General features: G+C 38.2%; 3 protein-coding genes and 2 non-coding genes across 7 annotated transcripts; 1 reads left to right on the forward strand and 4 right to left on the reverse strand.

Annotated features, from left to right (window-relative positions):
* Nucleotides 1-1,483: 1,483 nt before the first annotated feature.
* Nucleotides 1,484-1,565, reverse strand: TRNAS-AGA (transfer RNA serine (anticodon AGA)). Its single transcript has one exon. It is a non-coding gene; the product is annotated as a tRNA-Ser (tRNA).
* Nucleotides 1,566-2,546: 981 nt separating this feature from the next.
* TRNAR-CCU (transfer RNA arginine (anticodon CCU)) lies at nt 2,547-2,619 on the reverse strand. Its single transcript has one exon. It is a non-coding gene; the product is annotated as a tRNA-Arg (tRNA).
* Nucleotides 2,620-14,342: 11,723 nt separating this feature from the next.
* LOC107793857 (ubiquitin-activating enzyme E1 1) lies at nt 14,343-23,494 on the forward strand. 3 transcript variants are annotated; one of them, XM_016616302.2, is made up of 7 exons: nt 14,343-14,680; nt 15,838-16,217; nt 16,943-17,160; nt 20,240-21,034; nt 21,162-22,030; nt 22,128-22,560; nt 22,699-23,494. In XM_016616302.2, exons 2-7 carry the CDS (start codon nt 15,851-15,853, stop codon nt 23,293-23,295), a joined length of 3,279 nt encoding a protein of 1,092 aa, XP_016471788.2. In that variant the 5' UTR covers nt 14,343-14,680; nt 15,838-15,850; the 3' UTR covers nt 23,296-23,494. The 3 variants fall into 3 exon arrangements, with proteins under 3 accessions (XP_016471788.2, XP_016471789.2, XP_075090126.1); XM_016616303.2 differs by having other exon boundaries at nt 14,360-14,680; nt 15,835-16,217; XM_075234025.1 differs by lacking the exon at nt 14,343-14,680 and having other exon boundaries at nt 15,596-16,217.
* Nucleotides 23,495-24,309: 815 nt separating this feature from the next.
* Nucleotides 24,310-31,603, reverse strand: LOC107793856 (LRR repeats and ubiquitin-like domain-containing protein At2g30105). Its single transcript, XM_016616301.2, has 10 exons — nt 31,302-31,603; nt 30,968-31,062; nt 29,699-29,857; nt 28,488-28,598; nt 28,292-28,392; nt 25,947-26,084; nt 25,702-25,750; nt 25,478-25,543; nt 24,797-24,916; nt 24,310-24,725 (listed from the first exon to the last, which is right to left on the reverse strand). The coding sequence occupies exons 1-10, from the start codon at nt 31,498-31,500 to the stop codon at nt 24,615-24,617; spliced, it is 1,149 nt and encodes a 382-aa protein (XP_016471787.2). The 5' UTR covers nt 31,501-31,603; the 3' UTR covers nt 24,310-24,614.
* Nucleotides 31,604-33,605: 2,002 nt separating this feature from the next.
* On the reverse strand, nt 33,606-36,049 carry LOC107793855 (chaperone protein dnaJ 49). The gene is made up of 2 exons (XM_016616300.2): nt 34,787-36,049; nt 33,606-33,959 (listed from the first exon to the last, which is right to left on the reverse strand). The coding sequence occupies exon 1, from the start codon at nt 35,854-35,856 to the stop codon at nt 34,801-34,803; it is 1,056 nt and encodes a 351-aa protein (XP_016471786.2). The 5' UTR covers nt 35,857-36,049; the 3' UTR covers nt 33,606-33,959; nt 34,787-34,800.
* Between the last annotated feature and the right edge of the window lie 36,040 nt (nt 36,050-72,089).

Consider the following 72,089-nt stretch of genomic DNA (forward strand, 5'->3'; position numbering starts at 1 on the left):
TCACCTAGCACAATATCCATGTCCCATTCTTCATTCAAAATTTTATGAAAGTACGCCTGCCATCTCCGCTTAATCTGAGTCTCACCCATCAATACTCTACCGTCTTCGTCTCTGATGCACCTCACTTAGTCCAAATCTCGAGCCTTCCTCTCTCTCGCCTTGGCCAGCCGGAATAACTTTTTATCCTCGTCTTTGTCCCCCAATTCCTCGTACAGACGGCTAAACGCTGCAGTCTTAGCCTCTGTGACTACCAACTTTGCCTCCTTCCTAGCTACCTTATTCCTCTCTTTGTTCGCTCTCCTCTCCTCCTCGTGTGTGCTCCCTACTAACTTCAGGTACGCAGCCTTCTTTGCTTCCACTTTACCTATGACCACTTCATTCCACCACTAGTCATCTTTGTGCCCGCTAGAGTAACTCCTCGAGACCCCTAATACCTCTCTCGTCGTGTCCCTTATACAGTTCGCCGTCGTCATCCACATGGCACTCGCGTTCGCACTACTCATCCAGGCTCTCATAGCCGATAACCTCCTCTCCAACTCCTGAGCTTTATCCTTAGTCAAGGCTCCCCACCTGATTCTCGGTCGTCCTCGAACAAACATCTTCTTCCTCTTTATCATGATACCAACATCCATCACCAAGAGCCTATACTGCGTCGCAAGGATCTCCCCCGAAATAACCTTGAAATCCTTACACAACCCTCTATCACACTTCCTGAGGAGGAAGTAGTCAATCTGAGTCTTCATCACCGTACTCTAGAACGTAACCAAATGCTCCTCCTTCCTCGTACAGACGGCTAAACGCTGCAGTCTTAGCCTCTGTGACTGCCAACTTTGCCTCCTTCCTAGCTACCTTATTCCTCTCTTTGTTCGCTCTCCTCTCCTCCTCGTGTGTGCTCCCTACTAACTTCAGGTACGCAGCCTTCTTTGCTTCCACTTTACCTATGACCACTTCATTCCACCACTAGTCATCTTTGTGCCCGCTAGAGTAACTCCTCGAGACCCCTAATACTTCTCTCATCGTGTCCCTTATACAGTTCGTCGTCGTCATCCACATGGCGCTCGCATTCGCACTATTCATCCAGGCTCCCATAGCCGATAACCTCCTCTCCAACTCCTGAGTTTTATCCTTAGTCAAGGCTCCCCACATGATTCTCGTTTGTCCTCGTACAAACATATTCTTCCTCTTTATCATTATACCAACATCCATCACCAAGAGTCGCGAGGATCTACCCTGAAATAACCTTGAAATCCTTACACAACCCTTTATCACATTTCCTGGGGAGGAAGTAGTCAATCTGAGTCTTCACCATCGTATTCTAGAACATAACCAAATGCTCCTCCAAAGATCGCCTGGATGTACGACAAACCAAAGATCGCTGACTTATTATGTTTCAAGTTAGCAATCTTTCTCCTTGACAACCTGTCCAAAAATGGTAACTTCGAAAAGATGAAATAGAAAAGAAAATATGAAAAATTGAAAAGTACGTGATCGGCAGGATTCGAACCTGCGCGGGCAGAGCCCACATGATTTCTAGTCATGCCCGATAACCACTCCGGCACGACCACTTGATGAATGAAAGAAGACTTATCATACTATAAGAATATGTCAGTTCTTAATAGTTTATTAGCTGATTAATGTTTAAAACAAAAGTTAGAAAAGCATGCAAAGAAATTACACTTACCTACTTAAATTCTTAGACTGTTATGAAGATCTGACCCAACTATAAAGCCCATATACCAAATACATGATTATATCTTAGTATTGGAGGTTGAAATCATCACTTTGGATAGAGCTGTTGCAAGGAGAAGGGAGATTCCTAAAAAGGGCTAATTGCAGGAAAAAGAAATACTACGTAGCAAGATGGACTGAATTCAACAAATGACGGGTCATTGACCCGTCCAACCTTAGGCGGGTTGGGTGGATCATGTATTTTCTGTGCCAATTTTGATACCTCTACCTAGAATAGAAGGTAAGTGATAGTGTGGGTAAGTTTTACCGACTACAATTGAGGCAAATCAAATGTGAAAAACCAAGTCGAATCATAAGCTACAAATTAGATACAAACAATAAAAGATTAAGTTCTATCGAATAATCACAATATCAAAAGGAAAACTTTGACAGAGATGGCTGCCAGGCTGCAGCTTGAATTAGACTACTAATTAATCATCTTATATTTTTTTCATATATATATATATATATGTGTATATATTAGTTCGGTCTTAAATGATTCATTTGGTCTAGTCTTCCACTAATCTGTTATATTAGTTATCAATATGCTCCAACATTGTATAAATAAAAAAAATTACTGATTACATATATATAGTTCAAGTCGAAGACAGTGAGTACACTCACGCATTCTAACTTCAATGTATATGTGAATGGCCACAACTTAAGAACTTTTTGTAAACTATAATCAACAACAAAAATGAAATTTCTTTTTTGACAATAAAACCACTTGGAATTAATACGTGTAGCCAAGAGAATTGATAGGTAATTAAAACTATAGAAGTCAGCATAAGACTTACACCAAATACAAAAACACTAAACGCGTCAGGTAGGGGTCGAACCTACGACTTTCTGCTTAGGAAACAGACGCTCTATCCACTGAGCTACAGACGCTACATATCACTTCAGCTCCATTTCTCTTATCATGTTCGCTCATTAAGTTTTTACATGATCACGTAACCTCCTTGGGGCTAAATTTTTTATATTAGAATATTGTATTTCAACGTTTAGATCCATTTTGATCAGAAGATAAGTAAATTGGTATCGTACATAGTTGCGGCGAATAATAGCGGAAGTTAGAAATTTCACTAATATACGGTGTATACTGTTTTGGCGAAGGGTGTTCAATCAATCATTCTTGTACGGTGTAGCTCCGGCCATGCATACTTTGAGTGTGGCATCCATTGCTTTCAACTTGTTGTAGTTGTATTTTTGTCACGATCCAAAATCTCACATGTCGTGATGGCGCCTATCTCATTATTAGGCAAGCCAACAATCTCAATAAACCACCATATCTTTTAGGTTTGAAAACAATATAATTAAATTCAGCGGAAGAAATCTCACAAATACAAATATAACACTCACAAAATCCGGTGTCACTGAGTACATGAGCATCTAATATGAGTACAATGTATGACTGATAAAAATCACTGTCTGAAAGTATAGAACAATACAATAACTGAAAGAAAGAGAGACAAGGTTAGTGGACGTCAGGCAGCTACCCTGATAGTCTCCAAATGGTAACACACTTAACAGTCGGAGTGTCCGGAAGCACCTGGATCTGCATATAAGGTGCAGAGTGTAGCATGAGTACAACCAACTCAATAAGTAACAAGACTAACCTCGGGGCTGAAAGTAGTGACGAGCTTCGCAGGTACAGTCCAGTATAAATAATGGTATAAAAATGTAGGCATGCTTTCAAGTTCAACAGTTAAACTCAGTACAAGTGAAATAGATCAATACTGCATGATATGAGGAATATGACATTCCAGTAGCAAGACCTCATGTAATAACTGGTCACAAATTATTTGGTCACTCGATACAGTTTATGGAAAATCCAGCCCAGGGGTGTTCCAACCCGTATATATATATATATATATACACATCGAGTGACAATAAGTCACTTAGTACCGTATAAGACCAATCCAGCCTTGGGGTAATTTATCCCCAAATATAAATGATACGGACAAGATTCATGTCCAGGTAAATTCATTACAATATAAATAAGTAAGGCAAGTCCATGCCTGGGAAAATCCATCGCAAACATATATAAAAATTCATCCCAAATATATATATAAGCAGTAAGTAAAGCAAGTCCATGCCCTAGGAAGTCCATCCCGAATATATATAATCATCTACGCTCACTGGGGGTATGTACAGACTCCGGAGGGGCTCCTTCAGCCCAAGCGTGATATAAAACTGACATGGCCTGCTATAGACGTGCAGCCACGATCCATATAATAATAAAGCCTATGAGGCCTACTATAGGCGGGCAACCCCGATCCAGAACGATAGTAAAGCCTATAAGGCCTACTGCAGGCGGGGTAGCTCTGATCCATATAATAATAATGTATAAAGCCATTATGGCCTGCTGCAGGTGGGCAGACCCGATCCAGAACAATAATAATATATATAAAGTCAATATGGCCTGCTGTGGCGCGCAACTCGATCCCATAAATATCCTCACAATGGATGAATATGACTGAGTGTGAAATGTACATTTTTTAAAAAAATAATTATTTCAACAGCAACACGACCCCATGGGTCCAAGAATATCGGCACATAGCCTAAACATGATATTTAATAAGAGTCTCAGCTCAATTTCCTAACACGAGGAGGATATCCGGATAATAACATGATTCTTTATATTTTACAACTCCACAAAATTTATTAAGTCACAATTTCTATGGTGCACGCCCACACGCTCGTCACCTAGCATGTGTGTCACCTTCAACAATTGATATAACACCAAATTCGGGGATTCATACCCTCATAACCAAGTTTAGAAATATTACTTACCTCAAGTCGTGAAATTCTTTACTCCGCTAGGCCCTTGCCTTGTGAATTGGTCTCCAAACGCCTCGAATCTAGCCACAAATAATCTGAATCAGTCAATAATTAAAACATTTTGTCATATCGTTATTATGATATATTTGAAACAAGGTGAGAGTGGAAAAATTAAAACATTCGTGAGTAAAACAATGCACATTTTGATGAAATATATATTAGAGATTACAAATCAATAAATTAATGAAATAATTTGTATTCGAAGACAATCAAATAATGAAAATTTTCCTTTCAGTTTGGAGCACATCAACGATTTTGGCATTTCAGGAGTTCATTCTAGCCATTTTTTCTGGAATTTTTTTTAATTATAAACATCAGTCATTTAACTTCTTTCTTGGAGATAATTAGAAAGGAAATATTTTTATAATAATTAGTGGAAAACAATTGAAAAGGTGAACTCTACTGTAGGTGAACTTATACATGGCTTACCAAAAAAAAAAAAAAAACTAATACATGAAACGCATTATAATGCGTATATTCAAAGTAGGAATTGGGGAAAAAGAACAAAAATAAGTTGACCTACTTATTAACTTGGAATTTGCCTTGCCCCGCCCTATTAAGAATTTTTTAAAATAAAATTTTGCCCTGCCCTGCCTGTCCCGCCCATTTAGATTTTGCCCTGCCTTGTCCCATTATGAGTTTTTCCTGCCCTGCCCCGCCCTGCCCTACCCGACCCAATTATCATCCCTAGTTTGGATAGACTATGAGCCTCTTTGGATAAATCAACTTTTAAGCATTTTTTAATTTATGGTACTGTTTGACAACCAAAAAAAATGTATAAATAAGTTAAAATTTGCTTTAAAAAAGCCAAAATCAATAAGTTGGGTAAGTTTAATTTTTTCGAAATTGGCTTAAAAGTATTGTTTTGATCAAGACTATTACATTCTTATCCCTTATAATTTTTCTTAATTCCAAAATTACCCCTCATTAGAAAACCCTAAAATATATTATCTTTTTCTTTTCTCCATTCTTGTTGGAGCCTCTGCTTTCTTCTTCCTCTTCTTCCATAACTTTCCTCTCTTTTCCTTTCATTTCTTTCTTTACTCTTTCGTTCATTATTTTCTCCTCTTTTTCTTTTCCTTTCTTTCTTCCCAGTGCTGCTCCCTTCCCCGTCACACTCCTTTTAATGTCATATGTTCATTGGCCATAGTGGTAAACTAGTTAAATTATTATTATATGCCATTGACCAAGTGGTTATTTTAGTCAAATTATTATTATATGTTATTTAAATAAATAATTTATATATATTAAAAATAATTTTATCTAATCATTGAGAACTTAACGAGAACTAGACATAAATCAATTTGTATAGGAATCAATTTAGCATTAAAAACTTGTAAGAATTAGCTTCTTTTTAGTGTTACCGGCTTTAAGGATATTTCAGTCATTTTGACAGAAAAAAATGTTTACTATCACTTGTTTATCAAACACTTTAACAATTTTTTTTCAGTTTCAACACTTTTATCTAAATACGTAATTGCTTATTTATAAAAACAAGCTCCAACACTTAAAAAGTGCTTTTAAGCACTACTTTTTAAAGCAAATCCAAACGTGCTCTATAAAAGTATTTTTAAGCCAAATATTTTTAAGTTAAAATACCCAAAACAAGCCAAAAGCAATAATTTGGGGTTGGGTTTTGGCTTATAAGCTCCTTATATTTGACCAAGTGATTTACCTTACTCCCCCTTTCACTTTTTCTAAACCCCAAAACTACCCTTCCCTTACTAATTAAAGTGTCAATTCTCATCACCATTTTCCATTTTATCGCTGCTTCTATGTTCACCAAAATTAGTTAACTTTTTTGAAGTGCTAAAAGGGAAGCCAACGGTAGCTGTTTAAATAAATATTTGATATATTCTAATATTTTATAAATATTATTCTTTAGCTTCTTTTTATGGTTCCATAACAATTGATTTGTTTTTTCGTTGAATCCGTCCTTTGTTTAATTGCTAAAACTATATTCTAAATCAAATATTTCAATGAGTTTACGTGTTACCCCATAATTTGAAGTTATGAACGAAAAAATCACTTTTTGGGTCAAATAATTAATTATTGGATATTATTTTTAAAAATAATTTATATTTAGACAATTAATTAAAATTGAAAGTGATTTAATTATAAATTATTTGTATATGCGTTAATTTAGAATAAAATATTATAGTAACATCTTCTTTATAGTGTTAACAACTTTAAGGATATTTCAATCATTTTAACAGAAAAAAGTGCTTACTAGTATTTGTTTACCAAACATTCCAACAACCTTTTTTCAGCTTCAGCACTTTTATCCAAACACGTAACTGCTTATTTATAAAACAAGCTCCAATACTTAAAAAATGCTTTTAAACACTTGTGCTTAAAAGTCATATTTTTTAAGTCAATCCAAACGGGCTCTTAGTATACGCGTGTTGCGTGTGTTCCCCTACTCATTGAGTAATTGTTTTGAAAAAATATTACATATAATTTTTTTAAAAATTATGTTTGGGTTATAAAATAAAATGTAAGCTTATAAAATTGATGAATACTGATCAAATATAACTAATTGAATAAAGAAAAAAAACTTTGTTCATAAAAGTCCTCTGTTATTCACCTTAAATTATGTCCCACTTTTATAATTTATCAGTTCAGTTTTAAAAGTTATTGTGCTTCCTTTTTAGTTTCATTAACAATACATAGGCCTTAAAGATTTAAGATATTTTCTGAAATTTTCTTCAAAAGCTATTCTCAAGTTCATTCGAAAGAGATAAACAAGGTATAGACTTTTATATTGTTTAAAGACTCATCAAATAACATAAATTAAAAAATTGAGAATTTTCTCAATTTATCTCCCTTTAAAGGTTTCAATGTTATCCATTTAGTGAGGTTTTAGTAGTTGATATAATTAAAAAAAAATTATAATTTACATAACTTTGTCAAAACGTGCATGGGCGAAGAAATCATTACTAAAACATGAAAATTCAATAGGACGAACAAATTACTATGAAAAGTTATTGAATTCACTGAGTGTGTGCTTCTATATTAAGTTAGATAGTTTTTATATATTATTCACTTTAAAGTCCTAAATATTTTGACTTTTGATATAGTTCAAATAAGAAATAATTTAATAAATAAAATTTTAATTTAATTTAAAGTCTCAAAAATCAGTAAAATATTTATCTTATATTTTTATTCAATGTGAAATTTACTTTTATAATGTTAAAAAGCCAATCAATATTTTGTATAGAGATTTCGTGCTTTTATAATATAGATTCAGGCTCGTATGATTTAGTATAATTATATATGGTATCAAACAATTATTTTGGATTCTTAATTAAACTGGATTAATTATTTTGTATGATTAAAATGAGAATTTTGAGCTGGAGGTCTATCTGGAAAAAACCTCTTTACTTCACCAGATATGGGTAAGGTCTGCATACACTTTATCCTCCCTAAACCTCATTTGTGGTATTCCAAATTATTTGTTGTTGTTGATTAAAATGAGAATTTTAAAAATACATATTGGAATAATTTTAATTTAGATGATATTGTATTAAATGATTTTAATATTATATGCAATTTTATATCCCCGTATTATAATTTAATTAGAAATCATTGAAGTGAACGTATAAGTTCTTATCTTGATTCTACAAGATTGCACAAAGGAGTTATTTTCAATTAGAACAATTTATAAAAGGTAAAAGATTTATTGATTTTAAATTGCTAAATATTAGGACTTCTTACCTAGTTTAATAAGGAAAGATTTAATATGTAAAATTTTAATTAATTTTAAAGTCCTAAATATTAGAAAAGTAACTTAAATTACAAATTTGTCCGTTGTAAAAGCTGTTATTAAAGGATAAAAAAGAAAAATAATATTTCGCTTAGAGTTTTCATGATTTTAATATAGTATCTATGAACGTGCGTTGTACGTTAATAATGTCGCGTGATATTTTAAACATTTATTTATATGAAGGAACAATAAAATTTAATTAATGAGAGAAATTTTATATATAATAATACAACAATCATCTAAATGTAGAAAAATATTATTACATTAGCATAATACATGAATTTGAAATAAGGACATCATCAAAGCTTACACAAATGATCAATTTTGTCATGTTAGTTAGATAATTATGTATTATAGTTTAAAATTATTTAATGTGATGGTATCTTAACGAACACTTTTTTGTGGACAATATTTTTGTGTGTGTATGTTTCTTTCTAATGCTTTGATTGCTCTCTCTTAACTAGAACTTTTGTTGTCGATCTTGATATCTCTCTTGAAAGTGCAACATACTATAACGACCCGACCGGTTATTTTGCTTTCTAGATCCACGTTCCCCTAAATAAGACTCCCCGTATGTACTTTTACTATTTTATGACTTGCGAAAATGGTTAGTTCGGAATTTAGAAGGGTTCGGGTTGAAATCAGAATACTTAGTTCCTTATTATTGGCTTAAAATGGTTAAGTTTGACTTGGGTCAACATTTATAGTAAACGAACTCAGAACCGAGATTTGACGGTCCCAATAGGTTCGTATGATGATTTTGAACTTGGGCGTATGTTCGGATCAGTTTTTGGATGACCCGAGAACGTTTCGATGCTTAATATTGAAAGTTGGCACATTGATGGTTTTTCAAGTTCTTTAAATTTGGTTTGAAGTTAGTTTTGGTGTTATCGGGGTCCATTTGGGATTCTGAGCCCGAGAATAGTTTCGTATGGTAATTTAAGACTTGCACACAAAATTTGGTGTCATTCTGAGTAGTTTAAGTATGATTCGGTGCGTTCAGAGCAAGTTGTAAGAACTTGAAGTTCATAAGTTGATTCGATGCGCGGACCAAGTTTGGACTCAATAGAACTGTTGGTGCACCAGTTATAGTGTGTCCACACCTACGAAATTTTGGCCGCAGGTACGAGCTTTTGACCGCAAAAGCGGTCTGGCGTAGACTGCCCAGTGATCGCAGAAGCGAGGTAGGGACCACACCTACGAAGGTACAGGTGCGAGGTAGGAGACCGCAGAAGCGGAGAAGGTTGCAGGTGCGACACATACACCGCAAAAGCGAAGGAGGCAGACCTGGGTTTAGTCCGCACCTGCGAGGTTTTGTCTGCAGATGCGAAAATCGATGGGCAGTGAGGTTTATTTAAGTCGGGACTTAAAGCCATTTTTGACTCATTTCTTTCCTCTCTTGGGCGATTTTGGAGCTTCTTGGATAGGGGTTTTCACCTAACTATTGAAGGTAAGTAATCTCTATCCAATGTAAGTTAAATATATAGATTATGGGTAGATTTTAACATGTAAAATTATAAAAATTATGAGTTTGGTAAAAAACATAGGTTTTGATAAAAATGAGATTTAACCACGAAAATGATTATGGAATTGGGTGAAAAAGATATATTTGAGTCCGTGAGGTTATGGGTAATAATTATCTTTGAATATTTTCGAAATTCGGGTATATGGGTCCGGGGTTAATTTTAAGAATCTTCCAATTAGGGGTGGGTAATTAGTTAAATTATGAATTTTTGAGTATATATATTGATTTATTATATAATATTTGGCTAGTTTCAGGTTATTTGGCACCAAGTTGAGGATTTAGAGCGTATTTGTGGGCCAGAAGTGAGATTGAGAAAGAGGTAAGTCTCTTGCCTAACCTTGTAAGAGGAACTCATCCCCTTAGGTGTATTTTTTGTTGTGAAATACTTGTGTGGGGATCTACGTACGCACTAGGTGACGAGAGTCCATGCGTAGCTATATTCCATGAGATGGGTAGTCTTAGATTTACATCATGCTTTAATTGTACTGTCATACTTGTTATGCATATTAATTATCTTAAATATAACTGAGACTAGAGATTTTAAAGTTGAAAACTTCCAAGTTAGATTTCTTATTTGGGGAAAGAATCGAGGAATACTTAATAACTCTAAGAAATCCATGTCCTCTCGTGTCACAAGCACTTCCGCAAGCGAGCTAAACTTCTTTATTCTCATGGGAGCGGGCCGTTCGCCTCGGCAGTATAATAGATGCATCTATGGTTCGTGTCGTTTGACCCTCGGCAGTGCACACATTATTTTTGGATCGGACCGTACGACCTCGACATAAATCGTGCGTGACAATTCTCGAAATCCGATTACACTTGATATTATGTTATGGCTTGAAAAGTATAATTTATTTAATAACCGGAAGTGATTTGGAACTAGTATGTGTTAGATGAAGATTTTGAAATTTATTATCAGTTAAAAAATTATTTATTCACTGCTTGTTATTGTGTTATTATTATTATTATTATTATTATTATTATTATTATTATTATTATTATTTCCATATTCCATAATTGTTTAGAGTTTCTGCATTTTATTATTGGCCCATAGTAAGTGTCAATGTCGACCCCTCGTTAGTACTTATTCGAGGTTAGACTGGATACTTACTGGGTACATGTTGTTTATGTACTCATGCTACACTTCTGCACTAATTGTGCAGGATCTGGGCGGGTGCATATGGCAGTCATTCCGGCGCGCACCCCCGATACCCTGAGGCTTAGTGGTGAGTTGCTTTCGAGTCCGTTCTGCAGCACCCGGAGTCTCTCTTTTGCATTTACTTTCTGTCTACTCTATTACAGACAATAGTTTAGTGTTTTGTATATACTACTAGTAACTCATACACTTGTGACACCAGGTCTTGAAAATATGCTAGTAGGTATTTGATGATTTTTGAGTATTTATTACACCACACTTGCTCTCATATTCATTTACGCTTTATTTTATTAAATTTTTTATCTCTTACTTACTTAATAAATAAAAATTAACTATTTCAAAATTGTTAAAAAAAATAAATACATGGCTAGTTCACCGTTGGCTTGCCTAGCGGCGATGTTGGGCGTCATCACAGCCTATATGGGAAGTTGGGCCGTGACACATACAGTTGTTCGTGCAAGAAAATATATTGCGGTAAATATAGTCCAATATTTAGGATGTTTGTCCTTATGCTTTATTTACTATATTTGCAAAACATAAACATTCTACAAATTATTTTCACACAAATTTAAAAGGATATTCCTTAGTTTCGGAAGACGAAAGTTGAATTCAGGGATAAGAATATATTTAGAAGCACATTGACCAATATCATAATTTTTGCATGTATAACGTTATTGTCAAAATTTCTATATATCATCAGTGTGCTATTACATAAGCTATTCGGCGTATCTAAATTTTTCAGTAGCATGACGGGCATATTGTTCTTCAAAATCAACAAATATACAATGGAAGATCAATTTTAACTTATTCTATTATATATACGATGACTCTAACATACGTAAGAAATAATAAACTTGACAACAAACATGTATGGTAGAATGCCATTAGGTATTAAAGTATTTAAGTATTCTTCTTTGTAGTAATTATTGGCATCATTTTCTGTTGAGTTAAAAACTGAAAAATATTTTATTTTTACTATAAAATTGTTCAATCCACATTTTATTTAGCTGATCAAGATATTCATTTCTGCTAGCTAAGATATCTTTTTAATTTTAATATGGGACTTGTACAAATTACGTTTTAATCTAATGATAGAAATATTTTTCTTATTAAATGCACTACTATTACCATTGGGGTTGATAACCAAGTGTTCAGGGAAGAACCAAATCATCTTTTATTGGATGCTCTTATTCGTTTCCGATACGAAGCAAGAAGACACTAAATAATGGATCTGTTCTTACTTTATATTTCTTGTCAGTTGAATCTTTTTTATTTGAGGCCAAAAGTATAATTTTGGCAAGCTAGCTTTTACAGTCTATGCTTTTGTCGATTTTGAAACTACTGGTAGTACTTGACAGAAATCACCTCCCAAACCATTAATTTTCCACCAAACGGTTCATTAATATCTAATATATCTGTAGAACTCCGAACAATTATTTTAATCTGTTGACACTTAGCCATAAGTGCTTCATCCCATATTATTAATTTTGCGTTCCTTGTAAATTTAGCATCATTGCTCTGCTTTGATATATTTGTGATGGTTAATTAAGTTGTTTGATGAGGTTATCAAATCTAAAGTGGGTGGCCTCACAATAAAATCGTTGTTGGTATACTACTTGCTATTATTGCTAATAATGTCATGCCTCTTGATATGATATTTGCAAGTAATGCATGACATAGAAAAATTATTTTGATTCCGCCGGAGGCATCTACAAAGAATAATCTCGTTATACTATCGTCGACTCTTTATAATATAGTCTTGAAAACTTGTTCTTGTTTAGGATTTAGCTTTGATTATGCTTTCTCATATACTTGTATAATATTTCGATTCTTAATAATATACTAACCTTTTTACTTTGTATTCTAACGCTCTTAGGTATACATTTATATACCCTAAGATTTTTTTTAACTTGAATAAGAATTTTACTCATATGATGGATTTTAAAAATAATTGAATTGGATTTTCTTGCTAAATAATCATTTAAAAGATTTAATTATTTAATTTTAACATAAAAATAATTTATTCTATGTTGATTCAGATCTTAATATTAGTTCATCTCTTATTTTGAATATTTAATTTTAACTATAATTTTATCCATCATAAATTTTATTTTCAAAGAGTAAAAGATTGATATGAGATTTCACTTTTAGATTTTTATGTTCGTAGAATCATTAGTGGTATTGACTCTTACCGACCATTTTTTTTCTCTTTCTTACATATTTATATTCTTAAATATTTTCTTAGTTGTTGTTTAATAATTGAGTATTTTTTAATATTACACGAAAAATTGATAAAAAATATTACTTGAGTTAAAAAATAGTTCACATATAATATAAAAATATATTATAGTGGAGGTGTTTTTTTCCCCTCAATTTCAACTCTTTATGCAATTCATTTAATATTACTTTTATTTTTCTTGGTATTGAACATTATGGAGTGGTAATGAATTGCCAATACGAAGGATTCTTATGAAATTGATTTCATCAAACCTTCCTACATATTTTTAATAAGAATTTAATAGACAAAAATTTATTAATTTTAAAATTTTAAATATTAAAAATTAGCATAGAAGGTATTGTAGTCAAAAAAATAGGTTATTGCAGTCATGTCCTTTCACGACTTTTATTTTTTATTTTTATATTTCTTTTGGGCACATGCTTTTCAGTACTGATTCGTATGGAATTGGCATGACCCGTCGATCAAATTCTTGTAACGAGAGGCTGAATTCAAACACACCCAAAATCTACGAGTTCTTTCGTTTAATATTTTAGGGCTATTTTGGTCTATTAATATTGTATTTGTGCTTTTATAATAATATATGCTCTCCTTTTTCTAATGAATTTGGACAATATAATGCATTCTCAAATTAAATTAGTAATAAGAATTTTTAAGAAATATATCCTAAAAGTAATAGGATTACATGACTAAAAATATGTCTCTACCCCGAAAATAAATATATTAAAAGGAAACATAATGTGTTCCTAAATGTATTAGGTATACATGCTAACATGTAGTATTATATGTCTATGCCCAAAAGTGATTATACTATTAGAATTCCTAAAGGTAATCATGTAAGATTTCTAACGTGTAGTATTATGTCCTAAAACTAATAGAATTATAAGGCTAATATCTAAAATTTCGATTATGTCCTTTTATTATAAGCTATTATACTTAATATTATAAGATTATTTTTATAAACCGATATTGTATTCGTACTTTTATAATAATATAGATAGATAGATACAAATATACACATTAAAGTAAAAAAATTAAGTAATAAAGTTTTTTCAAATTAAATAGTGCCATATAAAATGATACTAGTACATGCTCTTGACATTTGTTCATTCTTATTCTGAAAATAAAATAAATTTGGATTTGATAAACTTGTGAATGCGTGGTGCTTCGGATTGTCACCATTTTCTCCAAATTGGTACTTTCTAGAACGAAAACAGCAGTCAACCTTTTCGCTTTCCTTTCTCGATGCACGTAATGGAAACGCTACCCATTTCGCCATAGTTAGCCGCTTAGGCACCTGTAAATCTATAAATACCTCTCAACCCCTTCCTTTCGAAGCTTCTTTTTTCTCCACACGAATGAAAATTCTTCTCCACACTGATCTCCGCACATATTCCATTCATTTCTTCTCAACCGCTGCGATCGGTAATTTCTCTATCTAATCATATTTTTTTATTAAATTTGCTTTCACGATCCGAGACTGTTTGCTGTTCGTAGTTAAAATAAAAAAAATAAAAAAAATAGAAAACGGATCGAGCTTTTGTGTTTGCGGTGGAAGCTTCTTTGCTTTATATACTGTATTTTTGGAATCAATTGCAAATTATACTATATTATGTCAGCTATTTGTTATTTGTGTTAGTAGTATAAACAAAGAAAAATAGAAAACAAATAATGCTTCCGTCCTTGCGGTGGAAGCTTCTTTATACTGTGTTTGGAATCAATTGCAAATGACACTATCTATCTTTGTTGCTGTGAAGATCTACTGAGATTAAGCTCTTCATTTGTGTTAAAAGTGAGAATAGGAAACAAATTATGCCTTTGTCTTTGCAGTGCAAGTTTATTTGCTTGATATATTGTGTTTTCAATCAATTGCAAATGACCTTTTAAAAAAAATATACTATATATTTTTGACGCTCTGTTAGGATCCACTGAGATTTAGCTAAAAAATACAAATCATGCTTGTACTCTGTGGTGCGAGCTTATTTGCTTGACATACTGTGTTTGGAATCAATTGCAAATGACACTATTTTATCTTTCTTGCTGTCACAATCTACTGAGGTTCAGTCCATTGTTATTCAGGTAAAAAAAAAGATAGAAAACAAATTATGCTGATAGAAAAAAAAATGATGCTTTTGTCTTTGCGATGCAAGCTTATTTGCTTAATATATTGTGTTTGGATCAATTGCAAGTGACATTATTTTATACACTATTTTATCTTTGTGATTGAGAGAACAAATACAAATTATGCTTTTGCTCTGTGGTGCAAGCTTCTTTGCTTCATATACTGTATTTGGAATCAATTGCAGATGACACTGTTTCCCTTTATTGCTGTTAGGATATAAAAGATGAAAAGATATGGTATGCCTTTTCTTGTTGGGATATAAGCTTCTTTGCTTGATATACTATGTTTGGAATAAATTGCAAATGAAACTATTTACTGCGTTAGGGTTAGGTATCTTTGTTGATCTGATAATTCCTATCATCGTCGTTGAGTTTTTGCACGTTACGTCTCCTGATCTTGATTTATTGAATTGTTTTCTGATTTTGGTTGTCTTTATGGGTTTTCGCCGAGTTTTTAGCAGTTTATTGCACTATATGCTTCCTAGAAAGAGATCTGCAGAAGGCGTGGTAGTTGACGGTGACGGTAACAGTAGCAGCTGTGATCCAGAGAGAGTTCTCAAAAAGCATAGAATTAGTTGCGTGATCTCTTCCGGTGCCAAAGAGAATACCAGCGGTTGCAGTACTAACAAGATTGTAGGCAATAATTTTAAGGGTAACGCTAGCAGCAGTAGTGCCGGTGAACAGTCGGTAACAGAAATGGCATTTGATGATGGAAATCCGCATGATATTGATGAGGATCTCCACAGCCGACAGCTTGCTGTGTATGGTCGTGAAACTATGCGGCGGCTTTTTGCTTCTAATGTTCTTGTCTCCGGGATCCAAGGGCTTGGTGCTGAAACAGGTATGGACTATTGTTCCTTAATGATTTTTGTCGATTTTTTAAGGTTTCCGAATTTATCCTGTGTTCTATAGGTTGTTGATTCCATAATTATGTTACCTTTTTTTTTTTTTTTTTTAAAATCCCGTGTTCGAAAGGGAGTCTTGGAGCAACAGTAAAGTTGTTCCCGTGTGATCTATAGGTCACAGGTTCGAGCCGTGGGATCAGCCATTAATGCTTGCATCGGGGTAGACTGTCTACATCACACTCATTAGGGTGCGACCCTTTGCATGAACGCTTGATGCTTTGTGCAGCGGGCTGCCCCTTTTCTTAATCCTGTGTTCATTTGTGTTTTTTTAACATCTTGTAATGTAGACTTAGATTTTGAGTTCTGAATCAGGAAGTTCTGTTTTGTTGACTTTTCTACTAACATGGAGCTTAGTCTTGGATGTGTTTATCAGGTGTTTCATAAGTTATGAGCTGTAAGCATAAAGCCCAATTAAAGAACACGTTTTAGTGATGATAAGCACAAATGAAGAAGAAGCATTAAAAAGTACATGTAATGCAAAAAAAGGATGTTGCATAAGTTGGATATACCTGTAATTATTAACATCGCAATAGCAATAAGTGTAGGTTATATATGATCGAATTCTGAACTTTTTTTTGGTGGAGTCATGTCAATATAGGTATATTTGGTATTTTAGTGTCTCTTTGCCTTTGTGTGATTCTGTATTTCCACATGATTGCAGCAAAGAATCTTATACTTGCTGGTGTAAAGTCTGTGACTCTGCATGATGAAGGAGAAGTGCAGTTGTGGGATCTGTCGAGCAATTTTATTTTCTCGGAGAGTGATGTTGGTAAGAACAGAGCACTTGCTTCTGTTCAAAAGCTACAGGAGCTCAACAATGCTGTAGCTGTCTCAACTTTGACTACAAAATTGAACAAGGAAAAGCTTTCTGATTTCCAGGTGAGGTGCCTGCTTTGGTTTTTAGCTTTTTTCACGAGAAGTTTGGTTGTTCATGGAAAACTATTTGTTATTACTGATGCACTAGCTTGTTATGTAGATTTTTATCTAAAATATGTGATATAGACTTTTTGGAAGCTCATGGTTCAAATTAAAAGTAGGCCAAATACACAGACGGACGCTTAAACTTGTCAAGATATTCCATTTAGACATCTTATGTCAGTGTGTGACCTATTGAACACTTGATGTCACTTAAAACTGTGTCTATTAAACCCTTTCATAGCAGCTGGCCAAAAAAAATTAGATGCGTGCAATTTACACGGGGAGCCCTGGCAGAGTAACCAATAAAACAAAAACACGTGGCTTAAAATTACACTTTTTGCATTTTGTTACCTTTTTCAAAAAAGAAAATTACACTTTTTGCATGCCAATGTTTCTCCCTCCTCCCTTCCTTCGTCTGCTGGCTCTTTTCTCCAGTTTTGGTTCTTTTACTCCATGGCAGTGGCACCACCGCATATGTGTTTTAAAAATATTCAGCACCTTCTTCCCATTTCAAGCAGCTCAAAGCTGAAAATTGAAACAAAACGAATTGGTCCACTACAGATTATATCAACAAAGATTCGAGGCTCAAATCTGCAAGCGATCTTAGGTGTTAGGGGTGGTTGAAGAAAAATGGATATGTCCAGTTGAAGGTAATCAGTATTGGAAATTCTTTTTTTTTTTTTAAGAAGGCGGGGCTTGTATTGACCGGTGGAGAGTGGTGTAGTCGTGTTTGCATTTTGTTGGCGGTCAGCGGAATTTGACTGGGTCGACATGGATTCTGATTTAGAAGTGATAGTTTTGGCTAGAGATTCTGGAAAATCACTGTAAGAGGATGAGTGAGCAGGGGATGCCTGGTAGTACCATGAAATTTTAGGCGATGTTGTTCTGCAGCTTCTTGTTTTAGTGAAGAAGGTGAGCTTTGCCTTTGAGGATTTTCCAGTAAGAGAGAAGAAGATGGAGAAGAAAGTAATTAAAAGGAAAATAGCTATATATTTTTTCTTGTGCTGACACGTTTCATTGGGCCCATTTTAACACAATTTGAAGTCATTTCACGCTTCTTAAGAGCGGTGTAGATCACCCACACTACCATGTCAGCAGTGTATGTTTAATAGACACAGTTTGAAGTAACATTAGGTGTTCAGTTTGGTCACATCCTGAGATAAGGTGCTTAAATGGGATATCTTGATAAGTTTAAGGGGTTGTGTAAATATGTATTTATCTTCGTGCAAAAGGTGGCTGTCACTTATGACTTAACAACCCCCCCCCCCCCCAAAAAAAAAAAAAAAAAACACCCATGCACACACACAAACAAAGGTTGATGCTATTGCATTTCTGAGATGCTAGAAGATAAAAAGGTAGACCGTAGACCTATGTGTTGAAATTTACAATCACCTTTATCAACTAATACTCCACCTGATTCTCATTGACCTACTTTCTGCTTACGTCCATCCGCGAAGAATGGCCTCTGTGAATTCTACCATCTTCATACAGTCTAATTAACCACTAATGCTACTAGTGCATATGGTTTGTTTTATTTGACATGCATTACGCATCTTGCAACAACTATTTTAGCATATAGTTACCAGATTAGAATGAATGACATTCAACCTTTCATCTTGGTCTCCTCGTGAAAGTCATCCAAGTGATGCAATTTGGGATCGGAGGAATGTTTATCTTATGACAAGAGGGGTTGCTCTAGTGGTGAGCACCCTCCACTTCCAACCAAGAGGTTGTGAGTTCGAGTCACCCCAAGAGCAAGGTGGGTAGTTCTTGGAGGGAGGGAGCCGAGGGTCTATCGGAAACATCCTCTCTACCTCAGGGTAGGGGTAAGGTCTACGTACACATTACCCTCCCCAGACCCCACTAGTGGGATTATACTGGGTTGTTGTTGTTGTAGGAATGTTTATCTTGTGAGGTAATACAGTCAAATTGTCCAACTAGACTATTATTCACCTCTTGACATAGTATTATTGTGGATCCTTCTTTGAATTAATAATAGTTGTTATCTGAATCATGCTCACACATTTTTCTTGGTAGAGATCCCTCGGTTTTATGGATTTTGGTTACTGATCAAACTCAGGTTGATTCTTCGAACTTTTCTGAAAGGTGGAAATTGTACATGATTGATGTCTGTAGACTGATACCACAAATTAGCAGAACATAACAAATATGCCACTAAGAAAGAATAAAGGAATTTTATAGATTAGAATAATTAAAAACGCAAGTATTTAACATAACTTGAATTGTTGTTATCACCAACGATCATTCAAACCCCAGGACAATATCGATAGAATTAAAGAATGAATGAGATAACAAATATAATTAGTCAAATTCCAAACAAATATGCAAGAACCTACTAATTAATAGTCCCAACAAGATTTGATTCAAAGGAAGACAGATATAATCAATCCAAAGAAAGAATGAAACAGGAGGAAGAAGGGATGAACTCGTACAAGAAATCTTACCCTAAAGATTCAAGTTGAAGTTAGGATACAATATGGCACAATTTTAGAAGCATGTTTGTATCCTTATGCTGGCTTGAAATGAATTTAAAATGGAGAAACATGGTCAGTGAGGATTTGTATAGCGACCGTAACTTGCTCGGGACTGAGGCATAGTTTATAATTGTAATTGTAAAAGTGGATTCGCTCACATCTTGTGATGCTGCATTCATTTGCATATTTTCATGTCGATGTGTACTACAACTGCTACTATGACTTTTGGCTGGTGCTGCCTGAGTATCCAAATTGACTTGTGCGTTTTGTGGTAGTATTTTTGTATAAGGAGACATGACTTAGCCCATTGAAACAAATTTGTTCAACCAGAGAATTTTTATAAGCTTTGGGACTTTTGGGAATGTAGTGTGCACTTGCTGCCTTAAATCATGCCAGATTCTTGCAGTTTGTTCCTGTTGAGGAATATCAATTTGCTAAATCTTTCATCTCCTTTTGCTTTTCATTTGGATGTAGGGCTGGTAAAAGTTCTACTATGACTGACATCATAATTTCCTGCCGACACTCCCTATATTATTTCAATGCAGGCTGTGGTATTTACTAACACCAGCTTAGAGGATGCACTGGAGTTCAGCGGTTACTGCCACAATCATCAACCCCCTATAGCATTTATCAGAACTGAAGTGAGAGGTCTATTTGGTTATGTCTTCTGTGATTTTGGCCCTGAATTCACAGTTTTTGATGTAGATGGTGAAGAACCTCATACGGGCATCATTGCATCAATTAGTAATGATAACCCTGCCCTTGTTTCGTGTGTGGATGATGAAAGGCTTGAGTTTCAGGATGGGGACCTAGTTGTGTTCTCAGAAGTTCGGGGCATGACAGAACTTAATGATGGGAAGCCAAGAAAAATTAGAAGTGCAAGACCTTATTCCTTTACCCTCGACGAGGACACAACAAACTTCGGTCCCTATGAGAGAGGTGGTATTGTCACTCAGGTGAAGCAGCCCAAACTTTTGAAGTTTAAGACATTGAGAGAGGCTATCAGGGATCCTGGCGATTTTCTTCTTAGTGATTTCTCGAAGTTTGACCGGCCGCCTCTGCTGCATTTGGCATTCCAAGCATTAGACAAGTTCAGATCTGAATTGGCACGGTTTCCTCTTGCTGGTTCAGAAGATGATGCTCAGAGGCTGATAACTATTGCGACTGATTTAAATGAAAGCAGGGGAGAGGGGAAATTGGAAGATATAAACCCTAAACTTTTACAGCAATTTTCTTCTGGTGCAGGTGCTGAACTTAATCCCATGGCTGCAATGTTTGGGGGTATTGTTGGGCAGGAGGTTGTTAAGGCTTGCTCTGGGAAGTTTCATCCACTTTTTCAGGTGACAATTGCTGTTATTCTGTCCATTGCATTGTTATCATAGTTCCTGGATTTTTTGGAGATTCTTTTTTAATCCTTCCCTTCTCCCCCTGCACCATTTTCACCAATTCTCTTTAATTTGTTAACAGTTCTTCTACTTTGACTCCGTGGAATCACTTCCAACTGAGCCACTGGATCCTAGTGATCTCAAGCCATTAAATACACGTTATGATGCCCAAATCTCAGTGTTTGGGCATAAATTCCAGAAGAAACTAGAAGATGCGAAGGTGTTCTTGGTGGGATCAGGTGCCCTGGGCTGTGAGTTCCTGAAGAACTTGGCTTTAATGGGAGTTTCATGCAACAAACAAGGGAAACTGACAGTCACTGATGATGATGTGATTGAGAAGAGTAACCTTAGTAGACAATTTCTCTTCCGTGATTGGAACATTGGCCAGGCAAAATCCACTGTTGCTGCTACAGCTGCAGCATCGATAAATTCCCAGCTTCAAGTTGAAGCTTTGCAGAACCGTGTGGGTCCTGAAACTGAAAATGTGTTTGATGACACTTTCTGGGAGAATCTTAGTGTGGTTATAAATGCACTTGACAATATCAATGCAAGACTTTATGTCGATCAGAGATGCTTGTACTTTCAGAAGCCACTGCTTGAATCAGGAACCCTTGGTGCCAAATGTAACACTCAGATGGTGATTCCCCATCTGACTGAGAATTATGGTGCATCAAGAGATCCTCCAGAGAAACAAGCACCAATGTGCACTTTGCACTCCTTCCCACATAATATTGATCATTGTTTGACATGGGCACGGTCCGAATTTGAGGGTCTGCTCGAGAAAATACCAGCCGAAGTTAATGCTTATCTTTCTAATCCAAGTGAATATACATCTGCACAAACAAATGCTGGTGATGCTCAAGCCAGAGACAATTTGGAGCGTGTTCTGGAGTGCCTTGATCTAGAAAGCTGTGAAACCTTTGAAGATTGCATTGCATGGGCACGCCTCAAGTAATTCGTGATACCATTTTGCTTTCGTCCTTTTTGTGTTTAACTATCATAGTGGTGCCTTTATCTCTGCAGTTTCTGACCTTTGTTCTTTTTCCAGGTTTGAAGATTATTTTGCAAACAGAGTAAAACAACTGATTTTCACTTTCCCTGAGGATGCTATGACCAGTTCTGGAGCCCCCTTTTGGTCTGCTCCTAAGCGCTTCCCTCATCCCTTGCAGTTCTCTTCTACCGACCCTAGTCATCTCCATTTTATCATGGCTGCATCCATTTTACGTGCTGAGACATTTGGTATACCTATTCCCGATTGGGCTAAGCACCCAAAGAAACTGAGTGAAGCAGTGGACAAGGTTATGGTCCCAGATTTTCAACCGAAAAAAGATGCGAAAATTGTGACTGATGAGAAGGCGACTAGTCTCTCTACAGCTTCTATAGATGATGCTGCTGTCATCGATGAACTTATATCAAAGTTGGAGCACTATAGGAAGAATCTAACACCAGGCTTCAGGATGAAACCTATTCAATTTGAGAAGGTCTCAATTTCGATATATTCCAACTTGAATATTGTGTATTCTTTTTGCATGAAATTCCTCCTAATAGTGTAGCGTATAAATTGCATGAGTTTCAGCTAGATTACTTCGGCTACTGATGTTTTTGTTGATGTTGAGCAGGACGATGACACTAATTATCACATGGATCTTATAGCTGCACTTGCTAACATGAGGGCGAGAAACTACAGTATCCCTGAAGTTGACAAGCTGAAAGCTAAGTTTATCGCGGGGAGGATCATTCCTGCAATCGCGACTACTACTGCGATGGCAACGGGTTTGGTTTGCCTTGAGCTGTATAAGGTTCTAGATGGGGGCCACAAACTGGAGGACTACCGGAACACGTTTGCCAACCTTGCTCTACCTCTTTTTTCAATGGCTGAGCCGGTACCGCCCAAGGTTGTCAAACATCAAGATATGAGCTGGACTGTTTGGGATAGGTGGGTCATCAAGGACAATCCTACATTGAGAGAACTAATCCAATGGCTTGCAGACAAGGGACTGAATGCTTACAGCATTTCATGTGGAAGCTGCCTGCTCTTTAACAGCATGTTCCCCCGGCACAAGGAACGAATGGACAAGAAGGTAGTAGATTTGGCGAGGGACGTGGCCAAGGTGGAGCTACCACCATATCGCCGTCACTTGGATGTTGTTGTTGCCTGTGAAGATGATGAAGATAACGACGTTGATATTCCTCTGGTGTCCGTATATTTCCGTTAAATTTTCTTGGTTATCGATTCCCCTATTTGTTCAAAGTTTAGGTTCATACAACTTGTATGCACTATACTCCTGTCCCGATGTTCTAATAATGTAAGATACACGGAGATATTTCTTTTCATAGCAACTCTGATCCTCATATATTACTTGATGGTGCCCAATATTTTGAACCTACTTTCCTGTTGCATATAGTATGCGTTATGTTCAGTTATTGTTCTGCCGTGTCTATAACTTACATGATATTTTATACATGTGGCAGCTAGGATTAAGCATTTTTCGGTGTTTTTTGATTTTATATAATATATAAGCATAGTTTGACTTATTTTCGGTTAGAGAAATTAGTTCTCTGACTTATGTGCTATAAATTAAAAGTTGGTTTTTTGTTACCAGTGGTATTCCAGCTAGTTTGTGCACATTTGACTTTTTCACAAGGTAGCTGCTATATCTCATTAGAACAAGTGTTGGGTATATCTGCCCGTTGAAGTTTGCGATTCCCTCTTTCGCAATTTATATGGCACAATGTGGTTAGGCATGGAGTTTAAAAAAAGAAAATCTTTAGAACTAGTGGTCTAAAATAATCATTTGAAATTTGTGTAAACCATCTCATTAAGGATAAAAGAGAAATTTAAACGTTTGATTTTTTCTTCTAAATATGAAAAGGTGACATTCCTCTTTGAACAAACTAAAAAGGAAAACTACATAAATTTGGACAGAGCGAATGATATTTTTGTTTCTACATTGGAATTGGTACCTTTATCTCCAACGTTTGCGTCCACTTCATTTATCACTAAATCGCACCCTTAGATTGATGAACTTGGCATGGTTTACTTTTGGAGATTTGACAATAAACTCTTGCATTTAAATTTAAGATCTCTTGTGTTTAATTTATTTTACGTGTAAAAATGAAAATCTCTTCAGAAATTTAACATAAAACTAAAAGGCTACAATTTCATCATCGTTTTCTTGGAACTGCGCCAAACATTTTCACTGTATCACGATAGAATTGCAAACTTTTGGTATATTGAACTGGAATTCATCTCATTCACTATGCAGAGACTCAAGGTGTACTTTAGGCACTCCAGTCTAGTCTCTTCTTTTCTACTATTAGACAAACTTTACTCCCGAAGCTTTCGCTCTTTCTCAAGAATCTAAAACATAAAGCATCGAAATCATTACATTTTCTTGATCTACTTTGGTTTTTAGCTTCAAAATTCCTTTTAGTATCTCAATAGATGCTAAATGATTCTATTGTATGGTTTGCCAGGATTAACTATGCAAATGCATGTCAGGGTCTATATAAACCGAGCAATTTGTCTGGCCTATCAGCTTTTATCAGCTCCTTCATCAAATTTGGCTGAGCTGATCACTCTGAACTCCAATTGCTTCTGATGCTTCGAGCGTCTTCTCTCATCAAAATTCTCCCATCCTTCAAGCTGTGAGGTTTGGAAATTGTGAGAAGCAAACCGATATAGGTCACAACATGATGTAGTAAAAAATTGAATACCTGGCGAAGAACATCCATGGTTATTTCAGTGCCATGGAGATCCAGTATTGAGAGTTCTGTGCACAGTTTGAATATGCTGCTCGGGAGCGATTTGAGCCCGTTGTTTTTAAGATAAAGTGCCTGCACAGTAATCAGAACATGAACCACGCAAATAATTCGGCAGGAGCACACTGTGCAGGTAAAAGAGGCCATCTTGCCAAAAAGACACGGTTTGAAACTCGGTGGATAATGAGTGTCTCTCCCTTCTCCACTTAAATAGACTTTTGTATGTGGAAGGGTTCAAACTTGTGACTTGCGCCTAACCCACACATCACGTGTTGTGCTCTTAGTGCAGAAAACAGTGTATTACTAATAAAAACAGCAGATTATGGCAGTAGATCACTCAGTTTGGTTTAAAATGTCATAGTTGAATCTTCTAGTATATACATGTCAATGCATGTCATGATCTATTTTAGATAGCTCCTCGTATGTTACATTATTCTCCGATACTTTGTGGTTACTCTATCAACCAGTACTTGAGCATATCTAGCTAGTAGCTAATTTGTCAGCCGTTAGCAAGTTATTTTCTAAACTGCACCAAAGTAACTATAAACTGAAGTGCTATCTTCAAAACACACTTCAAAAGAAAATATTGCATAACAAGACAAAGAAAAATGCAAAAACAAATAGATGCAGACAGACCTTTAAGTCCTTTAGTTTGTCAATTGTTTCTGGCAACTCCACCAAAAGATTAGATGAAAAATCAACCTACACCATGATGAATCAGGTTATATGTACATAAGGTAACATCGTATAAACCATTAAATGCTGGATCTTGATTTAGCCGATATTTTGAATTTCATGATTCCAATTAATGCAAGAAAAGTAGACAAATGAGTAAAGGGAAAACCCCTCCTTTTTTTTACCTCAATCAGAGAAGCACAACCCCCTATACTTTCCGGAATAGTGTGTATCCTGCAATTGGAAGTTTAAGCTTACAAATCTAGAATGTTGGCTCTTATCATTGCTAAGAAAAATAAAAGATTACAAAAAGAAAAACTGATTCTCTAAACATCCATGTCCACAGGAAAAGGTTAAGACAAAAAGCTTAACACTAAAAATTATGAGAAGTAAACTTGTGAAAAATCAAAATTTCAAGCACTTATATTACCTGTTGTTGTTAACTTTCAAAACCTCAAGGTCAGTCAACAGACCTATTTCAGATGGGAGACATGTTAACTTGTTATGTGCAACATAAAGCTGTCTCAAACTGGTCAAAGCCCCAATCTCAGGAGGTAGTGTTGCAATGCTGCATAAATCATTCCAAAAAGAAAAGACTAGTTGACATAATGATACAAGAGTCCTTTAAACGGAAAATAATGCACATGTCAAATGGTTGAAATTGGTAAACAGAGTATGCCGTATCTGAAAACACAAATGTAACACGAAACAGCATCTGAATATCACTGGCCAAACAAAATCAATACCATGACTTTTGTGTATCAACGATTGACAGCTTTATTCAGTTCTCATCCACATTTGAGTCCAAGTCAATAAATAATGCAGTTTTATGATTATATTTTGCCTTGAAACAATTCCGCCAAAAAGCAGTATTTGGACTCATATCCATAGTCTAACTGCCTTCAGTTATCTGTGCAAACCTTCAAAATGTTTACCACTAAGAACATCTCTTCCATTCCAACACATCTGATCATGAACTGCTAGTAAGTAAAAGTGATGAATATTACACGTTAGAATGTATATTTGATCAAGAACACAGTAGAATGCTTTTTTACTTTACCTAAGGGGATGTCTGATGACCAGATTCGGCACTTGAAACAAAATACCTTAAGTCCCAATTAAAAAGCTCCATAATTTCTTTTTGAAAACAATTTATCATTGAAATAGAACACAGCCAATCATTGCATGACATATGACACATTTCAAATAAACTTAGAATAAATTAATATACTAAGCGGGCTTGGATCACAGGTCATCCCCAAGAAAGGCAGTTTCAAATACCTTGGGTCGGTTATCCAGGGGGAAGGGGAGATCGACGAAGATGTCACACAACGTATAGGGGTGGGGTAGATGAAATGAAGGTTAGCATCTGGAGTCCTGTGTGACAAGAAAGTGCCACCGATACTCAAATGTAAGTTTTATAGAGCAGTGGTCAAACTGGCCATGTTGTATAGGGCAAAGTGTTGGCCAGTTAAGAACTCACATATCCAGAAGATGAAAGTAGCAGAGATGAGGATGTTGAGGTGGATGTGCGGGCACACTAGGATGGATAAGATTAGGAATGAAGATATTCGGGAGAAGGTGGGTGTGGCCCCTGTGGATGACAAGATGCGGGAAGCGAGGCTTAGATGGTTGGCTTTAGTGGGTTCGAGAAGAGGGAGATGGCGGCCTAAGAAGTATTGGGGAGAGGTGATAAGGTAGGACATGGCGTTGCTTCAGATTTCGATGACATGGCCCTTAACAGGAAGGTTTGGAGGTCGAGCATTAGGGTGGTAGGTTAGGAGGTAGCTGAGCATTTTTCTACTTCGTTCCGGGTGGGAGGCTGGTCTGATAAGGTTTTGTCCTAGGCTGCTAGCAATTATTGTTGTGTCCACGCTATTCTTCCGTTTTCGTAATACCGGGCCTTATTCACTGGTTTTTGTTATTGTTTTTCATCTATTTTCTGGTTCTTATTATGTTGCTATTATTCCTATGGTTCTATTGATGATACTAATATATTGTCTCTTTTCGTCTTCCGAGGGTCTTTCGGAAACATCCTCCCTACTCTCCGGGGTAGGGGTAAGGTCTGCGTACACTCTAGCCTCCCCAGACCCCACTTGTGGGAACTCACTGGGTGATTGTTTTTCAAATAAACTTAGTATAAATTAATATGTAAAAGTAAACCTACTTAAATATTTGACTGACCATGATCTTAGACAATCTCGAGATACGTTTTCATAAGTTCTCCAAAAGTAACTTGCTATCAATAAATACTCATAAAAATCCAAAGAAACAAGTATATTCGACAGAAAAACGTGAACAAATTTTCCTTTTTTAGTTTTGAACTATACATGGAAAGAAAATTTATACTTCTTTTAATAATGATCAAAGAGATTTTATAATTTTATCCTTTTTTTAATGTTAAAGTAGACAATTTATAATTTTCTCATCCCCCTTCTTTTATATGTTTTTAATTCAAGAGATTGACAAAGCAAACTATCACTACTTTTACAACAACAAGATGAAAGGTTTCACGTATCAAGCAACGGACGGGCTAACATAAGTACATAATGCTGATAAGAGGGTTAGAGAAAGATGTAGTCAGTAAGTAGCCTCTTTATAATCAAGTGAGAAGAGAATTGGAAGTCAGTAACGATTGTATAGCAAGGATATTAAAAGTTGATAAACAAAAAGTAGATGTCAAAGTTATCTTTTATGTCGTCTCATCCAAAGGGGTAGCAGTTTTCATTGTTATTCATTCATTGAGGGAATTTATGAGGAACAGGTGGGACTTACTTGTTTTGGTTCAAAGAAAGAACCATAAGACTTTTTAAAGAAGCTAGCCCTTCCCAGCTTAAGGAATTATCCATAATTTCATTTCCATTGAGAATCAGTTTCTGGGAAGCAGAAAGAAAACCAAAATAAATTTCTAGCACAAAGTAGTAAATTAATAGCAATTTCAAAGAAATGTAAAGTAGGCAGCTCAACATACCTGAAGAGAACTCAAGCTATTAATCCCGGCTGGAATATGTTGTATCAAGTTGTGGCTGAGATCAAGAACTCTTGCAGAAGGTCCGCAAGTCAACACTTCATCAGGCAGGGCCTATCAAGTTCCAGTGAGTAATGAGAATAATATCTTCAAGAAGAATAAAAATAAAATAAAAAATAAAACCGGCTGGTAATGTAGTTAAAGGATATATGTAATGCTATTATAAAATTAATGGAAAACAGATAAATTATCTTGGCCGAACAAAGAGAATCAAACCCGGTTCCACTACTTGGCTAAGAGAACATTTACCATTTGACAGTTGTTATATTCTCATTCTTGATACACAATATGTACACACATAAGTGATATATAATGGGATTTCATCTGATCAGCGCGGGCCAAATATTCTCTCCGGTACTAATCCAACATTTATTCATAAGTTTGAACCACCTGATTTTCCTCTTTTGGTTTTCTCTGGTTGGCTTGCATCATTTGGGGATAAAAAGTAAAATTATTGTCTTGCAACTGAGAAATATTGGGTGGTTATTTTGGTTTTGGGTTTGCAACAAATAAGTTGAACAGATGAAAGAGTTAGACATACCAACTGGAAAGAGAAAATTTTGGTTTCCAAATATTAGGAAAATTATGCTTTTAATCCTCCAAGCTCCCAACAAATGAATTATATTCAATCCATCTCAGGCAAAAAATTTTAATTGGGACAAAATACGACATGGAGTCATTTTGCTTTATTCTAAGCAAATGTATGAAATCTACACGACATATTACTCCGTCTGTTTTTGCACTTTTATTCATAGTGGAGGGAAGTAGAATTTTGTTTTTTGTTTCGTAGAAGGATAGACTGTAGTACTGGTGGAGTTGCACCTACGAGCTTTCTAAAGATACTAGGGATATCTATTCCAGTGATCAGTTTTGCATTACGATTACGAAAGAAAAGGGCATAGCCCGGCTATCTACCTAGTCAAGCCAGAAAAATATATTAGATATAATTTAGATGAAATGAATTGAAAGGAGAAAAGGGAAAAAAATAGAGAAAACAATACTACTAATTTTAGGTTGACTCCAATATGTACGATTGAATCAAAGTGACATCTAGGTCAACCATTGTATCTCTAGTCCCATCACAATAAAGATCGGTCATGGCAAGAATGTTCAAAGTCATTGGACAAAGCAAAGCCAGTTACTTCTCATCTTACCTTCAGATTGCATTCTGATAATGCAATGACGCCAGTAGCCTTCCACCGTTCAAGTTGGCTCTTCAAAATGGGAGCCTGAGGAACGTCTCTTTTAGGTCTCGTAGCTTCAGGCATCCTCATTGAGGGCAATGTGAAAGCTTCCTTTCTTATCGGTCCATCCTATTCGATATACACAAACAGGTAAATGACTCAAGACGTCAGATTCAAAAGCTGCCATTTGTGGATTAATTCACTTTCTGATATAGAAAACAAAAAGTTCAGGATCTAACTAGGTTGAATTACACTGGTTTTTTAATTTATTTTTATGGATTAATTACTCGAAAATTCTGGTTTAACAAGTTTATAAAAAAATCCAGCAACACAAGCACATGTCTATTTAAGCCCACAGAAAACAAGAGAATGATTCAGATTTCTTGCAGAGTAGAATCAATCCGTACTAGACACGAGATAGATCTTCCGAACAACAAGGCTTTTTTCGAATAAGCCCGCCAGATCCACTCTTTTTCCTATTCAAAGATCACTCCCCTAGCTTTAGGTTTTAACATCGAGAATTATTTGCAGATGAAGAGATGTCAAAGGGCTTCTTACTTCCCAAACAAATCCTCCTACATCTATATATAAATGCTGGTTTATCGAGAAAAGCACTTTGAGCTGTCGATTAAAGCTTATAATCATTATCTAATGGATCTTTCCATTCTAATACTCTATCCGAGAGTTATCGGTATTTATCAATTCTATTCCTAACTAACATAACGCTATTGGATCAAATGACAAACAATCAATTACACCTCAATCCCAAACTAGTTGCAGTCTCCTATATTCCAATATACATTCTGCTCCACGTAGACCCACTTCATTCTAGCAATCAATAATTTGTCTTTTAAGACAAATCAAAGGATTTCTAATACTAGAGGTTCTCTACATTTTCTAATGATAAACATATGTAAACAAACTAAGGGTACCAACACAACTAAGCCCCAATCCCTTATAGTTCGTAAGCCATCAAAAAAAGTTTTTAGCAAAATTGAAGGAAAAGAACGAAGAAAAATCAGAGGTGGATCCAGGATTTGAAGTTCATGGGTTCAAGTTCAGGATCCTACCACAACTCATCTAATTTACTGAGTTCGAAATCAATTATCTGTACTTATTTAGTGAATATAAACAAGGTCCGAGCCAAAACTATTGGGTTCTGATGAACCCATAAGTTGAACTCTACATCCATCCCTTAGATAAATCACAAAAGTAGTGTATAGAAAAATCAAGAATTACCCCTTGGTGTAAACCCTGGGTAGCCATAAGCATGATCTTAGCGCCATTTAAAACCTCCGATGACTTCAATGTCATTTCATCCACCAAAACTTTCCCTGTCAATGAAAAAACACACAAATTTTGTCAACTATCAAATTCAAATGATACTTATCTACAATTCTAATTTGTGTGGCATTACTTTCCTTTTTGGTCTGTCTAAAAAGAATATCATACCTCCTTAGTTAAAAACAATTTTTAACTTTAAATTTCTCATTTTACAGGATTTATAACCACAGAAATGTCTTGGCTTATTTTTATACCACAAATTGATAGGGTTATATTGAGAGAATGTAACCTTTGAAGATGAGTTTTTGGCCGCGAGGGAGGACATTTGTGAGAGGTTGAAGTAGAGACTTGAGGTCTTTGACGGTGGACTCGTCGGAGATTTCCACCGGCAACGATCGGCCACTGAACTTAACGGTCACCGTTATTGTGCTCCCGTTATCGGTATCGCTTTTTCCTTGTTTCTCCATTTCTTTATTTTGTTTCTCCATTTCTTGAATTGAAAATATATATTGATGTAAGGACAATATTACTAGCCACTGCTATTTTGAATTTTCTACCTCAACTGAAAGCAGCTAGCTCATCAGCCCTCGTGAATTGATTTTGTGAATTCATTATTTTATTTTATTTTAATATCAAATTTCCCGAAAGTTTTAAAATAAAACACTAAATTTTTTTTGTAAGATTATTTTTCTGTATTATGAAAATGGGATATGAAATTATAGGTCTTTTATTTATTTAGTTTATATTGGACGGTGGGAGCGGAATTTATTTGGGTTAAAAAAAAATTGAATAAGTTTATTTATCGGAAGGAATCGTCATTATCTATCAGGAACGCTATATCATTTTCAATCACTACGTATTTCAGATGCTTGAAGGCCCTGATACGAAGTGATTTAAAATGATTCTTTTTTATCGGGGGTGATCGTCATGGTATCTATAGCCTTGCTTCTTTTTCGTTAAATCTTAATTTTATTTTGCCCGATCGGTTCCGATGGAGAGAAGAACTGTCCCCCCGTTTGGCTCTTCCTCTAAGCTTTGCAGGAAAAAAGCTAGTCGACTAATTCAGGAGGCTACTACCGGCGAAGCCCGCCATTCTTCTTCTATACCAATAACTATCATGTGCAAATAAACTGCATATAATCTCTAGAAATAGCTTAGGAATCACAGTTGGTGACTTGGTGTCATGAAAACCAATTTTTTTTCGATAACATCACAGTTAGTCTTAAAAAAAGGATTAGGTCAGTTCTGGTAAGATAATTTGAGAATGGCTAATATCGGACTAATTATGTATATGATCATGTCAAAGTGAATGTTTCTTGTGATAGTAAATTTCAGTTAAAGAGTGTGTTTGGTAAAAGGTTCTTAAAATTTTGTAAAACTCTTTTCTCAATTTAACGTGTTTATTTTAGTATTATCTTGATTTTTTTTTACAACAAATCCTCAAAAGTTTTTTCAACGAAGAACGCAAAAGAGGTAACCACCATTTTTGTCCAACACATTTAATCCAAAGAAGATACTTTCTACTTTATTTATTTATTTATTCAATTTGCATTAGAGTTTAGAGATCGAGAAGTTTGCATAAAGTTTAATTGTGAGCAAGAGAATCACAAAGGTAACTATTAAGATTAATTAATGATATATATGAATAGTTCAAAATTCAAAATTCTAGTACTTTAGAAAACTGATGCATTATGATGTTTATAATAGTAGAAAAGTGACTATATTGACAAGCAGACACTAAGACTTTTGGCTAATTCGAATTTAGTAGTTTTAGCTTGGACTCTATGGGATCGTTTGGTAGGAGGTATTAGAAAAAATAATACAAGCATTAAGTTTACTAATACCTTATTTGGTACATTTTTTCAACCTATGTATAATTAATATTTGCATTAGTTATACATCATACTTGGTATTAGCCTATATATAAGTAATGCATAGAAAACCATGACATTAGTAATACCAAGGCTATTAATGCATGCATCATAATGGTTAAAGACAAAATTGTTCTTAAAGTCCCTTAAAGCTAGAGAATATGGATGGCAATTTTGTAAACAACTATTTTTCTTAAAAATTATGCAATGCATTGTAATTTTTAATACACCACATCAAACAGTTTATAAAAAATAATATCTGCATTACTAATACACTGTATTCTGCACTATTCTTATACACACTTACCAAACGACCCCATATATGTATAAAAGATCCACTAAATAAGTATACTAATTAATTTTGAACAAAGTAAATCAAATAAATTGTGCTAAGATTTCGACCTCAGGACCTATTAAGTTCAAATCATTAACTCTCACAAGAGGGGATGATAAACTTCCATCAACTACCTTATTATATAATTAAAAAAAGAAATACATCAACTAACCATATTTTCTTTCTTTCCAAAAATGAGCATCCCAATTGTGCAAAAATTGTGATGTGACAGGCTTTAATCTCATGTATGATTTAAACCTTAATCAGGTGTCGCGCATTTCTTAACCATAAAAGGCGAATACAAGTGCTACCAAAATAAAAAAAATAAGCAAGAAGAACGATTCAAAAAGGACATTTGATCACTGCAGTAGCAAAACCAGGATTTTCAGTAAGGAGTCAAAATATAAACAAGTAACCAAACGAAAAAGGCAAGGGAATTCGGCATAATAGTATTTATACATATAAGAAAAAATTTACCTAGCTACATACGGAAATTTTCCGGCAAAGGGGTATCAATTTGTTTCAGTCAAAACAAGAAATTATGATTCAGAATCATTCAAATAGTTCCACTCCTGAGTATTTATGTATTGTTGTAATCTATTTGGTGCATTGAGGCTTCCAACTCCAGAATGGAACAGCTCACATTTGGTACTCATTATATTTAAGTACCATTACTTGCTAAGAAGGTTTTCTTGGCCTTAGAATTGCCAAGCATATCAACATAACTCTAAACGCGATGAACCTGCAGGAGATGGAGAAATCATAGTCAGAGACATCTCCCAATGCTTCCGGTCTAATCATATTTATAATATATATGTGTGCCAAAAAATAAGTATAGATAGAATTAGATGTACATTTCAAAACTCACTTCCTGACTCAAAGCCCACAATGTTTTAATTCTGAATCCATCGTACTCAAGCATTACATTTTTCTTCTCTTACTAAAAGTTGATGCATCCCTTAAACCATCATTTATAGATCTCCCTTTTGAAGGTAAAAATCTCATAACTTAATACAAGAAATCAAGTTAGGAAACTGGAATTAATATACATCCAACTGCGCTCCACACAGAATTGGATAGTTAGACTGATTGGCATGTCATATAACCGGAATGCGAAAAATCTAACCTTCCGATCATTTATGTTTTTTGAGCAAATTCACACATAGTTCAGTTACTATAATGTGAAACGATAGTTGGCGCAATTCTGAAGATATGACCTGTAAAACATCTGGTTGAATATCATCCAGTGTAAGAAGCTGAATCATGAACCAAAATATCAAGTGGATAATGTGACCAATCCTTTATTCTTCTTTACTTAAATATTATGCTTTTTTCACAAACAACAACAACCAGATATATTCCACCAAAACATTAGTTATTCTCGACTTTACATCACCGTCAATGGAATCAAAACAAAAATGTGAGCATACTTGTTCTAAAAGTAGCGACACAAACATTGTCACATAAACAAGATGGGCAAGTTAAAAAATTCAGTAAAAGGAACAAAATGAATATAAGTAGTTACAACTAGAAAGCCTAAAATTTTAAGGTATAAGGAGAAAACTGGACCTTGTACCAATCAATCAAGCCGCTGTTTGGAACTGCTTCAGAGAGTCACAATTTGGAGTTTCTCTTCGATAACCCCAATGAAATTGCTGCATTTCAAGCCTGCAATTGTGAGAAAGGATTGAGTAATAATCATTCTCAACCTTTTCTTCAAGTGCCGCATGCTTTGGGCTATTAATAGGATACTCCTGCTCAAATTTCCCAGTCTTCACATAGTAATTTACACCTCTTTGTGTAGTCAACCTATGATCATACGGATAAGACTTCGAAAAGGAGTAAACCGGGTCCGAAGAAGGCAGAAAGTTCAACAACAAAATCAATATCACAGGCAACAATTGAATCAAAGTCCTCAGCCACCCAGTCGGTCCTTGATATCTCACATCCACTCTAGGGCGAAAGCTAAAATGGGTAGTAGTCGTTGCAGGACGCATTCCACCAAAGAAGAAATTCCTGAAAATCTCTTCCGCGTCAACATTACCGTCATCATAGAACCCATTAAATGTATTCATTCTAGCACCACCAGCATGCCTATGAGGACGTCTTTCGTAAACAGCCTCCTCCTCAGAACCAACAAGATCATACCTTCTTCGACTTTCCTCGTCGCTCAAGCATTGAAACGCCTTAGACACCATCTTAAATGCATCCTCAGCTCCAGGTGCTTTATTCTTATCAGGATGGACTTTCAACGACAACTTCCTATACGCCTTACGTACATCCTCAACACTACAAGTACTTTTCTCCAACCCAAGAATCTCATAGTAATCCTTCTTCCTCTTAATTTCTTTCACAGTTGTCACTTGCTCCTCACTATATGCCACTGATGACCCGCCACTACCCGAAACCCTACGGCGGGGCCCATTTTCAGATGAAAAATCATATGTGGGTATATTAGAACTAGGATTTTCAGATTGGGATGTCGCATCAGTTTGGGATAAAAGATGATCAATTTCAAGTGAAGGGTCTAAACGACGGGCTTTATTCAAGAATTTTAAGGCACGTTCTCGATTCCCAGATTGGATCGAATCTTCTGCTATTTTCAAGCATTTTTTCGCTTCATCTTTGTTTCCATCCATATTTATTCAAAAAAAATCAAAAATCGTAAACAGAATAAATCTAATTCAGATCTAAATCTATCAGTATAACGAAAAAGTAGAAGAAATTGGTTCTTACAGTTGAATTTTGAGGACCCTTGACGCAGATCGGTCACGATTGGGGTTTTCCAATTAGGTTCTCCTAACAAACCCCATCTTGAGGAAAGAAAAGTCGCTATATATCATAGAGAACCCCCAATGATAAATATGGTAACTTAAGTTTTGGGGTAGGTTTAAACTAGTCCCTTAAATATCTTTTAAGCAATTTTAGTCAATTACGTTTTCCAAAAGTTAAATTTTTTGGAGCAACGGTAAAATTGTCTTCATGTCTTGTGCATTAGGTTGCCCTTTGGTCTTCGTTAAATTTATATTTATACTATATTAAAAGCACGAAGGCCCTTAATGAAATGTCGTTCGACTTAAAAATAAATTTCACACGGGATAAAACAGTAAAATCAAAAAACTTTTCTAATATTTAGGAGTTCTAAATATCATCCCCTAATATGGATACAAAATATGAAGACAGCAAAAGAATACAAGAAAAAATAGGAGGAAAGTTTTTTGTTGGTTTCCAACAAGGAAACTTCACGATTTTGTTTAATATTTTTGTTCCTTGTCATTGTTTAATCATAAAGACCAGTTTTGCCTCTTTATTTTCATTTCATACGATTTATTTGTTGTTTTTAAAATTTAAATCATAAGTACTTTTTAAGAAGCTTGGTTAAATTCGTTTATTCTATTCTAAAAAATTAATACGGCAATAGGTTTTGAAATAGTAATTGTTTTTGGAAAAAATAGTAATTATTAATTTGTGATAAAAAAATAATTACAGTAATTTAGTTTATAGAAAATACCTAAATTACCTCAATGCATATTCATGTTAAATAGATGAGAAATGACTTTTATTTTTTGATAAAAAAAAACTAATATTATTACTAAGAAAGTTTATTACATAATATAAATTTACAAAATAGAAATTACTTACGAAATTTCTCTTGTGGCTGATATGATTTTTTTAATAATATGTCACTAATTCTATCACTGAATATGATTAGTGATAATTTTTTGTTATTTGACTACATAATTTGTTCATCGCTAATTTTTCTTCTTTTTGTAGTTGACTTATCTAGAATACATGGTACATAGACGATTATTTTGATAGGAATTAATATAAAAGGAGGGGTTACATTCTTTACCCGAAAAATGGATAGAGTTGAATTTATACGTAATTCCGAGGATATGTGGCGTAACTTAACACAAAATGCAAGGATAAATAAAAGTGTAAATATAGATTGGGGAGAATGCTAAAATAGATAAGGTTATCAGGAACAATGAATCTCAGGATTCAACAAATAGAATCAATCTAAGAAATCTGAAAGAACGGTTCTTTATTGTAGAAGAATATAGCCCTTTTATTACAATGTAAGCCTTGAAAAAACTTATTTTACAGGAATGGTAACCAAGCCCTTTTATAGTGGAGGGATTTGACTGTAAGCATAATAAAATAAAAATTCAGTGGGAGACCCATGATAAGTCAGTTTTTCCATAATTTCTGTCAAGATTCTCTCTAGTGGGATTGCAACGGCTTTTGTATGCGAGCTCGATCTTGCTTAGAAGCCTTGATTTTGGTTTGAGCTTGATCTCGGTTCGAACTCGTGACCTTGGTTCGAGCCCGATCCTGGCTCGAGCACTCGAATTGATTCGAGGTCAAAGTTGGTTGGTCTCTGGATTATCGGAACGATAGATCTACTCTGCATCATGGTTCGATTTTGATTCGAGCTCGATAATGATATCGAACTCGACACGGATCGGCCTCCCCGGGTTCGAGGTTAGTTCGTTCCTCCTTCGGGATCTTACTTCGATAGATCACCGTTCGAACTCGATAGGACGTGCTAAGGCCGAAATCTATTTCGACCGTATACAGATAGTCCCCTCGTTTCTCATAAAGAATGTGGCGAGAAACGATATGATTTTAGTCAAACGCGCTAATCCACTGCGCTATGCGGTCTTTTGATTATACCATGTCGTTTCCATCGAGTTCGATGATGATGTATCTGGTAGTTGTTATGTCGGTTTAGTCTTTCAAGGCATTTAATGCATTTCAGGCGGTGGTCGGCCACTACTGATACTGAACCGCCATCGCTTGAACCTATAAATAACCCTTTCTTTTATCTTTTACCACTTTCACATCTTCTATCTTCCAAATTTCCCAAGTTCTTCTTCGTACTCTCCAACTTACTAGTAAATCTGTGATTTCTTTTCGCGAAAAACTCTTCTTCAATTCTACCAAATCTTTGTCACTTTCTTCTATTCCTCACCTTTGAATTCGAAAATGGCGAAAACATCCTAAACCATTCCTTAGAAAGAGAAGGCTTCATCTTCACAGTGTGCCGCCAAGGAGACACCGGCAGAACCACGGCCTGAGGAGTGTGTTCCCGGGGTGTGTGTCCTTACTTTAGATTTTAAGGTCGATAAAGGTTCATTGGTCCCTGGCCGGTGTGAGCCGGTATCGAGGTACATGTGTTCGATAACCGAGAAGCACCTCGATCAGCTAAAGAAGGATTGCAATTGGGGTGAAAAAGAAATAATAATTCCTACCCGTGACGAAGATATCACTTCTTACTTGAAAGGGTTTTTGAATGTGTATACTTACCCTTTCACTTTGGGTCCCCTCGATTCCTTCATTATTGACTTCTGTCGATAATATCAGGTAACCCTAGGCCAGGTCCATCCTTCTTTGTGGCGGATAGTTATCTTGATCCAATATTTTTGTGAGAAAAATCGAGGGGATGTCGTTCACCCTAGATCATCTTATCCGATTGTATTGTCCTTGACTTTTTCGAGGAGGGTTAATGAAACTCCAGCGTCAGGCTACCAAGGCTCTGTTCGCGTCAGACCTAATTCTGATTGAAAAGATGCCCTTTTCCCGAGGAGTGGAATATGAAACGTAAGTGTGATCTTGCTGTTACTTCTATTTTGTTCTTTCATTTATTCTCTCATCGATACTCCGCTTTCTTTTTTTTTTTTCCCTGGATGCCCGAAGCAGTTCCCGATCTCAAGAACTGGGTACGAGCCCTTGTTTCGACCTCCACATACACCGAGCGCTCATGGCGTGATTTGTCAAAGGGTCGGTGGGAGGCCAAAAATCACGGTAAGCTCATTTCTCGGACTCTTTGATGATCCGAACGAGGCAGTTTTCAAAATATTTTATTAAGGTTTCCCATATGTAGGTTTGGGTAAAGACGCAATTTTGAGGCCCTTGCCCAATGAAGAGGGAATTTTGGCCTCTGTCCCAAAGCCGGTGAAGAAAAATAAAAGGAAGAGAGCCTCGGTTCCCGAATATCCAAAACCGAAGAAGAGGACGGATCGTAAGCCAAACAAGAATGTCATTCATTTGACCGTGGAATCTGTTCTGCGTCTAAGGGATAAAGATGAAGAAGAAGAAGAAGAAGAGAACGATGAGTGCGCTCTGGCGGTCCGAACGAAGAGAACCACCGATGCCTCATCGCCGACTGGATCGATGATGCTCTATGAGACTCCAGCTCGAACTGAAGATATACCAGAGAAAGATTCGGGTAGAGTCCCCGAACTATCGGATATCGAAGACGCATCTCATCGAAGTCAACCGGCAGAGGATATGATCGAAGAGCCCCTCGAACCCCTTCGAACCGAGGGGAACGCTCTAGGCGAGCCATTCGGGGGAGCAGCAATCGAGGATTCACCTACCTTTCTCGCTTTTTCCGCAGGGGTGATTCGGGAAGCTCAAGCTCTGGGAGCCCTCGATCTAGACAGGCCTCACGATGGAGAAGATCCCTTTCGTGACCTGTTTACCAGCATTGAGGACGTTGCCGGTACTGGTGATGAATCAGATCTTTTTCACGGATTGCGGCAGGCTTTGAATCAGGCGAGCTTTTAAAACTATTTTGTCAGTACTATCTTCATGTTCGCTTTTCGTTAACTTCGCTTCTTGTTTCTTTGTAGGCAGCAGCAGTTCATCGAGAAAAATGTTCTCGGTCCCAGAACGAGCTGCATCGATACGCGACCGACCTACAACGGGCTACTGTTGAGAGGAACTCCCTTGGACTTTCCTTAGGGCAGAGAGAGGAGGAAATAAAAGACCTCCATGCTGAGCTGGCTAAGGCTTACCGAGATCAGACCTATTTGTCTGAGCATGTAATGATACTTTTGAAGGCCTATGGGCTTGATAACAGAACGATAGCTAACATTTCGGTCTCATAGCTGCAGCAAAAAATTGAGATGATCGGGAAGCTTCGTGAGGAGTCTTTGCGGTGGAAAGAAGGTATGGACCGCTTTGTTGCAGAAAAAGAGATTGCTCGAGCCCAGTTATCATCGTCCGAAATCCAACTTCAGAAGATGAAGGAAAAAGGCTTGGTTCAAGCAAGAAGAATTGAGAAGCTTGAGGCTCGGTTGGCTTATGTACTTTCCAAGGCCGAATCCTATGCCGAAAAGGCAAAGGCCGATGCGGATGTGCTCGTGGACGTCTATTGGGCCGATGCTGAAACTACCCAAGTCCAGGCAAGAGAGGCAACTGAGTCCGCCGATTTTCGAGCGCATTGGGTCGCCGAACTTGCTAAGTGTCGATCCAGAAGAGAAACTCTCGAGGAGATCCATGCCCGTGGCTTCGATCTCGCTGAAGAGATTAAAAGGGCCAAAGAACTCGAAGCCGATGCTGAAGCTCTAGTTTAAGATGGCGATGACGATGACGATGAGAGCAAGAGAGGGTCCGAAAATGGGGGGGAGCCTGATAAAGAAGAGAACGCTCCTAGTCGAGAAGTTTAGTTCTTAGTTTTTACGTTGTAATCTCCCATGCAGATAAATTTGTATATAGATATATCTCCTTTTTTGCCGACTTGCTTCTGTTTTTGTTTCCCGTCTGGCGAGGACTTTATTCACGCCTTATGAATGTTTTCATAATGATTTAACACAACTTAATCAAATTTGGACTTCGTAGCTTCTGTAACCGAGCGAGCGCTTACTCAAAACTTGGGGCAATGTAGCCCTTTAGGCTTAGTACTTGTCAAGGATTCGATCTTGAAGAAATATAGCTCGTAGGCGCAATGGTCGAGTGAGTGTCAGCTCAAACTCGAAGTAATGTAGCCCGTAGGCGCAATGGTCGAGTGAGTGTTTGCTCGAACTCGAAATAAAAATAGCCCGTAGGCTTAGTCGAGTGAATGATTCGAACTCGAAGTAATGTACCCCGTAGGCTTAATGGTCGAGTGGGTGTTTACTCGAACTCAAAATAAAAATAACCCGTAGGCTTAGTCAAGTGAATAATTCGAACTCGAAGTAATGTAGCCCGTAGGCTTAATGGTCGAGTGAGTGTTTGCTCGAACTCGAAATAAAAATAGCCCGTAGGCTTAGTCGAGTGAATGATTCGAACTCGAAGTAATGTAGCCCGTAGGCTTAATGGTCGAGTGAGTGTTTGCTCGAACTCGAAATAAAAATAGCCTGTAGGCTTAGTCGTCGAGTTTATCTTAATTATGATTGCATAATAAATCTCAAAATAGAGGAATTTTCCTTGGATATAAGACGCCGATAAAGAAGAGAACTTTCTTCGCACGTTATTACACGCCTGGGTTCGGGCCAATCTATATGAGCATGGTTCGTTTCGACCATTTGGCTCTTACAATTTTTCCTATTGGAACCCTGTTGTTATGAAATAACTTTCTTGCGAGACCTCAGATATTGTTGTAAATGTTGCACGATCAACGGTTGCCTCATTAAAAACCTTGCCGAAAAATCTATTTGGGATAAAATTGGTCTAAGGTAAAAAGAGTGCAACACGTGCTTCCAAGCGAGAGACCCATCTTAGCCCTTGTTCGGACTTCTGCAGGTGTCAGTTTTGAGATATAAACGGATATGGAAAGGTTGTACCTTAGCAGTAGTACCGTTTTAGGTGTGATACATTCTAGCTGCTTGATAGCTGTTTTCCGTTTATAATGCCGAGCCTGTACGATCCCTTCCCGATGTTCTTGAGCACCTGATATGCTCCTTCCCAATTCACTCATAGTTTCCCTTCATTCAGATTTTGGCTACTGATGGTAATGTTTCTCAACACTAAGTCCCCAGGCTTGAAATGGCGGAGCTTGGTTCTTCGATTATAATATCTTTTGATTCGCTGCTTTTGGGCGGACAATTGGACGAGAGCAACTTCTCGTCTTTCGTCCAATAGTTCAAGGCTTGTATTCATAGCCTCGTTATTTGATTCTTCCATCGTGAATCGAAATCTGGCACTGGGTTAACCCACTTCGACTGGTATCAATGCTTCAGACCCATATACTAAGGAGAATGGGGTCGCCCCCGTACTGGATTTTGACGTTGTTCGATATGCCCAAAGGACTTTGGGCAGGATTTCTCTCCATCTCCCTTTAGCGTCGTCCAACCTCTTCTTTAAGTTTTGAATGACAGTTTTGTTTGTTGATTCGGCCTGCCCATTCCCACTAGGGTGGTATGGCGTCGATAGTATCCTTCTTATCTTGTGGTCTTCGAGGAATCTTGTTACTTTGCTGCCAACGAATTGTTTTCCATTGTCACATACTATTTCAACAGGAATCCCGAATCGGCATATGATATGATCCCAAATAAAGTCTATAACTTCTTTCTCTCTCTTATTTTCTCGAACGCATGCACTTCAACCCATTTAGAAAAATAGTCAGTCATAAATAAAATGAATTTGGCTTTATCTGGGGTCGATGGCAGAGGGCCGAGGATATCTATTCCCAATTTCATGAATGGCCATGGGGATAGGACCGAGTAGAGTTATTCTCCTGGTTTGTGGATCATCGGTGCGAACCTTTGACATTTGTCTCATTTACGAACAAATTCCTTCGCTTCTTTGCCCATATCGACCCAATAATACCCTGCTCCAATTATTTTTCGAACTAACGTATCGGCTCCAGAGTGATTCCCGCAAGTACCCTCGTGCACTTCCCGTAGGATATAATCGGTATCTCCCGGACCCAAGCACACTGTCAACGGTCCATCGAACGTTCTTCGGTACATCATTCCGTCCGGAGCCAATGTGAATCGAGCAGCTTTAGTCCGTAGGGTTCTGGAATCCTTAGGGTCCGATGGGAGTTTTTCGCTCTCCAAGTATTCAATATACTTGTTTCTCCAATCCCATGTTAAGCTTGTAGAATTTATTTCGGCATGACCTTCTTCGATTGCCGATCTCGAAAGTTGAAAAACATTCCCCGAATTATTTACCTCGATCGACGACCCCAAATTCGCAAGCGCATTGGCCTCATTATTCTGTTCCCGTGGTACATGCCGTAAAGTCCATTGTTTGAAATGGTGCAAAGTGACAAGCAGTTTATCTAAATACCTTTTCATCCTACCTTCTCGAACTTCGAAGGTTTTGTTTACTTGACTCACCACCAGCAAGGAGTCGCAATTGGCTTCAATGAATTCTGCTCCCAAGTTTCTAGCTAGATCGAGACCTGCAATCATGGCTTCATACTCGGCCTCGTTGTTAGTCAACCTGACAGTTTTAATAGATTGCCTAATAGTGCTACCCGTGGGTGGTTTCAAAACTATTCCCAGCCCAAACCTTTTTAAGTTCGAAGCCTCGTCCGTAAAAAGGATCCATACCCCCGATGATGTACCTAATTTCAACAGTTCTTTTTTGACTTCGGGGTACGAGTGTTGGCATGAAATCGACCACAAAGTTTGCTAAAATTTGAGACTTGATGGCCGTGCGGGGGTGATATTCGATATCGTACCTACTGAGTTCGACGGCCCATTTGGCCAGTCGGCCTGATAACTCGAGTTTGTGCAAAATATTACGAAGCGGGTAAGTGGTTAACACACATATAGGATGACATTGAAAGTACGGCCTTAACGTTTTTGAGACGCTTATCAGTGCAAGCGCTAATTTTTCTAAGAGCGGATATCTAGTTTCCGCTTCTCCTAAGGTTCGACTCGTATAATAAACGGGGAATTGTGTACCTTGCTCTACCCGAACTAGGACACCGCTTACGGCGACTTCCGATACTGCCAAGTAAAAAAAAAGTTTTTCGTCTGTTTTTGGAGTGTGAAGTAGTGGTGGGCTTGATAGATATCGCTTTAGTTCCTCTAATGCTTGTTGGCACTCCGGGGTCCAAGCAAAATCGTTCTTCTTTTTGAGTAGAGAGAAAAATTTGTGACTTCGGTCATATGATCTTGAGATGAATCGGCTTAAGGCTGCAATCCGACCTGTTAGCCTTTGTACGGCCTCCATGCTGTCCACAACGACGATGTCTTCGATGGCCTTGATTTTATCGGGGTTAATCTCTATTCCCCGATGTGATACCATGAAGCCGAGGAACTTGCCCGAACCGACCCCGAAAGCACATTTCTCGGGGTTGAGCTTCATGTTGTATTTCCTTAAAATCTCGAACGTTTCCTGCAAATGGGTCAAATGGTCCTCTGCGCGCAGGGATTTAACTAACATGTCATCAATATAAACTTCCATTGATTTTCCTATTTGTTCTTCGAACATTTTATTTACTAGGAGTTGGTAAGTAGCCCCTGCATTTTTTAGCCCGAAGGGCATCACATTATAACAATACGTTCCATATTTGGTGACAAACGAAGTCTTTTCGTAGTCCTCCGGGTTCATCTGGATTTGATTATACCCGGAATAGGCATCGAGAAAAGTGAGGGTTTCATGGCCGGCTGTGGCATCGATCATGCGATCGATGTTGGGCAGCGGAAAGGAATCTTTGGGGCATGCTTTGTTCAAATACTTATAGTCCACACACATTCTAAGTTTGTTCCATTTTTTAGGGACTACAACTACGTTTGCTAGCCATTCGGGATATTTCACCTCTCTAATGGACCCTATTTTGAGAAGCTTGGTTACCTCGTCCTTTATGAATGTGTGCTTTCTCTCTGACTGGGGTTTTCTCTTTTGCTTCACCGGTCTGAACCTGGGGGTCCAAACTTAGCCGATGCGTCATTATGTCCGGCGGGATCCCTGTTATATCTAAATGGGACCATGCAAAACAATTGATGTTATCGATAAGAAATTGAATGAGTTTCTTCCTGAGTTCGGGGCTCAACCCCGTTCCCAAGTATACCTTTCGCTCGGGCCAATGCTCGATCAATATGACTTGCTCTAGCTCCTCAATTGTTGATTTGGTGGCGTCAGAGTCATCGAGAATCACGAAAGATCGAGGGATCCTTTGATCATCATCCTCTTCGATTTTCTGGTTATCTGGCTGGGTCAAAGCCGATGTCTGTGATTGCTATTTGGTGTCCCGTTCTCCTTCCGGGACCGATCCTTTTATCAGCGAAAGTGAGGACATTGGTTTAGCTTCATCGATGATGAACATTTCCTTTGCGGCTGGCTGTTCTCCGTACACCATTTTGACACCTCCCGATATCGGGAATTTGAGATCCTGGTGTAGGGTCGAAGGCACAACTCTCATGTTGTAGATCCATGGCCTTCCGAAAAGGGCGTTATATCTCATATTGCCTTCGATCACGTGAAACTATGTTTCCTGGATGGTCCCGGCCACGTTTATAGGTAGGATTATATCACCATTGGTGGTTTCGCATGCCATGTTGAACCCGTTCAGGACCAGAGTTGCGGGTACGATCTGATCCTGTAGGCCGAGCTGCTCTACTACCTTCAATTGGATGATGTTGGCCGAGCTACCTGGATCGATTAACACACACTTAATTTTAGTTTTATTCATGAGTACGGATATTACCAGTGCGTCGTTATGAGGTTGGATGACCCCCTCTGCATCTTCATCATCAAAGGACAAAGTCCCCATGGGCGCGTAATCTTGAGCCCGAGATCACTTTTCCCTCACTATCGATGTTTTAGTGCCTTTAAGTACTGGTCCCTGAGGGTTATCGATGTCGCCGATGATTATGTGGATGACGTACTGTGGTTCTTCTTACTCGTTTTGCTTGCTGAAATCCCTGCTTTTAAAATGGTTCTTCGCCCTATCACTTAGGAATTCTCGAAGGTGCCCTTTGTTAAACAAGCGAGCTATTTCCTCTCTTAGTCTGTGGCCATGGGTACCATGATATTCACCCGTTTGATTGGGATTTCTTCAGTTAGGATCGATCTGCATGGGTCGAGGCCATTTGTTATCTTTGATGCATCCGATGGATGACACGAGAGCGGATGCACCAACGCTGAAGTTATATTCCGATAATCAAGGTGCTTCTATAGGATCGACATATTTATCGAAGCCTCTCTTACTCATAAGCCCTCGAGAACTTTGTCCTCGATCAATCCTTCGATTGTTACGAACTACATTACGTGCTAAACCGTTGTTCACCCGATCCGTGACGTATGGTCGATATCGGTCTCTGTTTGACCTTCGTTATCTGTCGATCTCCTTTTGGTTTTTAGTAACTGTCCTGTTCTGATGAACGGGTCCGTACGAAGCTCCCAACTGATCATCTTCGACCCTAATTTTCGATTGATATCAGTTGTGTACGTCTGCCCAAGTTATCGCTGGATACTCGATCAAATATTATTTCAGCTGATGTGATGCTGTCGAACTTAGCTCGTTCAACCCTTGGGTAAAAGCTTGTACGGCCCAATCGTCCATGACCGGGGGTAATTCCATGCGTTCCATTTGAAATCGGGATACGAATTCCCTCAGCATTTCATCTTGCCTTTGCTTTACTTTGAAGAGGTCTGATTTCCTTGTTGCAACCTTTATGGCACCAACATGTGCTTTTACGAACGAATATGCTAATATGGCAAAAGAATCGATGGAATTCAGCGGTAAATTGTAGTACCAGATCATCGCTCCCTTCGAGAGGGTCTCCCCAAACTTTTTCAACAACACGGATTCGATCTCATCGTCCTCCAAATCGTTACCTTTTATAACACATGTGTAAGAGGTGACATGTTCATTAGGATCAGTCGTACCGTTATATCTGGGAATTTCGGGCATACTGAAGTTTTTGGGGATTAGCTTCGGTGCCGCACTCGACGGAAAAGGCTTTTGTATGAATTTTTTCGAATCAAGTCCTTTTATCATTGGTGGAGCCCCCGGGATTTGATCGACCCTGGCATTGTACGTTTCCACCCTCTTGTCGTTGGCTTCGACTCGTTTTGTGAGTTCCTCGAGCATTTTAGTAATTCTGAGAGTAGTCCCCGATTCTTGCTTGTTAGATTTCACTATGGCGGGCTCTGTTCTAGGGGTGACTTCTCGAAGTGGATTGGAATCCGGCCTGCTTTGTGCGCGAGTTTGGCTCTGTAGCTGAGCTATCACTACTTGTTAGGCTTGTAGCATCTCGATGATCATACGTAAGCTGGCCCCGATTTCTCCCGCATTTTGGGTGTCTCGGGCTACGGATCGAGTACCGCCCTGAATGTTTCTTTCCAGTTCGAAACGCTGGTTCGTCTCCAAAGCTATTTGTGAATTAACATCCAATGGTATTACGACTCGAATTTCGGGTACTTCGATTCGAGCCTCGGGTGCCAAGCTATTGTTAATTGGCCTTCCGGCCCCGGGTGCCAAGTTGTTGGTTTCATCTTGAAGGCCAGCTTCGTAATCGATCGGTGAAGCCATTTGATTGGTGGTTATTCATAGCTGATCCGAAATTCAAGGTGTTTTCGGAAATAAGCGCAAAGCACAATGGCGTATTTTTATCCCAGATTTGTATCAAATGACCATTGTTATCCTCGGCCCCACGGTGGGCGCCAAACTGTTTACCCGAAAAATGGATAGAGTTGAATTTATACGCAGTTCCGAGGATATGTGGCGTAACTTGACACAAAATACAAGGATAAATAAAAGTGTAAATATAGATTGGGGAGAATGCTAAAATAGATAAGGTTATCAGGAACAATGAATCTTAGGATTCAACAAATAGAATCAATCTAAGAAATCTGAAAGAACGGTTCTTTATTGTAGAAGAATATAGCCCTTTTATTACAATGTAAGCCTTGAAAAAACTTGTTTTACAGAAATGGTAACCAAGCCTTTTTATAGTGGAGGGATTTGGCTCTAAGCATAATAAAATAAAAATTCAGCGAGAGACCCATGATAAGTTAGCTTTTCCATAATTTCTGCTAAGATTCTCTCTAGTGGGATTGCAACGGCTTTTGTATGCGAGCTCGATCTTGCTTAGAAGCCTTGATTTTGGTTTGAGCTTGATCTCGGCTCGAACTCGTGACCTTGGTTCGAGCCCGATCCTGGCTCGAGCCCTCGAATTGATTCGAGGTCAAAGTTGATTGGTCTCTGGATTATCGGAACGATAGATCTACTCTGCATCATGGTTCGATTTTGATTCGAGCTCGATAATGATATCAAACTCGACACGGATCGGCCTCCCCGGGTTCGAGGTTGGTTCGTTCCTCCTTCGGGATCTTACTTCGATAGATCACCGTTCGAACTCGATCGGACGTGCTAAGGCCGAAATCTATTTCGACCGTATACATACATAATAATAAAACACTAAACTTTCAAAATTATCTTGGTTGTTTTTTATGCTTAGCTAGGTTATCCGCTCCTTTGTTTTTATTAAATAGGCTCAATATTTGCCATTTTCAAGAGCTTATACGTTTAAAATATTTTATTTTCAAGGGCTTACATTTTTATAATTTTATGCGCATCGATAGAGGATCACGCGCATCGCGCATATCCTAAAACTAGTATTTAATAAACTTTGCATGTTAGATTTAACTAGAATTGTGAAAAGATAACTAGTAACATCAGGAAAGTCATATCAAATCACCAAAATTGTAGCACCAAAAATCACATCAGACAACAAAAAACAGATCAAAACAATAGAAAATTCATTAGAAAGAAATACATCAAACACTAAAAATAGACAAAAAGAATAACATAAGTACAAAAACTACACCTCCAAATGTAAGTTCCCATTAAAACTTTTTTTTTCATAATTCTCTTTATATCTAACCGACGGTATTTGTTAAACGTCTAAACGAGACGAAATATGTTAATTTTTGGCAAACATAAAGGAGCAAAACTGCCCAAAAGATTCTTAAGGGACCATTTTGTCGTTTGTTTCATTTATTTGTGACAGAATTAGATCGCATGACGCGTGCTTATTTATACATTACGTGCCACACTTTTATCACTAGATCAAAATTTTGAAAGTGAAATTATATTAAAATTCATGATTTTGAAAGATAACTTGAATTGAAAATGTATTTCATATTGGACTAGTGATCTTTGTCAAGCAAGATATGCTTGTTGAAAGTAAGTTTCTGTTAATTTCCTCAATCTTTAACAATTAGAAAATGATATTGTTTATATTTTGAATAAAGCAAAAATCTTTTGTAACAATTCAAACCCTTATTTATTTCTATTCCAATTTGCATTACGGGCATGTTTATATGTAGTTTATATACTATTTGTGACTTGTAGGGATGGTTTAGATATTGACCCACGTGATTGGGGATGACTTCAGATAAGTTGGAACTTAAAAATCTAAAGCTGAAAATCTGGAATTTGGTGTCACCGCGATTGTGAAGCACTATTCGCAGTTAGGGGTGGACGTTCGGTATTTCGGTACGATATTTAAGAATTACGATTCGCTACTTCAGTATTCAGTATATCAATTACGCATATCAAATACCGTATTAAAGTACTTCGGTACGGTTCGATATTTTCTTGTTTGGTTCGGTATGGTTTCGGTACGGTTTCGGTACCTTTATTAGTATTAACAATTAAGAAATAATACCTTCAAATGGTGAATGATTTGCTAATAAATTTTGATTTTGTTCGTAGAGTACTGTATCCAAGTTCTTCGATTTGTTGTGTAAGCACTAAGCAGATCATTGAATCTTTACACTCCAATCTGATAGTGTAAAGAGAAGTCCATCAAGGATAGCTGACTAATAATTCCAGGATCAACTTTCAATGAAAATGATAGGGCTTAAGGGTTGGACTTGGGCTTAGTTTTATTTGGGTTTAGTTTTACTACTTAGCCTTAAAATTTTTGGTATTTCGGTATATTGAAGTATCGAAACCTCAATATCGAGAACCGTACCGAAATACCGAAAAATTAATACAGAATTATACCAAAATATTAATACCGAATTATACCGAAATATCGAATAAATCGATACCGAAATACCGAATAAACCGATACTGAAATATTGAATTAATTCAATTCGGTTCGGTTCAGAATTCAATTTTTCGGGTTTTATGCCCACCCCTACTCGCAGTCATACAATTGAGGGATTCACATAGGGCTTTCATGCTAAGGGATGACGATAATGTTGAAGGGAGCGCATTTACTCTAAGCTGGTAGTGGGCTATAATAGCACCAGTAGTGCCACATTTGCACTTAAAGCCCAGCCTGACAAATTACCATGACAACGATCTCAATCGCGCAAATGCATTTGTTAGGATAAGTTTGAGTAATGATGAATTTCAGACCTAGAACTTTGCCATTTGAAAAAAGAGGGAGCTCATGAGGGATTACTTTGGATAGGGGTATTAAATCAGCGAGTTAAGGGGATTTTGGATGGATCAAAATGTGTTGAGTTAATTGTCACGATCCCCAATTCCCTCTGTAGGATATCGTGACGGCACCTAGTCTCTAAAACTAGGTAAGCCGAATCAAATATGCAGAATAACTGAAATATTAAGCCAAATCTCAAAACATTAACATCCGTAATAAACAAAAACTACAATTCCAGTATAACAACTCCCAAAACCCGATAGATATGAGTCACAAGCTCTAAATAGAAACATTAAATATCCATATACATCAGAGTCTAATAAATATAAGGAAACAACATAATAAAGATAGAGGGGGACTCCGAGATCTGCGGACGTTGGCAGATGTACCTTGAAATCTTCACGTACGGACTAACTCACTGATACCTGGTCTGGTAGGCAGTACCCGGATCTGCACAAAAGATGTGCATAAGCGTAATATGAGTACACCACAACGGTACCCAGTAAGTGTCACGCCTAACCTTGATAGAGTACAAACGAGGGCAGGGCAGGTCTTACTGGAAATAACAAGAAACAAGGCTAAAAATATAATAATATAATAAAATGACAGAGAAGTGAAACAATAAGAATTTACCGAAAGTAAAAACACAGAAACAAGGAAGACAAGTACAACACGAAAGGAAGGGCAAATCTTAGAAGTTAAAGAGTAACAACAACAACAACAACAATACAACAAATAGGAAAAATTCACAACGGCACTCCCGAGGTACCGCCTCGTAGTCCCACAAGTAAATATCTCACAATCTTTCCTTATATCACCGCGGGAGCCTTTATAGTTTGTTTTGAAAATTATTTTTCCGAAATAGCATCCCGCGTTTTAGCCAACCTTATCACACCGCATGACTTCTAGTAGTTCCCCTACTAGCCACGCGTATCAAGTCCATCTTATCTCACCACATGTATTTCAACACCCAGACCTTATACCACCGAATGCGTATCAATAATCACAACGGCACGACAGAAACTTCATGCAAACAATAACAACCGCACGACAAAAACCTCGTGCAACAACCAAACAGTCATCTCAACAATAAATCACGGGACCAAACATAACAACTGAAACAACGATATTTCAAGAATAGCAATTTCAAGTAAAGAATCCCACAGTTAAACAAGGAACATGGAATCAAGAAAGCAGGTAATTCAACTAAACGTATAGTACAAGTTGCAAATAAGAGATAATACAAGTATGCATGTGAAATTGGACTAAACATGATGACTATACATGCTAAAGTAACTCAGTTAAGGCATAGAATGGAAACTACTTAAATAAAACCAGAATTTTAATATTTAGCATGTGTACGCACTCGTCACCTCGCGTACACGGTCCTCGCATTTCACAAATTGTCACAACAATACCAAATCCTAAGGGGATTTCCCCCACACAAGGTTAGACAAGTCACTTACCTCAAACCTCGCCCAATCAATCGATAAGAAGGCCTTTCTCTCAATTTTCCAACTCTGATCGGCTCGAATCTAGCCAAAAATAATTTAATACTATAAATATAACTATAGAAAACTAATTTATATAATGAAATTACGACTTTAGCAAAGAATTGAAAAATTGTTCCAAAAATCCTCCGAGCCCACGTCTCGGAACCCGACCAAAATTATAAAAATCGAACACTCATTCGATATCGAGTCCAACCATACAAGAATTACTCAAATCCGACCTCAAATCGCCTTTCAAATCCCCAATTTTTAGCCTAAGAAGTTTTCTCAATTTCCCCCCAATTTCCAGCTAAAAACACTAATTAAATGATGAAAACAATAATAGATTCATGGGAATTTATCAAAAAACGAGTCAAGAATCCTTACCCAACTATTTCCTCTGAAAATTCCTCAAAATTTGGCCTCAATTCGAGCTCTCTAGGTCCAAAAATGGATAATGAAATCAAACCCTCAAACTTAGCCCTTTTCTGCCCAGCGATTTCGCATCTGCGTGCTCTCAGTCGCACCTGCGAAAAAACCATCGCAAGTGCGGATTCCACTTATGGCCAGGATTTCCTCTTATGCGGACCAAGGCTCGGACCTGCGAGCCCGCTTCTGCGGAGAACCTTCCGCTTCTGCGACCATAGCCCAGGCCAGCCTCATCCGCTTCTGCGATCGCACCTCCGCATCTGCGGACGCGCAGATGTGACTCTCTCCTTGCACCTGTGATCCCATATGGGCCAAGCCAACTTAGCTCATGCGGCCAAATTCTTGCTTTTGCGAGTCCGCACTTGCGGCCAACCTCACCACAGGTGCGATGACACTAGAAGTTGGGAGCTTCAACACTTGCACAAATCCAAAATTTGTTCCGGATTCACCCCGTCCAAATATACAAAAAAGACCTAAAACATTATACGAGTTTAATCGGCCCTTCAAATCACATCAAAAACGCTAAAAATACAAAATGCGCATCAATTCAAACCTAATGAACTTTAGAACTTCAAACTTCTACATCTGATACCGAAACCTATCCAATCAAGTCTGATTGATCACAAATTTTGCACACAAGTCAGAATTGACATTACAGACCTACTCCAACTTCCGGAATTAGAATCCGACCCTGATATCAAAAATTTTATTCCCGGACAAACTTTCCAAAAATTATCCAACTCTCTAACTTTCGTTAATTATTGCCGAAGTGACCTACGGACCTCCAAATCATCATCCGGACACGCTCCTAACACCAAAATCACCATACAGAGAGATATTGGAATAGTCAAAACTCTATTTCGGTGTCGTCTTCACACAAATCAAACTACGATCAACTCCTATGACTTAAACTTCCAATTTAGGGACTATGTGTCACATTTTCACTCTGAAACTCTCCCGAACCCGATACCAAGCACCTCGACAAGTCAAGTAGCCATAAAATGAGATATAGGAAAAACTAAATAGGGGATCAAGTTTAATACTCTCAAATTTTGAGAATGTCCGGGTCATTACATCCTTACCCTCTAATACTCTCAGCCGGTTGCGCATAACATGAGGATAACGGTTGCGCATATCATGCTCGGTCTTCCAAGTCGCTTCATCGACTGGATAACCCCTCCACTGAACCTTCATTGAAGCGATGTTCTTTGACCTCAACTTTAGAACCTGCCTGTCCAAAATGGCCACCGGTCCCTCAACATAAGATAGATCGTTATCCAACTGGACTGATTTGAAGTCTAACACATGAGACGGATCACCGTGATACTTTCGGAGCATGAAAACATGGAACACTGGATGAACTGGAGATAGACTAGGTGGTAGTGCAAGTTTGTAAGCCACTTCTCCAACCCTCTCAAGAATCTCAAAAGGCCCGATATACCTAGGGCTCAACTTGCCCTTCTTTCTGAACCTCATAACGCCCTTCATGGGCAAAACCCGGAGCAAGACCCGCTCCTCAACCATGAATGCAAAGTCGCGAACCTTCCGATCCGCATAACTCTTCTATCTGGACTGGGTTGCATGACGTTGACCCTAAATCAATTTAACCTTTTCCAAGGCACCCTGAACCAAGTCTGTACCTAATAGCCTAGCCTCACCCGGCTCAAACCAACCTACCGGGGACCGGCACCGCCTACCATACAAAGCTTCATACGGGGCCATCTGAATGCTCGACTGATAACTGTTGTTATAGGCAAACTCTGCAAGTGGCAAGAACTGATCTGAAGAACCCTCAAAATCCATCATACACGCACAAAGCATATCCTCCAATATCTGAATAGTGCATTCAGACTATCCGTCTGTCTGAGGGTGAAATGTTATACTCAAATACACCCGAGTACCCAACTCATGATGTTCGGCTCTCCAAAATCGCGATGTAAATTGTGTGCCCCAGTCAGAGATGATTGATACCGGCACGTCGTGAACCCTGAAAATCTCGCGAATGTAAACCTGAGCCAGCTGCTCCGAAGAGTAAGTAGTAACCATTGGAATGAAATGAGCTGACTTGGTCAATCTATCTACAATCACCCAAACTGCATCGAACTTCCTCTACGTCCATGGGAGCCCGACAACGAAATCCATAGTGCTCCGCTCCCATTTCCACTCCAGAATCTCTAGCTTCTGAAGCAGTGCGCCTGACCGATGACGCTCATACTTTACCTATTGACAATTTAGGAACTGAGCTTCCATTATGTCCTTCTTCATCTGCCTCCACCAATAGTGTTGCCTCAAGTTCTGATATATCTTCACGGCACCCATATGAATAGAGTACCGCAAACTTTGAGCCTCATGGAGAATCAACTCACGCAAACCATCTACATTGGGCACACATAGCCTACCATGCATCCGTAATACACAATCATCCCCAATAGTGACCTCCTTGGCATCACCATGTTGAACCGTGTCCTTGAGGACAAACAGATATGGGTCATTATACTGACGCTCTCTGATACGATCAAAAAGAGAAGACTGAGAAACCACACAAGCCAAAACTCGTCTCGACTCAGAAATATCAATCTAACAAACTGGTTGGCCAAGGCCTGAACATCCAAGGCTAGAGGCCTCTCTGCTACCGGTATATATACTAAGCTTCCCAAACTCTCTGCCTTGCGACTCAAAGCATCGGCCACCACATTGGCCTTCCCGAGATGATAGAGAATGGTGATGTCATAGTCCTATCACGCCCCGACCTCGGGGAGCGTGACCGACGCTCAACCGAGATGACTCATCTGAGCAAGCCTACTAGATTTCCTCTCTACCCAACTCACCCACAAATAAAAAGAAGGTTAACTTCATTAATTAACACCAAGACGGTTCATGAACAACGCTAACTCCATCAACATTTGTTACTTCATTTATAAAGTCTAAAAATACATACACTTTCATAGTTGAAGTGGAATATGTAATACACATACGACATTACTATCTTGACCTTCCCAATACCAATACACAAACCAAAACATGTCGACGGAGCCTATGATAGATATAAAAGAGTACAATGATAGTGCCAACAACAAGGCTCCGGCTATACCTCAAAACATAATACACATACAACAAAATATGCACGACCCCAAAATAAAGTGGGGCTCACCAAGTCAACTTGGAAGAGAGTGTACTGCTATCACTGGTCAATGCCCACCGCTGTGGAACCACCTGCATCCATTAAAGATGCAGCGCCACCGGAAACAGGGATTAGTACATGTCGAATAGTACTAGTATGAAAACCAAACGCCTATGCAAGGACTTGGAAATACAACATGAATATGATGAATCATGGTAACAATAAAAGGCTTAGTTAGATTTTAAAGCCATTTCAAATTTATTAAGAACTTTCAATAACATTTATAAATTCTTAAGTCGGGGATCCTCTACAACTACCTTACACAAAGTGACCCTGCCGCCTCACTCTAGTGTATGCGGGTAAAGGTATAATCATAATACCAGAAACTCTACACAAAGAGGCCTTGCCGCCTCACCCCAATGTATGTGGGTGGAGGTGTATTCACAATGCCATAAACTCTACACAAAGAGGCTCTGCCGCCTCACCCCAATGTATGCGGGTGGAGGTGTATTCAAAATGCCACACTTCAGATTCCTAAAACGATAATAGTTGGTACAAAAGATTTCCCTTTCAAATCAACCATTTGGCACATTTGGCCTTAGCAAGAGTAGGTTCATAAGGTTTCATCATATGAGAAGTAAGTGTTTAATCACATTGATTTCATACAAGATCTTCTTCCCCAAAGGTGTATAATATAATTAAGTCAAAAATAGAGAATCACTAACACATGAGGGTTCTGACACGTTATGTCAATCGAAAATCAATTCTACTAGTTTGAATACCCCACATCAATAGCGCTCCATATTCGAACTTCACACGATGGAATTTTGTAAGAACACAAGAATTCCAATACCAGAAAACGAGTTTAGCCTTCATACCTCGCTTTGAGCTTTCCTTAATTCACTACACAGTTCCGAAAATCCAAGCAACTTCGATCTATTTAGAGACATTGCAAAATAGAACACAAATTAGGAAGATATTCATGGTTTCAGCTCATTTGAGCATTTTATCAAACACTAGGTGTGTGAATTTAATTACAAGGTTTTTCCACAAGATTTTATTCACTCCACAACTACTTTAATACCAAGAGTTTACCCATACTAGTTCAATTACCTCCCCACCATCCTCATAGCTACATGCATGCATAAATAACAAACTCTCATACCCAAGAATCATACTCCCAATTACCTATCTTCTACCTAAACTCGAAATTGAAGACTAGGGTTAGAACCTTACCTCTTTGATGAAAATCTTGTGAGATTTCTTGTTAAATTTTAAAGCTTGGACAAGATGTTGATGAACAAATAACTTGGGGCTTACTTTTCTCTCTATAGAACACTCCCCTCTTCTCTCTAAAATGACGGGGTTTTGCCTTCCAAATGATTCCCAAGGGCTTTTAATCAAAATAGGGTTGGGTAAAAAAAATTAGAAAACTGAAGCCCTGACACAGATCTGTAGTCGTATATGCGACCACATGACACGTCTGTGGTTCGTAAAATGGACCACATAATGGCCCTCAGGAACTGGGCACGCCTGCCTCACTTTGCGACCAGTCTGCGGTCGCATAATGCACCGGAGAACTCTCCTCTGGAAATTTTCATGTTGGATCTGCGATGGGTTGTGTGGTCCGCGAAATGATTATGCAGCCATATACTGGACCGCATAATGGTCCGAAAATTTGCCTAGATTTCTGCTTTAGTCTGCGGAAGATCTGCGGTCCGCAGACCAGTTTTGTGACCGCAGAATGGACCCCCAAAAGGCCCTACACTTCCAAAATATTTCTTCAACTCCCCAACCCACTGTTTAACCCAAAAGGTCTAAACCCCCGAGTTTTGGGTGAAATTTTTTGGGGCCTTACAAGTACTGAAGTAACTCCAACCATCTCCGCTGCCGCAAGTTAAGATCGTTCTGTTTAAACAGATGTTCTAGACTCTAGTTATCGGTGTAGACCTCACAAGGGACACCATACAAATAGTGCCACTTGATCTTTAAGGCATGAACAATAGCTGCTAACTCGAGATCGTGGACAAGATAGTTCTTCTCATGTACCTTCAGTTTCCTAGACACGTAGGCAATCTCCCTGCCGTCTTTCATCAACACCGTGCCGAGACCAATGCGTGACGCATCATAATATACCGTATAGGACCCCGAACCAGTAGGTAATACCAACACTGGGTTGTCGTCAAAGCAGTCTTGAGGTTTTGAAGCTATCCTTACATGCCTCGGTCCACCTGAATGAAGCACCCTTATGGGTCAATCTGGTCATATGTGCTGCAATAGATGAGAAATCCTCTACAAATCGACGGTAATACCATGCCAATCCAAGAAAAATCCGGATCTCCTTAGCTGAGGACGGTCCAAGCCAACTCTGTGCTGCTTCAATCTTCTTCGTATCTACTTTGATCCCCTCACTCGATACTACATTACCCAAAAAAGCCACTAAATCTAGCCAGAAGTGTGAATTCGAAAATTTTGCATATAACTTAATTTCTCTCAAGGTCTGAAGCACAGTCCTCAGGTGTTTCTCATGATCCTCCCGACTCCAGGAGTACACCAGAATGTCGTCAATAAACACAATGACGAAAGAGTCAAGATAGGGCTGAAATACAATGTTCATCAAGTGCATGAATGCTGCTAGGGCGTTGGTCTACCCAAAAGACATCACAAGGAACTCGTAATGACCATACCGAGTCCTGAAAGCAGTCTTCGGGATGTCTGGCTCCCGAATCTTTAACTGATGATAGCCTGAACGCAAGTCGATCTTAGAGAACATTCTAGCACCCTGAAGCTGATCAAATAGGTCATCAATACGTGGCAATGGATACATGTTCTTCACTGTAACCTTGTTCAATTGGCAATAATCAATACACATTCGCATAGAACTATCCTTCTTCTTTACAAATAAGACTGGAGCACCCCAAGGCGAAACACTGGGCCGAATGAAGCCCTTATCGAGCAACTCATGCAACTGTTCCTTAAACTCTTTCAACTTTGCTGAGGCCATACGATAAGGTGGTATAGAAATGGGCTGAGTGCCCGGTACCAAATCAATACCAAAGTCGATATCTCTATCGGGCGGCATGCCCGGAAGATCCGTCGGGAATACATATGGAAAATCCTTCACTACCGGAACTGACTCGACGATAGGAGTATCAACACTAACATCCCTCACATATTCTAGATACGCATCACACCCCTTCTCAACCATTCGTTGAGACTTAAGAAATGAAATAACCCTGCTAGCCAATGTCATTATCTTGGCATGACAATCAGGGATAGCGTGATAGGGCGACAACCAGTCCATGCCCAAAATAGCATCGAAATCCACCATACTGAGCAACAATAAGTCGGCTCTGGTCTCAAAACCACTAAGAATAACAAAACATGACCGATACACACTATCCACAACAACAAAATCTCCCACGGGTGTAGACACATAGACAGGAGAACTCAAGGAATCACGGGATACACCCAAATAAGGAGCAAATTAAGATAACACATAGGAATACGTGGAGCCTGGATCAAATAAGACTAATGCATCTCTATGACAGATCGGAACAATACATGTGATGATAGAGTCGGATGCAACTACCTCCGTCCTAATAGGAATGGCATAATATCTGGCCTGGCCTCCTCCTCTAGGGCGACCTCTACCTGCTCGACCTCCACCTCGAGCTGGCTGTGCAGGTGGGGTGGTAGCTGGTGCTGTAACCATAGCCTGAGGACCCGGTGGAGCACGCGGTGCCTGAGTAATCTATGGAGGTGCGCCCCTCCTAAGCCTGGGACAATCCCTCACCACATGACGCGTGTCACCACACTCAAAACAAGATCTCGAAGGACATGGCTGGTGTGGCTGGCTCGAGCCTGATCGACTGGACTGACCGCTGAAAGCACCCCGTGTAGGAGATGTACTAGACAATGACAATGCATAATAGAGAGACTGAAGCCTAGGAGTGGCCGGAACACCGTTGGAAGCTGGAAGTGCTGAATGAATAGGGAGACTCACATAGCAACACCCATAGTACGGAGGATACGATGGCACTCCTCAAGAAAACCCTGGCATCCCATGACGCCAAGCCACTGAAAGTAGGAGGGTGGTGCTTCTTGTACCTCTCGATCCTGAGCTCCTCTTCCTCAAAAACTGATGCCCTAACCTCGGGCTGAACTGGGGCTACCGACTGCATTGGTATGACCTCCGGAACCTAGTTGACCTAGACCCGCTGCTCTGGTATACGGGCGGCGAGAGTCTGTGCTCCTCCCCCGGCCTGAGATGTGGCAGGAGCAAGTGGTATCAACCCTGTCTGAGCCAAAGCGTTGAACATGGTCAGAAATTGGGCGAGAGTCCCCTGGAGGGCTGGTGCAGTAACAGGCGTCTCAGGTGCCTACCCTCCAACTAGATCTACTAGTGGATCCTCTGTAGCATCTCGGGAGGGTGCTCTGGCTGCACCACATGGACATTCTCGACCTCTACTCCGACCCCAGAGCCCCACCTCTCACAGTTCTAGCACGGGGCGCGGGTGTCTGGTCATCTAATCTAATTGTACTTGGCCTCACCATCTGTGAGAGAATAGAAAAACAAAAATTTAGAATCTGAAGTCAACAATTCCGTACGATAAAGAATCAAAGAAGTGAAGCGTTTCCTAACAGTTCCATAGCCTCCCAAAGATAAGCACATACGTCTCTGTACCGATTCGTGAGACTCTACTAAACCTGCTTGTGACTTATAACACCTATGAATCTAGTGCTTTGATACCAACTTGTCACGACCCCAAATTCCTTACGTTGGATATTGTGACGACACCTACTCTCTAAGACTAGGTAAGTCAAATCAAGTATGCGAAATAACTGAAATATTAAGCCAAATCTCAAACCCTGAACATCTGTAATAAACAAAAACTATAATTCCAGTATAACAACTCCCAAAACCCGGTAGATATGAGTCACAAGATCTAAAGAGAAACACTAAATATCCTTATACATCAGAGGCTAATGAAGATAAGGAAATAACATAATAAAGATAAAAGGGGACTCTGAGGTCTGCGGACACTGGCATATGTACCTTGAAGTCTCCATGTACGGACCAGCTCACTAGTACCTGGTCTGGTAGGTAGCACTTGGATCTGCACAAAAGATGTGCAGAAGCGTAGTATAAGAACACCACAACGGTACCTAGTAAGTGTCACGCCTAACCTCGGTAGCGAAGTGACGAGGTCAGGGCATGCCCTATTGGAAATAATAAGAAACAAGGCAGAAGATATAATAATATAATAAAATGACAAAGAAGTGAAACAATGAGAATTTACCGAAAGTAAAAACACGAAAACAAGGAAGGCAGGTACAACATGAAAAGAAAGGCAAATCTTACAAGTTAAGGAACAACAACAATAACAACAATACAACAAATAGAGGAATATAACAGGGACACTCCCGAGGTACTGCCTCGTAGTCCCAAAAGTAAATATCTCACAATCTTTCCTTATGTCATCGCGAGAGCCTTTATAGTTTGTTTTGGAAAATATTTTCTCGAAATAGCATCCCGCATTTTAGCCAACCTTATCACACCGCATGACTTCTAGTAGTTCCCTTACTAGCCACACGTATCAAGCCCACCGTATCTCACCACATGCGTTTCAACACCCAGCCCTTATACCACCGCATGCGTATCGATAATCACAACAGCACGACAGAAACCTCGTGCAAACAATAACAACCGCACAACAGAAACCTCGTGCAACAACCAAACAGTCATCTCAACAATAAATCACAGAAACTAAACATAACAACTGAAACAACGATATTTAAAGAATAGAAATTTCAAGAAAATAATCCCACAGTTAAACAAGGAACATGAAATCAAGAAAGCAGGTAATTCAACTAAACGTATAGTACAAGTTGCAAATAAGAGATAAGACAAGTAGTCATGTGAAATTAAGCTAAACATGATGACTATGCATGATAAAGTAACTCAGTTAAGGCATAGAATGTAAACTACTTAAATAAAATCGGAATTTCAACCTTTAGCTTGTGTACGCACTCGTCACCTCGCGCACACGACCCTCATATATCACAAATTGTCACAACAATACCAAATCCTAAGGAAATTTCCCTCACACAAGGTTAGACAAGTCACTTACCTCAAATCTCGCCCAATCAATCGATAAGAAGGCCTTTCCCTCGATTTTACAACTCCGATCGGCTCGAATCTACCCAAAATAATTTCATAGTATAAATATAACTATAGGAAACTAATTTATATAATGAAATTACGAATTTAGCAAAGAATTAAAAAAATGTTCCAAATAATCCCCCGGGCCCACGTCTCGAAACCGGGCCAAAATTATAAAAACCGAACACCCATTCGATATCGAGTCCAACCATACAAGAATTACTCAAATCCGACCTCAAATCGCCTTTCAAATCCCCAATTTTTAGCCTAAGAAGTTTTCTCATTTTCCCCCCAAAATTACCAACTAAAAACACTAATTAAATGATGAAAACAACAATATATTCATGGCCTCAATCCGAGCTCTCTAGGTCCAAAAATGGATAATGAAATCAAACCCTCGAACTTAGCCCTTTTCTGCCCAGCGATTTTGCATCTGCGGGCTCTCAGTCGCACATGCGATGTCGCACCTACAGAAAAACCATCGCAGGTGCGGATTCCAATTATGGACAGAATTTCCACTTCTATGGCTCTCTCCTTGCTCCTACAATCCTAGTTGGGCCAAGCCAGCTTCGCTCCTGTGGCCAAATGCTCACTTTTGCGAGTCCGCACCTGCGACCAACCCCACCGCAGGTGCGATGACACCAGAAGCTCGGAGCTTCACCACATGCACAAATCCAAAATTTGTTCCGGATTCAATCCGAATCACGTCTGGCCCCCCCGGGGTCCCGTCCGAATATACCAACAGATCCTAAAATATCATATGAACTTAGTTGAATCTTCAAATCATATCAAACAAAGCTAAAAACACGAATTGTGCATCGATTCAAGCTTAATGAACTTTAGAACTTCAAACTTCTACATCCGATTGACCTCAAATTTTGCACACAAGTCACAATTGACATTACAGACCTACTTCAACTTACGGAATCGGAATCCGACCTCAATATCAGAAAGTCCAATCCCGGTCAAACTTTCCAAAAATTATCCAACTTTCCAACTTTCGCCAATTTACGTCGAAGCGACCTACGAACCTCCAAATTAACATTCGTACACGCTACTAAGACCAAAATCACCATACAGAGCTATTGGAACCGTCAAAACTCCATTCTGGTGTCGTCTTCACACAGATCAAACTACAATCGACTCCTACAACTTAAACTTCCAATTTAGGGAATATGTGTCCCATTTCCGCTCTGAAACTCTTCCGAACCTGACACCAAGCACCCCGGAAAGTCAAGTAGTCATAAAATGAGATAGGGGAAGCAATAAATAGGGGATCAAGGCTAATACTCTCAAAACGACCGGCCAGATCGTTACATTAATAAATATGCACGTTATTGACTCACCCAAAAGTTACTTGGGCGGAGATGAGCTGAGTCAAGAAGGCCTAAAATTTGGGTCATATCCCAACCCTCACAACTCTTACCAAGATTTAACTAGTGTGTTTATTGTCTTATGAATTACTTAGTTATCAAATAATATTCTTTTGCTTTTGTTATGGTTATATATAACATATCAAATAAAAAAAAAAAATTAAAGGTATTTTGGCAAAGTTACTCATGCATTAATTTGGGCAAAAAAATAGCATAACTTTAGAAGAGTTGAGATGAGTTGTATCAAAATGGGATGCATCTAATAAATGGCAGGTCATTGCGGGTTGCGCAGGTCTCAAGTTTCGGCGGGTCATGTTTTTCTAGGCCAATTTTGATACCTTTACTTTTGGGGATTAGACTAAGTAACTGTACCGCAAATGAGAATCTAAGCATAGATTTAAACTCATGAGCGAACGGGTAATAGGAATCAATAACTCATTTTGGGGTATGACCAAGTTGACTTTCAACATTAACTTTGACTTTCTCAAAAAATATGAAAATAACTTGTTTAGCCTAATTAAATGTGTTATTTAATATTTTGAATAAATTAAGAATATTTGAGGTCATTTAATTGAAGTCTTGGAAATTTTAAGATTAGGAAGCTTGCAAGCCCACTTCTAGGTAAGTGAAACTCTTAGCCTCTTGAATGCTTGTTGTTCTAAAAGTATGATTTAGAACTTATATAAACGCTTTCACAATGCTAGTATGTTGTAAGGCGCGTACTTTCTAGGACCTATATACTATTTTGACTAATTTGCTATGTTATACTCTTTTGTAACTATGACATGCTACTTTGAGATTTTAAAGCATATTATGTATCTGATTTCGATAAACTAAGTATAGCATGCAAGTTTTCAAGTATATTAAGCATGTTATGATATGTGTTGTTATGCGTGGTTGACATTCATGACGTGACTTTTTATCTATCAATTGATGTCGATTGACTTGTATTGTATATCTTATGTGCTTTAATGAGATGAGTTATATTGGTATCATGATGGTTTGGTCTAGCTGTCTTGTTCGGTGAGGGCATATGAATCTAGTAAAACCTTTATCCACGAGGGCTTAGTATGCGTAAATTGGTCCAGTCGACACACTTTTTCCACAAGGGCCTAGTGTGCATGAGTTGGTTTAGTCATCTTTCGGTAAGGGCCTAGTGTGCATAGTCCAGTATGTGGCATATCTACTTGTTTATGATTGTTGCACATGGTATAGATTATTCGGGGCTATGTATGTTATATTGTGTCCATGCTTGCATGATATTTTATAGACTTGATCTTAGAGGTAAAACAGGAAGGCATATTGGCGATCTTATTAGGTGTTTACCCTTAAAGGGGTACAATTGAATTTGTAAAGTAGTTTATAGATACGTGAATTAATTAGATCCATAAATATGAAATAAACAAGAACAAAATTAAGATTATGAAATAAATTTAAAGGAAATGCAAGTCTGGCTATGAACTTAGCCTCTCCAGTAACAGAAGTGAGAACAATATTCAAGAGTAAAGATAAAGAATAATATTATAAGACGATAGCTGAATTTTTTTATATAGAATGTTTCGTGTCTATAAATGATATTAATTTTCCAATTTATAGCTTTATTTAGGGAGACAAGATCCTCAAATCAATCTCCTTTTGAATGAGAATAAAATCGTCATTGATGATGCATAACAATTTGCAATACTGATATTCTCTATAATGGATGCTCATTGAACTCTCTCCGATATCAATTCTTTGAATCTTTATTGTCGGCTACTCTGCCTTTGGTATTCATCTAGTACCGATCACATACTTGCATCCGGTATTAGCTATTTACTTACTCACATCTCACTTGTCTTCAGTTCTACGTGTCACTTCGCCATTGGTCCAACTATCACTAACTAATTTTTACCCCATACAGATAGTTATTGTACTTTTCGGTGACGCAACTTAGTGTTACCAAGAAGTAGATAAGAATTCTTTTCTTGGAGGGAAAGTTCCTGAACGCCTTCTGATACTTAAAATGACGCATGTCTTCTTGCATTTAATGATCCGAATACGTGTTGTTCTATGATTTGGCAAATATTTTTGCCAGCTTTTGAGGTAATCATGACACGATTTTTGTCGTCCATAACTTCACCCCTACTCATCATTTTTACTCTTTACTTTCACAACTTCTTCTTCTTCTTTGAATCTCCTTAGAACCCTCTGCAACATTTAACTTTCTTAGTAAAACTTTTCTTCATAAACATGTCTTCTAATAGAGTTTCCTCGGAAACACTAACCTTTTCTTCAGAGGTGGCCAAAATAAAACCAAAACAAAGGTAATTGAAGTTGAGTAACCTCCTTCCGTGAACTACATCATACATCTTAAACTTAGTATGAAATCTGCCTTTCAAGAACAAAAAGAACCTGCAAATTGCACAAGTGACATACATTGGCCTGTCCGCAGGTTTCCTTCTTCCATTCCTCTTTCTAGCATCCCTGCCGTGAAGGAAGATTGCAATTGGAAAACCATTGAAATTCTCCCCTCTAATGAGGTGGGAGTGATTCAAGGAATCGATAGAATCAACCCAATAATCTTGGAATTTTGTCATTGATACCAAATATGTCTGGCACTAGTAGGCCCATTATATGGTATACGGTGGCTTGTCTCCGTCAATTGTACTCTGACACCGGGAAAATGTTAACTCTTTCACACATAATGAACCTTTACCCCACAAAGATCTTCCGTGTGGGAGTGCTAAACTTAGCAAATACGATTATCATGCTCCCCTCACCAGTGTTGACGATGACAATGGTCGTGGATAGATGGAACAGTCTGTTGTCATTGCTACCATGGAAATCATCTCGACCCCAACACCAGCTTTTCTCGAATAATGAAATCTTTTTCATAAGTATTCGGGTATTTATTTCCTTTCCATGTAAAAAAGAAAACTTCTTTCTTTGCTAAATTTTTATTTTTTTCATTCCAAATTCTCAGTGGAAACCACCATGGGTTCAAAACGTGGCCTATGGGTACGGAAAGTTCTGGATATCACATCATCGGAGTCCCGAAGGTGGGAAGAAATGGCTCCAAAATATGGGTGAAAAGGCAAAAATTATGATAAATAAAGATTCTTCATCCCCTCCTTTCAATATTACAAAATAACTTAGAAACAATTTATTAAATGCATTTTTGAACCACACAGGACTTCCGAAGGGTTCCGCTGTATATCCCAACATCGAGGATCTCGATGACCTAGAGGAATCCGAACGGGTACTACAAGATGCCCTCAATCGGAGGCAAGCTTGTGAATCTGCTCTCACTTCCGGTGAAGGCACCTCCTCCAGGAGTCCCCAACCTAAAGATAAGAAATCAAAAAGAAAATGCACCTCCTCGATGACGAAGAAATCGAAGATAAAGCAGTTGTAGAAGAAAAAGATCTTCATTGGTTCAACCGGATGCTCAATCGGGTGAGCTTCAAACTCCACCCCTAGAAGAAGTTCAAGGACTCTGGGGGAATGGAAATGGCCGAAAATGCTTTTTTCTAGTTTTTGAATCCCTATAATTGCTTCTAACCAAAAGAGTTCATTCCCTGACCTTCCTAGGCCAATCGCACCCGCATCTTCATCTACACTAGTTGTTTCTTCTCCATCGGCCTCAACTGAACGGACAATAAACGTTCCTTCCCCACGGTCTCTCGACCACAAAAATTTGGAAAATACTTACTCGACACCCACTCAGGACCCTCATGGAAAACAAAGCACCTTCCTTTCGGTTTTGAATGAGTTCCATCTACTTTCCAAGCCGATGGAGCTTGTCAATTATCTGAAGCCACTAGACTTAGAAAAAGATAGGAGAAAGATAGATTCTCTCTCCGATGAATGTATGCTAAATACTAGCATGCACTGCTCGGCGCAGGTATCCATCTAACTTTCTTCTATCTCGTTTTCATTTTTACACTGCATTAATAATTTTAACTCTAACCTTTCCAGGATAACCTTCTTGCTTTCGAGGGCATGTAAAGGTTTATTTTGGACAAGCAAGGACTTACATCGGAGCGATATCAGCTTTTAGCCTAACAAAATCAATTTTTCGAGCGCCTATCGATGTTGGAGGCAAAAATTGCTTAAATAGATGTTCTTGAGGCTCGGTTGCAGCAATTCGGGCAAGATAAAATGGCTTATAGCTAAGAAGCTTCCCAACTACATGAAGACCTTACTGAGTCAAAGGCTAAGTGGGTTGAGCTGCGTGATACTGTGAATGGGGAAGCCAATGTTGCCGAGAATCAGAGAGCAAATATAGAGGAAAGTATGAAAGGGGTCGTGGAGCATAATCAAATTCATGCTACAACAAATGTTGACCTTGATTCCAAGATCTGCATTGTCAAAGCTGAAAATGATAAGCTTTAATCGAAGAATGAAAAACTCCATGCTAAAATACAAGACCAGGAAGGTTCCATGATCTTCGAGAAACCCTATGCCATATATCATACAAAGAGGAAGACTTTAGAGGAGGCCAAAGAAGGCATTGCAAATATTGATGACTACATTTCCAAATCTCGCGAACTGGAGACAACCGCTCTCAAGAACCTCTCAGCTCGAATTGTTGCTTCTGAATCTTCGAATACTAACTCTGGGTATTCGGGAACCGAAGAGGAAATCGAGAAAGAAGATGAAGATGAAGGCACTGATCCGGAAGCGGAACAACCTTCTCCCAATAAAGAAAATAAATACTTTTAGATGTATATATTTTTTTTACTTTTGTAATTATGCCAAAACTTCTTTATTGAGTTTGGAACTTTAATTAATGAAATAAATTCTTTGCTTAAATATTGTGCAAAAGATATTCCTTTTTATTTAACTAACAAAGCTTCGACAATCTTTTTACATCCGAAAACTTTTGATTCCGGGCATGAATACTTTCAGAATCTACCCTTTGACTATGAGCATTTCGTAAGAGAGGGCCCTTATGTTTATGGTGCTTGTTAGTTTACAGATATGTATAGTGTAGTCTTGTCCCACATTGGAAGAGGAGTAATATCTCATTGTAGTGTATAACAATAAATAGGGACCTCTTGTATTGTATTTATCATCCAATATCAATAACATATTTTCTCCCGTGCCTTCTCACATGGTATCAGAGAATTAGTGAGAAAAGATCGTTGTGCGTCATTCCAACGTTAACTGGGAAGAAAGAACTTAGTCATCGTGTAATTTTTTCCGGTGAACTAAGGCTTGTCTAAGTGAAAGTCACTTTCTGTTGGCGTTGTGCTAAAACCAACACCGCCACGAGGTAGATTACCCTTAGATGACCAACCCCTGAAAATGTATCCGGCAGAAAAGCCGCCACGCTCCTCCATGCGCCGGCAACATCAACTTTTCCGGCGAGGGTTCTGGCCACCTTTCCGACCATTTTTTGAAAATATTTCTTCAGGACAGCTTGCTCGCAACGGAATTCCGAGTCTATCCATCCTGGTTACGACAAATTTCGACAAGTTTGGAATTTTCCGGCGAGCTACATTGTTTCCAGCGTGAACAGTGTTTCCGGCGCAGAACATTGTTCTGTTTTCCTGCTGTAAACAATATTTTTCAAGCTATTTCTTCAGTTTTCTCACAGGAGTTACTTATTTCCACTATTTCAAATTAACCCTACTACTACAAATTATAGCGGCATGAGAATCGATGCTTTGAATAGTCGGATGGTTTCTTTAGCAGATTATATTGAGTTCCTTCAGTACAAATCATGTAAGCAAACATCTTCTAAGATAGCTTATGTTGTTCAAACAGGTAATAACGTGACTTGCTTCTCCCAATTTTCATCCTGAGTCTTAGGTCATCGATTCAGGTGCATCAGATCATATTTCTGGTAACAAATCTCTTTTCACTACTATTTCATAATCTCAATCTCTTCCAAAAGTCATAATGGCCAATGGGTCTCAAACCATGACAAGTGCAATAAGTCAAGCAAGCCCACTTCCTTCCTTACCTTTAGATTCAGTCCTTTATGTTCTCAATAGTCCTTTTAATCTCGTAGATGTTAGTCGCTTAGCCAAAACACTTAAATGCGTTGTTTTTATTTCTTGATGACCAAGTTTTATACAGGAACGCAGTACGGGGCGGATCATTGGCAAGGGCGTGAATCAAACGGACTTTATTACCTTATCCTTGCTAAATCACATGGACTCATATCTTGTCTTCCTTCTACAACTTGTCATGTTACTGATTTACCAGATTTATTACATAAACGGTTGGGACATCCCAGTTTGTCAAAACTTCAGAAAATGGTATCTGGTTTATCTCACTTGTCATCTCTAGAGTGTGAGTCATGTCAGCTCGGTAAGCATACTCGCTCACATTTCCCTCGGCGTCTTGATAATCGAGCAGAGTCACCTGTTACTTTAGTCCATTCAGATGTTTGGGGTCCTAGTCGGGTTAGTTCCATCTTAGGATTCCGCTACTTTGTCAGTTTCATTGATGATTATTCCGTGTGCACTTGGATATTTTTGATAAAAAATCGATCTGAGCTGTTTTCTATTTTCCAGACCTTCCACGCTGAAATTCAAAATCAATTTGGGGTTTCCATTCACACATTTCGTAGTGATAATGCCCGAGAGTATTTGTCTTCCCCATTTTAGCAGTTTATGAAATCTCATGGGATTATTCATCAAACATCTTGTCCGTACACATCTCAACAAAATGGGGTAGCTGAAATAAAGAATAGACATTTTATTGAAACTGTTTGTACCCTACTCATACAATCTCATGCTCTGTTGCGTTTTGGGGGGGATAAAGTTCTTACATCTTTCTATCTTATTAATCGTATGTCATCTTCAGCTATCCAGAACCAAGTTACATTCTCTATCATGTTTCCCCACTTACCTTTGTTCTCTCTTCCACCCCGTATCTTTGGAAGCACTTGTTTTGTCCACAACCTTACTCCATGAACAGATAAGTTAGCTCCTCGTGCTCTTAAGTGCGTATTTCTGGGTTTCTCGAGAACACAAAAGGGGCATCGATGCTACTCTCCTGACCTCCAGCGGTACCTTATGTCCGCTGATGTTACCTTCTTTGAAACCCAATCATACTTCATAGGTTCAGGTCATCACTTAGATATTTCTGAGGTACTACCAGTTTCATCTTTTGGAGATTCAGTCACTCCAGCTCCACCACCTATAGCTCCAGTTCCTCTACCTACAACTCTAGTTATAGCTCCACCACCTATATCTCTAGTTCCTCCACATAATCCAGTTCAACCTTCTGCAGCTCCACCACTCTTGACTTATCATCGTCGTCCACATCCACCATCAGGCCCAGGTGATTCACGCCCTGCATCAGATTCTGCACCTACTGCGAACTTGTCTCCTCTTAGTCAACCAATTGCACTCCGCAAAGGTGTACGATCCACACTTAATCCTAATCCCCACTATGTCGGTTTAAGTTATCATCGTCTGTCGTCACCTCATTATGCTTTTATATCTTCTTTGTCCAATATTTCTATCCCTAAGTCTACATGTGAGGCACTATCTCATCCAGGTTGGCGACATGCTATGATTGATGAGATGCACTTGGGAGCTTGTTCCTCTTCCTACAGGTAAGTCTACTGTTAGTTGTCGTTGTGTTTATGCAGTCAAAGTCGACCCGGATGGCCAGGTTGATCATCTTAAGGCTCGTCTTGTTGCAAAAGGATATACTCAGATTTTTGGGCTTGATTATAGTGATACTTTCTTTTCCGTGGCTAAAGTTACATATGTTCGTCTCTTTTTGTCCATGGTTGTTGTATGTCATTGGCCTCTTTATCAGTTAGACATTAAGAATGCTTTTCTCCACGGTGATCTTAAGGAAGAAGTTTATATGGAGCAACCACCTGGTTTTGTTGCTCAGGGGAAGTTTAATGGTTGTGTGTGCATATTGCGCAGGTCACTATATGGTTTGAAATAATCCCCTCGAGTTTGGTTTGGTAAGTTCAACACAATTATTCAGGAGTTCGGCATGACTCGTAGTGAGGCTGATCACTCTGTATTTTATCAGCATTCTGCTCCTAATCTGTGTATATGTCTAGTGATTTATATTGATGATATTGTTATTACTGGCAATGATCGGCATGGTATTACTAATCTGAAGTAGCATCTCTTTCAGCACTTCCAGACTAAGGATCTGGGCAGATTGAAGTATTTTCTAGGTATTGAGGTCGCTCAGTCTAGCTCAAGTATTGTTATTTCACAGCGGAAATATGCCTTAGACATTCTTGAGGAGACTGGAATGATGGGTTGCAGGCCTATTGACTCTCATATGGATCAGAATGCTAAACTTCTGCCTGGACAGGGGGAGCCTCTTAGAGACCCTACGAGATATAGGAGGTTGGTTGGCAAATTGAATTACCTCACAATGACTAGACTTGACATTTCTTTTCCGGTGAGTGTTGTAAGTCAGCTTATGGATTCTCCATGTGATAGTCGCTGGGATGCAGTTGTTCGCATTCTTCGATATATAAAGTCAGCTCCAGGCAAAGGATTATTATTCAAGGATCGAGGCCACGAGCATATTGTTGGGTACACAGATGCTGATTGGGAAGGATCACCTTTTGATAGACGTTCTACATCTGGATATTCATCCTCCATTTCATGAATGGCCATGGTGACACCACCAAATGTAAAAGTTACACCGGTTGATGCACTAACTGTGCATGTCGTTGACATTTATCACATTTTTGTACAAATATCTTTGCGTCTTGATCCATCTAGGGCCAATAGTATCCAACTCTAACTAACTTAAAAACCAATGAGTTTGCACCAGAATAGTTTTTGCATACTCTTTCATGAACTTCCCTCATCACGTAGTCAGCCTACGACGTCCCTAAACACCAAGTCAATGGTCCTTGGAATGACCTCCTATATAAATGTCTATAAACCAGACAGTAACGAGTTGCCTTAGTCTATAGTGCCAGGATGATTTTGGGTCTTCAGGCATTCCATGCTTTAGATATTCAATAAACTCATTCCTCCAATCCCATATTAAGTTGGTTGAATTAACTTCACAGTAGCCGTCCACATCCAACACTGAATGAACCAATTGAACTAACGTACCAGAATCAAATCCTTTCATTTTTGTGGACGAACCCAAATTGGCTAATGTGTCTGCCTCCACATTTTTCTCCCTTGAAATGTGTATGATTGACCACTCTTTGAACAGGGAAATTAATCCTTGAACCTTGTTAAAGTATTGTTGCATGCGCTCCACATTGATGTCAAAAATTCTGTATA

This window comes from Nicotiana tabacum, chromosome 17, assembly GCF_000715075.1.
Source record: "Nicotiana tabacum cultivar K326 chromosome 17, ASM71507v2, whole genome shotgun sequence".
NCBI lineage: Eukaryota > Viridiplantae > Streptophyta > Magnoliopsida > Solanales > Solanaceae > Nicotiana > Nicotiana tabacum.

Excerpts from the sequence above, each read along its gene's own strand:
- LOC107793857 (XM_075234025.1), top strand. The coding sequence starts at position 15,611 with ATGGTATGCCTTTTCTTGTTGGGATATAAGCTTCTTTGCTTGATATAC. Across the intron at positions 21,035-21,161 it reads AGTTTCATCCACTTTTTCAG|TTCTTCTACTTTGACTCCGT; the intron begins GTGACAATTGCT and ends ATTTGTTAACAG. Across the intron at positions 22,031-22,127 it reads ATTGCATGGGCACGCCTCAA|GTTTGAAGATTATTTTGCAA; the intron begins GTAATTCGTGAT and ends TTCTTTTTCCAG.
- LOC107793856 (XM_016616301.2), bottom strand. The coding sequence starts at position 31,500 with ATGGAGAAACAAAATAAAGAAATGGAGAAACAAGGAAAAAGCGATACC. Across the intron at positions 28,599-29,698 it reads TATCAGAATGCAATCTGAAG|GCCCTGCCTGATGAAGTGTT; the intron begins GTAAGATGAGAA and ends GGAACTTGATAG. Across the intron at positions 24,726-24,796 it reads CCATGGATGTTCTTCGCCAG|CTTGAAGGATGGGAGAATTT; the intron begins GTATTCAATTTT and ends CAAACCTCACAG.
- LOC107793855 (XM_016616300.2), bottom strand. The coding sequence starts at position 35,856 with ATGGATGGAAACAAAGATGAAGCGAAAAAATGCTTGAAAATAGCAGAA.